Source organism: Panthera onca, chromosome F2 (assembly GCF_046562875.1).
Source record: "Panthera onca isolate mPanOnc1 chromosome F2, mPanOnc1 haplotype 2, whole genome shotgun sequence".
Classification (NCBI taxonomy): Eukaryota; Metazoa; Chordata; class Mammalia; order Carnivora; family Felidae; genus Panthera; species Panthera onca.
Genome location: NC_138356.1, coordinates 56,438,174 through 56,510,262, shown reverse-complemented (window position 1 = coordinate 56,510,262; position 72,089 = coordinate 56,438,174). Strand labels below are relative to the sequence as shown.

At 34.6% G+C, this 72,089-nt stretch overlaps 1 long non-coding RNA gene across 1 annotated transcript; it reads left to right on the top strand.

Annotated features, from left to right (window-relative positions):
- The first annotated feature begins 15,911 nt into the window (after positions 1-15,911).
- Positions 15,912-70,211, top strand: LOC144615051 (uncharacterized). Its single transcript, XR_013553399.1, has 3 exons — positions 15,912-16,082; positions 19,492-19,580; positions 70,179-70,211. It is a non-coding gene; the product is annotated as an uncharacterized LOC144615051 (long non-coding RNA).
- The last annotated feature ends 1,878 nt before the right edge of the window (positions 70,212-72,089 follow it).

Genomic DNA, 72,089 nt, shown 5'->3' with positions numbered 1-72,089 from the left:
GCTAAATAATCTATTTCATAGCCCCGTCTTTCTGAAAACTTCACTTACCATTGTTCACTTTTATTGGCCTCTTCACAGTCCCTTTAACATGTAAGGTTGAATCATAAAATAGGGGTTTAGGTAGGCAAAAAGATACAAGTCAAATTTTGCCCATTTTACATGATTTAATCATAAAACTGTCACCCTAGGACATTTGTATTTCATACTGTCTTTTTTTCCCAATAATCACCTGATTCCTTCATTCTCATCCTTCAAATGTAGCTTACATGTCATTTAGAAAAGTGTGCCTTTCATGTGGCTGGGTGGCTCAGTCCATTAAACCTCTGACTCTTGACTTTGGATCAGGTCATGGTCTTGCAACCAGGAGATCAAGTCCCGCATCAGGCTCTGCCCTAAGTGTGGAGCCTGCTTGGGATTCTCTCTCTCTCTCTCTCTCTCTCTCTCTCTCTCTCTCTCCATGCCCCTCCACTGCTTGCACAGACACATACTCTCTCTCTCTCATAATGAATAAATAGACATTAAAATAAATAAATAAAAAACAAGTGAATCAAAATTCAATAATATCAATACAAATAATATCACTGTTTAGACATAAAACCAAGAGAAATAAAATTCTCATGCAAAGACTTTTAAAGTTTTTAAAAATTAATTTATTTATTCTTGAGAGAGAGTGAGCATGTGAGCAAGGGAGGGAGGGAGAGAGAGAGAGAGAGAGAGAGAGAGAGAGAGAGAGAGAGAGAGAATCTCAACCACGCTCCCCACTGTCAGTGAAGAGCCCCGTGTGGAACTAGAACTCATGAACTGTGAGATCATAACCTGAGCTGAAATCAAGAGTCAGACACTTAACCGAATGAGCCACCCAGATGCCCTCAAAGACTTTTTAAATAATGGTCAGAGTAGCTTTATTTGTAACAGTGTAAAACTAGAAACATTCCAAATATTCCCCAACAGGTTAATATGAAAACGTACTATGGTATAGCCCTACAATGCAATCTTACTCATCAGGAAGAAGGTATTAATTATTGATATATGCTACAATATAGATGAATCTTCAAATAATTATTTTGAATGAAAGTGTACAGACAAAAAGACTATAAAGTACATGGTTCTATTAATGTTAAATTGTATGAAATTCCAACTAATCTGTACAGGAGTAAAATAGATCAGCAGTTGTTTGGGGATGGAGAGGGGAGTGGCTGTACTCAGTGGCAGAAGGAGAGGGATAACAAATAGGCACAAGGAAGCTCTCTGGCGACTATGGATATGTTCTTTAATCTTGATTATGGTAATATTTTCCTGAGTATATGCATATAGGAACATTTATCAATTTGAAACATTTTTCAATGTGCAGTTTATTGTAAGACAATCATATCTCATTAAAACTTTTTAAAAAGAGGGGCACCTGGGTGGCTCAGTCAGTTAAGCGGCTGACTTTGGCTCGGTCATGATCTCACGATTCATAAGTTTGAGGCCCACGTAGGGCTCTGTGCTGACAGCTCAGAGCCTGGAACCTGCTTCGGATTCTGTGTCTCCCTCTCTCTCTGACCCTCCCCGCTAACACTCTATGTCTCTCTCTCTCTCTCTCTCTCTCTCAAAAATAAATAAAATTAAAAAAAAAAAAACTTTTTAAAAAGAGAATTAAAGAAAATAAAATGGTAAAAGGGGTAACACAGATGAAACCGTTACCTGATTTCTGGTAGTTACCATCGTTAAACAAAGAGTTAATGCCGCTTCTTTTGGCCACTAACCCTTAAATGGAAATATATTTCATTATAAGTTTTCTCTATCTCATGAAAGAAAGTAAATATGTTTATTGGAATGAACAAACTTCTTCCAGTCACAATTGAAAGTGGTGGTTATTATGTGGGCTCTTATCTAAATGCTAATGTCTGCAACTACAGATGTGTAACAGTCTCAGAAACACTTTTACAATCTAAAATTCTCATATTGGCTTTCCATTAATAGTGAATGGTTCGGAATTACTTGGAATTTGGTCAAGAAATCTCTGCAAGAAACTGAGTTAGGTATATTGTTTCCAGGTATTCTAATTAAAACAAATTTTAAGAAAGAAAGTTAAGAGAACATAGATAAATGGATACTAAGCATGTCAATTATCTCAAACATGAAATCACTCAGGCAATTATCTGCCAACTATGATAGATAGTCATAACCACTTTCTGATTGCAATTATTCACAATTGCTAGGAGTGTGCATATTTTCTGACATTGTTTACAAAAATCTCTATAGTGTAGGTATCTGAACTAAGAGTGTGAAGGTGTTTAGAAACGCAACTGTATTCTTACTCATGCTGTATGCTATCACATGTATTCATGACACATACTTTTCATGGATACAATTTAAGACAGGTATCATGAAAATAGTTTTGTAAGGCTTATATTGGACTTAATATGAGATAACACTGTTATGTGGAGTATAATAAAACATTATATTGTCTTATAAGAAATATAAGGTTAATATATAAGAAACCAAGTTTCTACTGTAAAGCAGAATGAAAAGCACTAATGACCATGCAAATCTGAAGACAGACTTGACATATATAAAGAGGTGTAAAGGAAGTTGTAATAAAAAGAGTTGTAAAACAAACTTCTATCTCCATATATTAAAATGACTTAATGATTTACTGTCACTAATCCTGGGAAATTGTAAGGATAAGAACTATTAAATTCCTTAAATGCAAAATCTTTGCTTTGTCCACTTATATATTTGAAGTACAAGAACAGAGTTTGATATATAATAGATGCTTAATTTAAATATCTATATATCCGTATATCTTATCTATCTTTTATGTTTGTTATCTTGTTTTTTTCAAAATATTATCATTAAAATGATTTCTTTTTAAATAAATGATTCATGCAGTCACCTCAAATTTATAAAATATTTTTTAAACTGTAGTGATAAATAAGAAAAATTTATTAACTATTTGAAATACCTAGAAAGAACAAAATAAATCATTAGTAATAAGATATTTTAGGCGAACCAAGCTTTTATGTCATTTTCAAATGACAGCAATGAACTCGAAAATTATTCCACCATTGCAAAGACTGTGCATCAGATGTTACAAGAAAACATTTACTGAAGACTATTAGAATTTGAATTAAATTCATTTATAATTAAGTTCAAAGGAACCTTGAACATACTGCTTGATTTCAAAAAATATGTTTGATATAAATTCCAGTATTTGAATAGCATTAACACTTCAAAAATATCTTTAAAATGTCACACAAATATTGGTTTACTGTGTACAAGAACTTAATGAATTTAGCCAATTTTCCTGGGTTAAATCATTAAATGACATTGGAAAGTAAGAGTTTTACTTTACTTTTTCATAAGAATACTAATGCAACAAATTATAATGATGAATCTAAAGACTATTGAGATCTTTTCTGTGGAATAATACCATGAAATCAAAGAACATATAACCAAAAATCATTTAGTTAAATCCCCACTTTACAAAAGAGGATATTTGACTGATAAATCCATTTCTTACACAGAAACTCTTTTTTACATAGAGGTACATAGTTGTGGGATAGTCTTTCAGGGTTTGTGACCTACACAAAACCAAGCAATTGTCAGACACCAGCAGAATGTCCAAGAATTCAACTCAATTCTGACACTGTCCATCTGGAGATAGCATTGCTGGCTTGGTGGCATGCAGAAGCATTCTGGTTTCCCAAGAGTGGAAGCTCTCCAAAAATATCAAAAAGCTCCCCTCTTGGGTTTTAATGGAGTCTTCATTACATAGTCATTATTAAGTAAGTCATTGGCCATAAGCTGATTCAACCTAGGGCCCCCCTTCCTCCCTGGAGGTCTGGCGGTGTGCTTGAAAGTTACACCCCTCTACTCTTGTAGCTGGTTTTCCTGGCAACCAGTCCCCTTCCTTATCTGGGATCCAGAAGTCACATTGTTAACATAACAGAGAGCTTTATCACTCTAAACACAGGGAACTCCAAGAGCTTAGGGAGCTGCGAGATAGGAGGAACTATGGCTAAAAAGCAAACATATATGAAAAATTAAAATAAATATGAGGTATAAATCACAATGTGACAGATAGCATCAGAGAGTAAATAAGCAAATATATAATTATAGAGAAGATAAAGACACAAAACTTTCCCATGTGGTCACTGATCCATGGAATTCTTTTAACTATGGAACAAGACTTCCATTCAGAAACCATTGAGGGCACCAATCATCCACACTGGAAGAGTGTGATCACTGATATATATTTTAATATATTAGAAATAATCAATATCTGATTTTATTCTGACACAGGTTTTGGTGAGAGAAGGGGTATGGGTAGTTGAAGAGGAAAATGTTAAGTCAGAAGATGGACTGGGAAAATAAGCTCCCAGTCCAGCATGCAAACACTTGGAATGACAACTTACTTAACCCATATAAAATTGAGAGCATAGTTGAAAAATCAACGCTTGTATTTGGTCAATAATAAAAAGAAGTAAAAATATCACCAAAAAAAATTTGTGAAATAAGGAAGATAACTTTGGTAGCTTCATTCTGTTTACTTAATTTTAAGAAAAGATGATGCAAAATAATTTTGAAGAATTTCATACAAATTTTAACAGGATGAAAATGTAAAAAGATTTATATGAAGTCAAACAATTAAGAACAGAGTTTGATATATTCAGACATTTTTCTAGAGACTATTAAACAAACTGAAATGAGCACAGGTTTGGGAGCAGGTAGATCTGGTTTCAAACCTTATGCCCTTCACTTAGTAGTAACTTGGGAAAGTTGTATGTGTGTGTGTGTGTGTGTGTGTGTGTATATATATATATATATATATATATATATATATGCCTCACTTGCCTTACCTGAAATATAGGGAATGAAAATCAAAAATACTGTACAAAAAGTGTCTAAGCGTGTCTGTGATATGGCAATTCCATGAATTACTTCACAATTACTACTTCTATTATTGCTGCTACTACTACTACTGCTACTATTACTTGTATTCTTACTAACATTAACTTTCATAAGTATAAATAAAAGATCATAGATTTTGTTGGAAAGAAAAAGTAGCAGGTATAAAGCAAGGAGAGCAGAAGGTGATTGAATGAAGAGTTGGGGCTACTTTGAAATTAGGAATGATGCAGTTTAAAGCAAACAAAGGGAGAATGAAAATAAAAAGCCTTTACTGAAGATCTGTGGCCTGACAGATACATTAGAATCAGCAAGGTCTGATTGGTGGAGCAAGACGCAACTATTCTAATGAAAAAAATTTAAGTAGGACGAAAGACATAGTGATAGTAAGATATTGTTCTAACTGGAGTGGCTCTAGAAAATACAGGTTCATTTTGATGATTCATTGTGATCATACATCATATCATAGACAACATATTTTTTGTATTTTAATTGTGATAATATATGTATAACATAAAGATTACCATTTTAACCATTTTAAATTGTACAATTTAGTGGCATTAATTATATTCACAATGTTGTACAACCATCACCAGTGCCTGTTTTCAAATGGTTTTACTAGAAACCTTTTAATAATTAAGCAATTACTCCACATCCTTTCTCCCCACAACCGTGGTAACCTCTAATCTATTTTCCATCCCTATGAATTTGCCTATTAGGTAGTTCATATAAGTGGCATCATAGAATATTTGGCCTTTTGTGTCTGACTTTACTTAACATAATGTCTTCAAACTTCATCCATGTTGTACCATATATTAGGCTAATATCCCATTATATATTATATATGCCATATTTTGTTTATTCATTCATAGGTTGTTTCCACTTTCTAACCATTGAGAATTATGCAGCAATGAACAGTGACATACAAATATATGTTCAAGTCCCTCCTTTCAATTCCTTTGAATATACACCTAGGAGTGAAAGTGCTGGATCATATGGTAATTCTATGTTTAGCTATTTGAGGAACAACCAAAATTTTTCCATAGTGTTACATCACTTTACATTCCTACCAGCAAATGCACACAAGGATTCCAATTTCTCCACATCCTTTGTTATTTTTCATTTCTTTCTTTGTTTGATAATAGCCATCCTAATAGATGTGAAGTAGTATCTTATTGGGTTTGCTTTACATTTACATAATGATTAGTAAATTCAACATCTTTTCATGTGCCTGTTGGCTGTCTGTATGTCCTCTGTGGAAAAATGTCTATTCAGATCCTCTGCCAATTTTTTAATCAGATTGGTTTTATTTTGTTATTGAATTGTATAAGTTCTTTACATATTTTGGATATTATCCCATTATCAGATATATGATTTGCAAATATAATATTATTAAAATAAGGCACTAAAAAAACTTAACAATCCCTGCAAACCCTGAGAAAATGGACTACTTAAAAATTAAGAAATTCTGTTTATTATAAGACACTGTTAAATTGTAGATACCAAGAAGATATTTGCAAAACACAAAGTATCCAGGACATATGATGAGTTTTTGTCAATCTATGAGAACAAAGATAGTATATAGAAAAATCATCAAGAGACTTCACTAAGCATTTCACAAAGGGAGTAAGCTAATGTCCCATAAACAAATCAAAAGTTATCAACTTCATTACAATATATAGGAAAATATAAAATAAAGCCAAAACATAGATTAAATCTAGGCAGGGGTATACAATTACATAAAAAATTACACTATAATACCAACAGTGGAAATAATTGTGGCATATTCATAATTTGAGATGAATAAACAAACTGTACTTGACACACAAATATGAGAGGGTGAAGGGAAGCATAAAACACATGTAAAGCATGATTCAACTTAGACTTAAAAATGGCCAAAATTAATGAATAAAAGCTGCACAAAACTTACAAAACAAAGAGTTTACAGTTATTGGACAACAACCATTTGGAAGCTTCCAGACTTGAGAGAAAGAACACATGCCACAAGACCTTTGCATTCACCTCAGCCTTCTCCTTCAGGGCAATTTTCAAGCAGCAGCAGCAGCAGAAGAAGAAAGTGGATCCCAAGCAGAGAGTGCCAGCCTTATTGAGAAGAGAAGGCAGGAAAAGATATGTAGGGAAAGACACTGAAATAAAGGCAAAGGCATTTAAGAAGCCCCAAGATTCTGTGTAAAACTTTACTTCACATTACTTAGCCGAATTCTGAGGTGTCCAGGTACAAAATGGAATAACAGAGTTCTAGCAGAGAATAGCTGCTGAGAGGAACAGCACTAAACAGAGACACAAATAACTTATAGAGAATTTCAACAGATGTTTAACATCTACAAAAATTATTGAAACAAACATTCTATTAAAATAGTATTACTAAAATTAAGAAGTCATTGGATGTAATCAACAATAGACTAACTACGGAGGATAAAGAGTAGTAAATACAACACTGAACAATAAAAAATGTCTAAACACAGAGGGAGGGGTGCCTGGGTGGCTCAGTCGTTTAAATGTCAGATTTGATTTCGTGGCTCAGGTCATGATCTAATGGTTCATGAATTCCAGCCCTATGTTGAGCTCTGTGCTGGCAGCACAGAGCTTCCCTGGGAACCTCTCACTCCCTCTCTCTCTGCCCCTCCCCTGCTCGCTCTCTCTGTCTTTCATAATAAATAAATTAAAACTTTAAAAAATAAATAAACAGAGGGGAAAGAAGTTAAGAGAAATGGGACATGGTAAAAAAAAAAGCCTAATATATGTGTAATTAGAGGACAGAGATAATGGATTGATGGGAAAGATCTATATGTCCATCTGGATGACAGCTTACAGGGATGTTTATATGTGTAAAATTTCATTGAATTGTAATGCTAAGATTTGTGCATTTTATTAAATACAATTTATAACTAATTAAAATGAATACATAGCAAAGCAATGATAATTAACATTATCATTGAATATGACCCATTGGCTAATTACATAAAGCAGGAGAAAGCTTTTTACTGGAAAACAAAATAATTTTTAAAAAGTATGGAGTTGATGCGGCCATTTATTTTTCCACTGGGATAGTTAATATGATTAACAATGATAGTTAATATAAATATTTGGGCCAATCTTACCTTTTTATGGGATATAGTTTGGAATGGCAAATTTTATAGCCTCTCATATAAATCCTTACCATCCAGAAGCTGAAAAGGAGATAGACAAAAGTAAGATACATTGTCTAGAGTAAGAAAAGTAGAGCAGAACTGTGGAACAGACAAATTTAATGTTTACTGTGTCCAGTACTCATAAACTAACTTATTGGCTAATGATATAGAGCCATTCATATGATTAATGCAACTTGCATTTGAATCAGAAGTACTGAAGATTATTTGGTGGACCAACTCACTGAACTAAAGAATGAGCCCAACCACAGATATGAATACTTCACCTGGCTGCTATTCTTTTATTGCCCTTATATATGCATAAATTCTCATGGAGGAACACAAATATTGTTTAAGTTTGAAAATGTCACAGGTGAAAGACAGACTTGTAATGGATGATGAAATGGCAAATATTTATAAAATGAATGTAGAAAAAAAAACTTATGACTTCAACAAAAATGTGACTTGGAGGAAAGACTAAGTTGTATTTAAACACATTGTATTTGCACACTTGGGGAAATGTAACAATCTTGTAAAATGGTTCTCCTGGAAGGCAACAATCTGTTCTAATATAAAAATCTAGCACAGTGCAGTGAGAAATAAATAAGCAAAGCCATGAATACATTAATACCTCCTCTGAAGAATGAGGATATAGACAGAGGGCAGTCAGAAAAATCTTCACAGAGGTGATAATATTCAATTTAAATATAGGAGGTTCAAAGTAGAGGCTAGCATGTAAGTAGAAAGGTAGAAAATTAGTTTGAAGGACAATGGTGATCATTAGCTTACAAAGTAGCTTAGATAATACATACAGTACCAAATTTCTTATCTAGAAATTATGGCAAAGAAAAAATATTGAGGTTTTTAGAATGAGAGGTTTAGTAGTACTGAATATAGGTTACTGGAAGTATTCATTAATTGCCTGCATGCCTTAAAATATGGAACATTAATTTGTTTTATATTTTGTTTTATTTTTTGTGTCTAAATCTTGAATGCTCTTTTTACATTAGATATAAATATAAGTGATTTTATGCATGTGCATTTGGCTGGCTCTGTCTCAAACCAAAATACCTGATAGAAATATTGATATTATTTTCCAATAATGTTTAATTTTCCCTTGCATCTAAGCAATTTTAGAGTTAGTTTTGTGTTTGTTTGCTCAGATAGGCAGAACAAACAGACTAATCAGTTTTGAATATGAGATGTGTATGGTGTTCAGCTAACACTGGAGGAATTTTCATGATATTATTTGTAAAGATAATCAGTTAGCTGTCTTCAGATGAATGGCTACTCATTAACTTAATTATTTATGCAGGAAGTATAAAAGATGTAAAAGTGGATGGCCACTGGATAGTACTTCACATAAAACAAGGGAAAGCTTTTTCCCAGAAAATAAAATAATGAAGAAACATTCTTGAGTTTATGAGACCATTCACTTCACCAATAGGATACTCATCATCCCCAGACTAGTACTCTTTCCTTGGAGAAAAGAAAGGAAACCAACACAAAACAAACATGGTTTTGCAGGACTCTTTCCATGTGCCAGGAATTGACCTACAGGATTGTAATACAGGTCAAAATCGTAAAACATTTCATTCAGTTCTCTTTAGAAAAGGCGGGGGGTGGGTATCTTTCCCATTTTATACATAAGAAACAAGAACTTCAATAGACATAAAGCTGCTTGGACAATTAGTAGGGTTTGAATGTCTATGTGGCCAAGTGTCAGAATTCATCTGGGAGAAGTCTGCCGTTACTTAAGCTAGTAGTTTTTTTTATTCCTGCCCAGAAGCTCTCCTGTGTATCCTAGAGACAAGGGGTGCGGAGGGTCTAAATTTTTTACATATCTTCTTTTAAAAAAAAAAAAAAATTAGTGTTTATTTCAGAAGGAGAGAGAGAGAAAGCATGAGTGGGGAAGGGGCAGAGAGAGAGATGGAGACACAGAATCTGAAACAGGCTCCAGGCTCCATGCTGTCAGCACAGAGAGTCCAATGCAGGGCTTGAACTCCTGAACACAAGGATCATGACTTAGGCCAAAGTCAGATGCTTAACCGCCTGAGCCACCAAGGTGCCTCCAAAATTTTTACATATCTTCTGCCATTCCCCATCCTGAAGATACTTTCAAAACCGCTGAAATAAGTGGAAGAATAACTAAACCACAACATATCTCTGTATCACTTTATATTTTAATAATTCACACAAGTCTGGATATTTCCAATTGATTTGTCTTCCATTTCACTAATTTCCCTTGTTTGCCTGTGACTATGGTTGCCTAATATTTCAAATTAGTCTACTGAATTATTGTTATTTTTGGTTCTAGAATATCCTGTTGACTTATATTTTATCGATTCTGGTTTCTTCTCCAGAACATTTTTTCTCCATGCTTACCTCTGTTTTTCTTAATATATAAAACATAGTTATTATAATATCCCTGTCTAAAATTCTATATCTGAATCTCCTTTGAACTTATTTCTATTGTAAGGTTTTTCTTGTTTGATCATTTTTTAGCAAGTCACTTTAAATTACATACAGAATATTGAGTTTGAAATTTAGTTAATGTTCTAGAAGATATTATCTTCTTCTATGGAAGACTATTTTTTTTCCTTCTGCCAAGCAGAAAGAATATAGGTAGGTCACTTCTTCCTCCCAAAGTTTGGTTTTATGCTCTTCAGTGGTTGCCATATTTAATCTTGATCCTTTTTTCTTAATCCTTTGTTATATTTCAAATTAATCCATTACTTCTAAGATGTGGCCCAACTGACAAAATGGGGTATTAATCAAGGCCTCTACTTTGGGTAGGCTCTGAACTCAATTCCTGCCTCTAGCATCACATGGTAGCTAAAATTTCTGCTCAGCACTTTAGTCCTTCACATGTCATCTTCTACTAGTTTTTTTGTTTGTTTGTTTTTGTTTTTACCAGATTGGTCATGCACATTTGCACTCTAGGATTCATTAAAGACCTTGAGGGAGAATTTGCACATGGAGTTTGGGGCTCATGTTGCTAAATTCCCTCTTCCCTATGATGTTACCCCTCAAATCACAGACTGGGAGCCCTGAATTCCATTTTCTTTCTTCTTAATTTAGTAAGACTATAGTTTTCTGCTGTAACTCTGCCTGGCACAATGGTCTATTAACAACTTTCCTTATTGAAAAAACAAAACCAAACCAGGATGAATTGAATGTGGAGCTAATCTCTTCCCTGAGGGATTGCAGCCTGTCCCATTCTGCCTCTAATGGTTTCTGCACACTATTTTCAAAAATTGAGTATAGATACTTTGCCCTTTTCTATAAGAAATTGGTCTATTATAAGCTACTTAGCCCTGGCTGACTATTCCAATTAGGTATATTTCCATTACTGGAAAATTATTAAAAACAGAAAGAATAAACAGGAACAATAATATTTATGAAAAAATATATTAACTTTGGAAGTGAACATATTCTGTTGGTGGGAACCAAATTATAAATTGAAAGATGTATCTCATTCCTGATTTAATGAAATCACTTTTGGTTTGGTCCTCATGACATTGGTGTTCTACACTCAATATGTATTCTACACAGAAGAGTACTGACTATGTGTCAAAATCACCCTCATTTACTTCTTAATGCTCTTTAGATATTGGGAACGTTATTAATCATTGTTTTTCTAATCTATTAAGTATTCTAATTTTACAGTTTTGTTTTTTAAAAAATGTAGAATAATTCATATTAATCTGTGTATTGATTTATTCAAAAATGCTACCTATTATGTGCCGGGCTTCTTTCTAATTGTGAAAGACAGAGAAGGAAACAAAGGGATAAAGCCCCTAATTTTATAAAGCCCCAGATTTTTTATAAAGGAGACAGAACATAGATAAGACAAATGCACATGATCACTTTATATTTTAAAAAAGATAATTTGATAAGCAAGTCTCATCTAAGCTTGGCATTTGAACTAAGGCAAAAACAATGCAATAATCGAACACATTTTCAGGGAAGAGTATCTTAGGGAGAGAGTACAAAGGTTTTGAGAAAATCTTTCTCTTAAAAGAGAAAATGGTCTAACAAACATAATAAAGTAGGAAGAAAGTGGAAGAATAACAAAAAAAAAAAAAGAAGGAGGCAAAATGAGATCTAGTAAGATATTGTAGATATCCATGTGAGGGTGTTTTGGGTGTGTTTTTTATATAAAGTATAATGGAATCCATAGTGCAGTTATAGACAGGTAAATGCCATGATGTGATTTATGTAAAAACAAATTAAATAAAAAGCATCCTTACTGCTGCTGTGTGAAGAAGGAGATGGAGCTGGTAGTGTGGACCAGAATGGAGTGGGAGAACCAGTAGGTAAGTATAATAGTTCTTGTGAGATTTGATGCTGGTTTAGATTAGACTGAAGAGATTAGAAATTGAAAAATACAGATAATTCAGGGTACATTTTGGATTTAGAACTCATTTTTGGTGGAATTAAATATATTAAGGATAAAATGGAAAATCAAGAGTAATTTTTTTATCTTTTATTCATAAAATTATATTTAATACCACAAAACCACACTCAAAAATGTAGCAATTTAATAACACTTCTAAGGGGTCATAGAAATTACAGTGAGGAAAAAAATCTTTACACTTGTGCCACTGAACTGTAGAGATAGGCTAATGCTGTTTTTATTTACTTTATTTATTTCATTTTATTTATTTAGACTTCAAAATTACTCTCACTAAACTGCTCTAATATAAAAATATGCCAAGCACTTCCACTTGAGTGGTTAGCTGTTGGTCAATACAGCCAAACAAAATTGATTCAAATTTATAACTTGAAATGGAAAGCATGAAATTTAAATTAGACATCAATCATGTACAATTAATCATCAAGTACAGTTTTCAACAGCTCTCCAAGTTTGGATTTCATTGATAATAATTGTATCTGTTGAAAAGACCTGCATCTTTCTTTGAAAAAAATAAAATATATCTAATATCATGTTATAAAATGTGAATTATACAGTGTTCAAACAAAGAATTTCTTCCTGATTTAAGGTGTTTGAACAATATTGAGAAATTCAAGTCTTAGAATGTTCAGAACGAATGAAATAAACTTCATATATTTTTAAACTAATCTATATAATGGAAAACAGCTAAATTAATAGGTTCAAAAACATACTAATAATGCCTTATTCCCCAGGAGTTTCTCATGAATTTCCATTCCTCCCTAGTTTTTATATACTCCTTTGATTCTAAATGATCTTTTCCACTCTAGTTCTCTCACACTCCTTTGATTCTAAATTAATACAAGAATGTCACAGAATCTCCTGAGTCATTTGAATATACAATGCTGGAAATATGTCTGCATAATCTTTTTTTATGCAGAATTCATTAGTCACAGGACAAGGAAACTCTCAAAAATGCTTGCTTCCAGCCTGAGAGCCAAATAGGTTAGAGGAGACAGCAGGCTACCAGGAGAAGGACCCTAAACAAATCTTGGCTAGGATCCAAGTGGCAAGATAGCACTTACAGTCCATGGAATATTAGAATACTTGTCAAATTAGCAAAACAAAGATTTAGAGACAGGAATAAACATAGGGATCCAGTTCCTAAGGGTAAAACATGGAGGAAGCAACTTGGGATCTAGAAGAAAGCCCAGTTTTAATAATTAGAACAACAATCGAGGCCAAATAGAGATAAAAGATTGTGTAAGTGCTTAATTAGCCCTGTAGTGTAGGGTTAGGCCAGGGACAAACTTATGATTTGCTGGTGAGAATGAAGGATTCCAATTATGAAGCAAGAAAAGAATTCCAGATACATACTTCCATGTTGTCTTTCAAGGAGCAAATGAAACTCAGAAATAATGTCTAAGAGCACGCATTCACAAATGAATACTTAAATTGGCAACAAAAATGAAAAAAAAAGTTAATGTTCCCTAAATAATGAAAGATTTTTTCACTGTTTGCAGCCTGTGAATGTTAGACAATTTTGATTCCAGTAATGTCTGGCTAGATATCTCAAGACATTCTCCCTCTGAAAAATAACATAAAATTCTGGCTAAAATATTTTATGCAATTTTATCAAACACATAAAAGAGTTGGCTTGCAAGTAAGTGACTGCTGGGACACAAGGAGGAAAGGACAGGGGTAAACATAGAGGTTAGCAGAGTAAAAAGTTAAAGTTACTGTTGCTCTGATTGTGGCTGAAAAACTTGTTAATCTTGAGCTTTGGTTTGCAGAATAAAATACCCAAACACTAGATTAGTAGGGGAATTATATAGGAAGCCATCTTCCTTAAAGCTGGGACTCCAAATGCCTACGCCCTCAGTGTGAGGTCCAACCAGGATAAACACATCTGATATCCTTACCCTGTAGGCAATATCTTCAAAGTACTAAAGAGGTTAAATGCCAAGTTGGAATCTTGCACTCAGTGAAAAAATACTTCAAAAACAAATATGAAATAAAAACAATATTAGGTTAAAAAATTGGAGACTAAAGTTGGCAGACTTTAATAGAGAAATTCTACAGGACATATTTTAGGCAGAGGGAAAGTGATTCAAGCAGGAATGTCTGAGATAAAAATGAAAAGGAACAGCTAAAAATGAGGTAATTACTCTAACATACTTAAATGAATATTAACTATATACAACAAGATTAACAATCACTTCAGTGAACATGGACATGAATTATATTATTTAAAAAGTAAAATTAAAAATAACATAAAAGAGGGGTGCCTAGGTGGCTCAGTAGGTTAAGTGTTGGACTCTGGCTCAGGTCATGATCTTGGGGTTGTGAGTTCAAGCCCTGCATCAGGTTCTGTGCTAACAGCTCAGATTCTGAAGCCTGCTTCAGATTCTGTCTCCCTCTCTCTCTGCCCCTTGCCTGATCACACTGTCTCTCTCTCTCTCTCAAAAATAAATAAAAATAAAAATATAATATAATATAATATAATATAATATAATATAATATAATATAATAAAACAAAAAATAGAAGAATCAAGTGAAGACCAATACTATGAGTGGATAATGAACCCAGGATTATGATTAATCAATTTCTCTGCTCCAGAATGAAAATAAGCAAAAATCAACATACTTAATGTTAAAAAATCCACTATAAAAAGAAAGTCTACGGTATGTTATTTATAATAGTATACAAATGTGATATGCTTAATAGTAAATTCAATAATTGCATAATAATAGAACAAATTATGTCATTATGCTTAACTAAGGAATCAAGGAGAAATAAATAAATAGATACACTATGTTCAAGACTGAAAGAATAATAAAGAGGATAATTTCTGCCATAATGATGTGTAGTACTGATATGATCCCAATCATAATCAGCTCAGGTAATTTCATGAACATTGACCAAAAAAAAAAGAAATTTTTCTTGAATAAAAACAAGAGAGTAGCACTAATTCTAACAGATACCAAGACCCATAAATCAATGGATAGAGGTAAGCAGAACATTATGATAGAATAGAGAACCCTTAAATAGACCTAGTTGTAATATGAACACTTATTTGTACAGATCAGTGAGTAAAAGATTAGTTTCTCAGTGAATGATGCTGAAGCAACTGGGCATTTGTATGAAAAAAAAAATGGTAGTGGACATTCACTTCATACTAGACATAGAATCCATTTCAGATGAAATAAAGACCATGGAAAAATGTTTATGCATCCAAGTTATGGAAATATATTTTTTTTATTTTTTTAAATTTTTTTTAACGTTTTATTTATTTTTGAGACAGGGAGAGACAGAGCATGAACAGGAGAGGGTCAGAGAGAGGGAGACACAGAATCGGAAACAGGCTCCAGGGTCTGAGCGGTCAGCACAGAGCCCGACGCAGGGCTCGAGCTCACGGACCGCGAGATCATGACCTGAGCCGAAGTCGGCCGCTTAACCGACTGAGCCACCCAGGCGCCCCTGGAAATATTTTAAAAGACACATGCACTAACAATAAAGGAAAATTTTGATAACTTTGAAGACATTAAGAAGAGAACGCCTGTTCATCAAATAGCAGTGTCACAACTGTAAGAACAAATTAGAGAAGATTTTGGCTCCAAAAATGCTTAATATACTAGTGGTATGTATACTATATGAAAACTCTTATAAAGCATAATGAAAAATAGAAAATATATTGATATGTTCATAAAAATAGTATATAGCAATGTAATTGGGTGAACTATATAGCTGCATATAGTCTCAAACAGAATAGTGAAAAAACAGGTCACAAAATAATGCATATGGTGTTCTTTTAATTGTCCAACATTTAAAAGTAAAAATGAAACTATATTGCTTAAGCTTGAATGCATCAATTCTAAAAACTCTAAAGTAAAGCAATGGTATAATTATCACAAAAATGGGGATATTGGCTAACTCAGGGACGAAAGAAAAGGTTGTGAGTTGTGATATGCAACTTGGTAGGTTCTTGTTTAACCAGGAGGGGTACATATTAACAATGACATAAGGATATAGTTAACTTAAGTATAATGAATGCTAAACCTATTTACATATTAAATGTTATGCCATGTTAACCTGGGTTACCGTTTTCAACTGTTTGATTCCTTTTGCCTTGTGCTAGAGGATAGACACATTATTTCTTTCCAATATTGATACTGGGCTTGGCCATAACTTGTTTTGGCCAAAGGAATATGGAAATAAGTGACAGTTCTAAGCCAAAGTCACAAGAGGGATTGTGCCTTTCTCTACAACTATTTGATGGTCCGTGATCTGCCATGAGGAGGGCGTGTTTCAGATTTTTGCTGACTCAAGGAGAATGTGGAATGGTAAAGCAGAACTAAACCAGATCCACTGTCTGGATCCAAAGCAAATCCAATAGATTCATGAGTGAGAAATAAATACTTATTGTTAAAAGCCACAGGGTGTGGGTAATTTGTTTCAAAACATCACTGCAGGAATAGTAGGGCATTTTGGAACATTCAAGTGGAAATAATTAATTCTGCATTAGAGGAAAGTATTAAGCAAAACATGACAGAGGGAATGACATTTCACCTGGACCTTGAAAAATGAGTTGACTTTGAACTGAATTGCCTCGCTCCTTATATTTATCAATTCAATCAGTGTAATGGAGTATGAAAATTTATTGATTGGTAGCTTAAATAATGTAGTTACCAATGTAGGTAGTGAGATTGGAAAAAAGTTTTGGGGAAAGCACTTCCAAAACAATTATCAGTGTGGTGATGGGTGATACAATAAAGTTTATTGTGTGTAACTTAAAAAACAAAAACTACAAGGCACCTGGGTGCCTCAGTGGGGAGCGTCCAACTTTGGCTCAGGTAATGATCTCATGGTTCATGAGTTTGAGCCCCACATTGGGCTTTCTGCTGTCAGCCTGTCATTGTAGAGCCTGCTTCAGATCCTCTGTCCCCCTCTCTCTGCCCTTCCCCTACTTGCACTCTCCCAAAAATAATAATAAAAAATAAATAAAAACTTCACTTTATAAAAGTTACTGCAAATAATGTAGTTAATGTAGTAGTTCCCTAAATCAGTTTGCAATCTCCGTTGTTAATCTCTGGAAATTTATAATCATATACTTTTATGTCAGATTGTGTGGCTAAGTCTCTCCTTTCAGGGTCACCCGTTAGGTTATATCCCTCTGTACTACATTCTCAAAGCCCTCTTCATTCCTCCTTTATATCAGCAAACACTGTAATGACAAAATAATTTTTATACTTATTTACTGTTTTTCACCCCTTCTCTAGTGGGTTCTAAATGAGGACAGATATTGTGTCTGTTTTGATCCCTATTATAAAATGCCTGGGGCATGGATGGCACTCAATAGATATTTACTTAAGAAGCACATCAATAAATAAAAGAACATGAGGTTTGATGTCAGATGAATCTGGATACGAAAGCCTATTATATCTTTCACTGAATTTAGATCTTAGATAACATATTCAAATTTTCAATAGTCTCCATTTTGTCATATGCAAATTGGATATAACGAGGATTGGAGAAATAGGTTTAAACACATCACATAAATGGTAGGTCTCATTATTATTTAAATGCTTACAGTACACATAGGAATTTAAGAAAGAGATGTTTATATACAGTTTCTTCCCAATTCAATTTACTCTAGAAACTCACAGGAAAAAAATCTTCACGCAGGAATAAGGACATTTGAAAACAATATGTCTTTCCTGGGTCTCCTGCTTCATAAATAATTGGTTTCTGCATGACCATTGCCAAGTAGATCTAACAGCAGATTTCTATAATCGGCCTATGTATTCATTGTCTGTATTACCTAAACATCACCTTTCTGAGTTTATTTATTTTGCTTACTTGAAGCATTAACAAAGAACATAAATGGAAGCAAAGGAGTTCAGAAAGACTTTTCTTTCAAATGATTAAATTCATCTTCAGAAATATGCTTTTGTATTTCATTCTATAATCATAATACTTAAAGTTTGTCCTGAGAATTAGACAGTTGGCTGCATCTTCCCATCTATTTTCTGGAAAGCAAGTTTTCCTAGATTTTCACCTCTGCCCTCTCATGATCACCCTTCATTATAAAATAGTTTTCTCATCGTCTTCAAGCTGCCTGGCAATTTAGGAATCAGTAATGAGAAAGCTGAAGTTTATTTGTTAAATTGTTTGCTTGAATTATGCAGAAGTGCCTTGCTGTGCTTTAATTTAAACTAATAGCATTTCTTCTAATGCTATTACACAAATAAAACGCTGATAATTAGCCATTGTCTGCCCCCCACTTGTTTTCCAAATATGAGATTATATATTTCAGGTGAAAAAACCCAGAAATTTACATGTTTTCTTTAGCTAAGTAATATTATGCATATTGGAAATAATTGCTGTTCTTCCTCAATATCTTCAGGCTACTTCATATGCAAGAAATCTCTAAACAGCATTTTTCCTGTTCACAGAGAATACAACTAGGGGGTACACGAGTGTGATGTTAAAATAGCTATGCTTTCACTACTGTAAGTGAATGTAATTCAAAGACAGTTTTATCCCCTAAAACAGAATTACATTCATTCATATATTTATTCATATATTTATTTATTTACAATTTATAAACCACACTCTTGTTAGTTTGCAGTTCTGTAAGTTCTGACAAATACATATAGAGATATGTTACCACCACTACAGACAAGATGTAGAATTCCTCTACTACCCAAATAATTCCCTTATGCCATTTTTTCCAGTCACCTTCTTACTCCACAACCTTTGAAAAACACTGATATATTCTTCTTAATTCAAAGAAGAAAATTTTTGAAATAATTGTAGGAATTTATTATAGGACATTTTTATTTCTAGTCTTTAAGTTTTGTAGATTTTCACTCCTATTGCATCTAATCCAAACCTAGTAAATTCTATGGGATTTTTATTTAATCAGCATTCCTAGACTCATGCTCAGTAGAACATATTTCTGCAGGATATGATTAGGTGTGCTATGAACAAATTGCTGTATGCCTTTGTAAGTTTAGAAATTTTTGAATTAAAATTTGTCATTCCAGGGTCTCTTCCCCTTCTACTCACAATAAAATGCTTGTAGCCTGGTTTCCACTGATCGTTTGGATACAAGGAAAGATATAGGAAACAATAGGTAAGTGTGAAAAAGACAGTTATTCCATTTAGAAATACAGTAGATAAAAATAAGGCAGCTGAGGGGAGCCTGGGTGGCTTAGTCGGTTAAGCATCTGACTTCAGCACAGGTCATGATCTCAAGGCTCATGAGCTGACAGCTTGGAGTCTGAAGTCTGCTTCAGATTTTATGTCTCCCTCTTGCCTTTCCCCTCCTCGCTCACACCTGTCTCTCTCTCTCAAAAATATATAAACATTAAAAAAAAGTCAGCTGAAACATACGAATTGAAAGTTCTGTTTTGTGCATCAAAAATTACTGAGGATCTATATAAATTCAACCGGAAGTTTACACAGTTGTATATAACATGAACAAATGTATAGCAGTCTGTATTAAAGTGTCTGGATGGGAAGAACTTCCTCTAAGTTCTTTCACTATGGAGATTCAAACATAAAGTATCAACACAGTATCTGAAATTGAGTCTCAAAATTAGAAATGGGGAACACCCTTGAAAATTTGTGGAACATCAACACAATACAAACAATAGAAAGGTTGTTGGCATGGACTGAATTGAATAGAGTCTTATATTCAAGGTGAAATGTTGCAATTGATTGCTTATTTTTTTCTGGTATGGGTGAATATGAGTTTCTTTGCTATAAATTAGTAAATTTACATTTACATGATATCAGTGAGAAAAGTTCTTTAAAGAGAATTTTCTCAGAGTGGTCATGAAATTTTCATAGAAAACTATCAGCTTCAAGTTTTAATACTACCTCTCCCAGTTTGAGGTGGAGAGGAAGAAGGAGAGATTTTTAATAAATCAAAATTACTTATCTAGCATACGAATATCTTTGATAAAAAAGGAAACATTTATATGAGCTTTTTAAAAAAGTTTATTTGTTTTTAGAGAGAGAGTGAGCAGGGGAGGGGCAGACAGAGGGGAAGTGGGAGAGAGAATTGTGAACAGTATCCGCACTGCCAACACACAGCCCAAGGTGGGGCCTGAACCCATGAACCATGAGATCATGTCCTGAGTTGATATCAAGAGTCAGACACTTAACTGACTGAGCCACCCTGACACCCCTACCTCAACTTTAACATTACAGCAATCCATAGCTACTTTTAAAATTAAGCAAATGGGGGTGCTGAAATGGCTAAGTTAGTCAAGCTTCTGACTCTTGATTTTGGCTTAGGTCATGATCTCACAGTTCATAAGATCGTGCCCATGTCAGGCTGTGCACTGAAAGTGTGGATCCTGCTTGGGGTTCTCTCTTTCCCTCTCTCTTGCCCCTCTCCCATTCACATTCTTCTCCCTTGCTCTCTTTCTCTCTCTCTCTTAAAATAAATAAACTTAAAAAACTAAGCATAATGAGTCAGTTATAGGTCTAGTCAATTTTATGATTTGTAATTCCTTCAATAAAGAAGCAACTGTTATGAGAATTGCTCTCCTCCACTGCATGATAAGAAAAAGGATATATATATATAAAACAATAATTTTCAGACACTGAACTACAGGCATCAGAGTACATTTTGCCTAATTGAAAGGATTTTAAAAAATAAGATAAATCCTAGGATTGCAACTGCTTAATCACTGGAGTCAGTTTTCAGGCCACAGAGTATAGGACAGAGGAAATAAAGAATAGCTTTAGGGAAAGCCAAGGGAGATAGAATTTATAGCTCATAATATTAGATAAGAGGAGTTACACAAAGAGGGTAGGGAAGGAGAGGGAGGAGAGAAGGAGAGGGAGCAGGAGGGGGAGGTAGAGAGGGAGGGAGCAAGAGAGGGAGAGGGACAGAGAAGAGAGAGAGAGGAGGAAGAAGGAGGAGGAGGAGGAGGAGGAGGAGGAGGAGCAGGAGGACGGTTGGAAAGAATGAGGAGGAGGAGGAGGAAATAGAATAGAGATTCCAAGAGGTCACAAAGGATGGGGAACATTTCATGATCACTCCACCTTTGGTGGAGAGATATCATAATATACCAGCCTTTGAATAGAGCCAAAATAAAGCCTAAACAAGCCTCAAAAAGATAAAAAATATCTGGAAATAATTGCATTCTGGAACAAATTTCAGCGCTGTTTAAAAAGAAGTTAAAAATTATGCAGCATCCAATAATATTAAATCTATAATATCTGCAATGAAATCAACAAAATTAGTAGGAATGCAAAGAAGTAGAAAAATATGGCCCATAAGGATGTAAATCAATGAAGAGAAACTGAACCAGGATAGAAACTATGGAAAATGTAATTATGTAATTAGTAAGTTAAGATCTTAAAAGGGTGCTGAGGAGGAGAGGAGTTAAGATGGCAGAGTAGTAGGAAGACCTTGGGCTTGTCTCATCCCTGGAACACAACTAGGTCAATGTTTAACCATTTTGAACATCTAAGAAAAAGATCTGAGGATTAATAGAACAATTTGCATAATTTGAGGGAAAGAATGTGGCAGGTACATGGTGTGGTGAGATGAACTGGGGGAGATAAAAGCCTCAGTGCCAAGGAGGGGTGGGAGCCCTTTCCAGAGAGAGGAGAAAGAGAGGGGGAGAGAGAGCAGCACATCTGGTTCACATAAGAAAAGCACTCCCCTTGAAAGTAGCTAGAGAGAAAGAGAGAAAGAGTGAAAACATACACAGGGGACTGCACAAAAGAAATTGTTTCCCAAAACCATTGACAGGGAAAAAGGAAAGGTTTAAATCCCCTCAGGTTTTTTTGTTTTTGTTTTTTGTTTTTATAAATGGTGGAGCACAGAGTATGAAGCTTCAGAGGTCAGCACCTGGTGCTGCTCTGGCAAGGAAGCAGGGTGAAACCCCAGAGTGGGCAGCACGGTCTGAGGATCCCCTGGGTCACACAGAGAGAAGCAGTTCCGTGCCTGGAGTGCATTTGGTAGAGACAACATGGCCTCACCACAGGCAAAAGATTCAGTGGACACCATAGACCTGTGAACAAAGATGCTTGCTGAGGGCAGCAATCCCTGGTGCCAGCTGTGTGTTGTAACTTAGAATAAACTCTGAGCCATTGCCACTGTATGGTCATGCAAACATTTTCTGGAGAAACTGGTGCCAACCAAAGCTCCAGGAGATTCTCCCCCAGAGGATCAGTGGAGGTCTCTGAAGTGTGGGGTTTTGAAACATTGCCATGCTTGAGATAAAACTCTGGAGGAAGGTGCCACCTGGCAGGCAAACAGCTTGGATGCAGACAGGGTGAAGGTGGAGAGCTGATGGAAGCCAAGGACAAAGGAGGGTTGACAGGTCACGTGACTATGAGGGAACAAACTTCTCGCTCTGGAGATTAGACAGCAGGCATTAGCCCACCAACACTGATTGACCCCAGTGAACTAACCAACATCACCAAGTGGAGAATGGAGCCCTTGCCCCAAGCCCTGCCCCCCTGTACCCTCCAGGCACATCAGCACCAGGGTAAGTTGGCCTGAGAATCAGAGTAGCAGGCCCTCCTCCCCCAAAAGACCAGCACAAGTCCCTTCCACTCCCTTAGTCTACTGATCAGAGTGCTGTAAAATTTCAGCTCTGGAGTAACTGGATAGCTTCTTCTGGGTTTTTTGTTTGTATGTTTTGCTTCTGTTTTTGTTTTTGCTGTTTTTTTTCCCTTGGATAGAGAAAGAACATTTTTTAACTTTATCTACTTTATTTGAAACTTTTAATTGTATTTTTTTCTTTTTTCTTTTTTCTATCAAGCTTCCCTTAACAAGCAGACCAAAACACATCTAGGATCTGGCTTCCTTTACTTGATTTTTTTTAATTTTTAAAATTTAATTTAATTTTGTTATTTTTTCCTTCCCTCAAAATGACAAGATGGAGGAATTAACCCCAAAAGAAAGAACAGGAAGAAATGATAGAGATTTAATCAATACAGATATGAATAAGATGTCTGAACTAGAATTTAAAACAATTATAAGGATTTTAACTGGCCTTGAAAAAAGCATAGAAGACACTAGAGAATACTTTACTACAGAGATAAAAGAGCTAAAATCTAGTCAGTTTGAAATTAAAAATGCTATAATTGACATGCAAACCCAAATTGATGCCATGACAGTGAGGATTGACACAGCAGAAAAATGAATAAGGGATACAGAAGACAAAATAATGGGAAATAATGGAGCTGAAAAGAAGATGGAAACAAAGGTAATAAATCATGCAGGTAAACTTAGGAAACTCAGTGACTATTTAAAATGGAATAACATTTGTACCATAGGAGTCCCAGAAGATGAAAAGAGAGACAAAGGGTAAGAAGGTTTATGTGAGCAAATGATAGCTGAAAACGTCCCTAATCTGGGGAAGGACACAGACATCAAAACCCAAGAAGCACAGAGAACTCCCATTAAGTTCAACAGAAGCTGGCCATCACCAAGGCTTATCAGAGTCAAATTCACAAAACACACAGACAAAGAAAGAATCCAGAAAGCAGCAGGGGAGAAAAAGTTCTTAGCCTACCAACAGCCTAAAGACAGACTGGATTTGCAGCAGACCTGTCTACAGAAACTTGGCAGGCCAGAAGGGAGTGGCATGATATATTCAACGTGCTGAATAGGAAAAATATGCAGCCAAGAACACTTTATCCAGCAAGGCTATCATTTAGAATAGCAGAGATGAAGTTCCCCAGACAAATGAAAAGTCAAGAAGTTCTTGACCACTAAACCAGCCCTGCAAGAAATATTAAGGTGGACACTTCGAGTGCAGAAAAAAAAAAAGACCAAAAGTAACAGAGACTAGCAAGGAACAGAGAGCATCACCAGAAATACCAACTTCACATTTAACACAATGGCACTGAACTCACATCTTCCAATAATCATCCTGAGTGTAAATGGACTAAATGCTCCAATCAAAAGACATAGGGTATCAAAATGGAAAAAAAAAAAAAAAAAAAAGACCCATCAATATGCTATCTACAGAAGACTCATTTTAGACCTAACAACATGGGCAGTTTAAAAGTGACAGGATGGGGGCGCCTGGGTGGCTTAGTTGGTTAAGTGTCTGATTTGGGCTCAGGTCATGATCCCTCAGTTTGTGGGTTTGAGCCCCACATTGGACTCTGCGCTGACAGTTCACAGCCTGGAGCCTGCTTCAGATTCTGTGTCTCCCTCTCTCTCTGCCCTCCTCTGCTTGTGTGTGCTCTCTCTCTCAAAAATAAATAAATAAACATTAAAAAAAAAGTGAGACAATGGAGACATATCTGTCATGATAATGGATGCAAAAAGAAAGCCAGGGTAGCCATACATATATCAGACAAAGTAGATTTTAAAACAAAGACTCTAACAAGAGTCAAAGAACGGCACTATATCATAATACAAGGGTCTATCCAACAAGAAGATCTAACAGTTATAAACATTTATGCCCCCAACTTGAAAGCGCCCAAATATTTAAAACAATAAAAACATAACAAACTAACAAAACTCACTGACAACAATACAATAAAAGTAGGGGACATTAGCACTCCACTTAGAGCAATGGACAAATCATCTAAGCAGAATATCAGCAAGGAAACAATGGTTTTGAATGACACACTGGACCAGATGTACTTAACAGATATATTCAGAACATTCCACTCTAAAGCAGCAGAATACACCTTCTTTTCAAGTGCACATGGAACATCTGTGTCATCTTTAATTTCTTTCATAGTGGTTTTTTGTTTTGTTTTGTTTTGTTTTAGTTTTCAGAGTTTTCATCTTTTTGTTTAGATTTATTCCTAGGTATTTTATGGTTTTTAGTGAATTTGTAAATAGGATCAATTCCTTGATTTTTCTTTCTGCTGCTTCATTATTGGTGTATAGAAATGCAACAGATTTCTGTATGTTGACTTTGTACCCTGAGACTTTACTGAATTAGTGTATCAGTTCTAGCAATTTTTTGGTGGAGTCTTTCAGGTTTTCTATATCAAGTATCATGTCATCAGCAAATAGTGAAAGTCTGACTTCTTCTTGCGGATTGGATGTCTTTTATTTCTTTTTGTTGTCTGATTACTGAGGATAGGACTTCCAGTAATATGTTAAATAACAGTTGTAACAGTGGACATCCTGTTGTGTTCCTGACCAAAGAGGAAAAGCTCTCAGTTTTTCCCAATTGAGGATGATATTAGCTGTGGGTTTTTCACATATGGTCTTTATGATGTTGAGGTATGTTCCCTGTATCCCTACTTTGTTGAGGGTTTTTATCAAGAATGTGATGCTGTATTTTGTCAAATGCTTTCTTTGCATGTATTGAGAGAATCACATGTTTCTTTCCCTTCTTTTACAAATGTAGTATATCACATCAATTGATTTGCAAATGTTGAACAAGTCTTGCTCCAGGAACATATCCCACTTGATCGTGGTGAATGATTATTTTAATATAGTGTTGGATTTTATTTGCTAGTATCTTTTTGAGAATTTTTTCATCCATTTGCATCAGGCATATTGGCCTATAATTCTCCTTTTTTGTGGGGTCTTTGGTTTTAGAATCAGGGTAATGCTTATGTCATCGAATGAGTTCGGACGTTTTCATTGCATTTCTATTTTTTGGAACAGTTTGACATGAATAGGTATTAACTCTTCTTTAAATGTTTGGTAGAATTCTCCTGGGAAGCTATCTGGACCTAGACTTTAGTCAGTTGGGAGACTATTGATTACTGATTCAACTTCTTTGTTGGTTATCAGTCTGCTCAAGTTTTCTATTTCTTTCTGTTTCAGTTTTGGTAGTTTGTGAGTTTCTAGGAATTTATCCATTCCTTCCAGCTTGCCCAATTTGTTAGCATATAATTTTTCATACTATTGCCTTATGATGCTTGTATTTCTATGGTGTTGGTTGTGATCTGTCCTCTCACATTTGTGGTTTTACTTATTTGGGTCCTTTTCTTCTCTTTTTGATGTCTGACTAGTTCTTTATCAATTTTTCAATTTTTTTCAAAGAAACACCTCCTGGTTTCATTGATCTGTTACACTGTAGTTGTTTGTTTCTATATCATTTATTTCTGCTCTAATCTTTATTAGTTCCCTTCTGCTGGCTTTAGGCTTCATTTGCTGTTCTTTTTATAGCTTCTTTAGGTGTAAGGTTAGGTTGTGTCTTAGATATTTTTCTAGCTGTTGAAGTAGGCCTTTATTACTATATACTTCCTTCTTATGATCGCTTTTGTTTTATCCCTAAGCTTTTGGACTGTCATGTTTTCATTTATTTGTTTCCATGTGTTTTTGTTTGTTTGTTTGTTTCTTCTTTAATTTCTTGCTTGACACATTTGTTCTGTAATTGGATGTTCTTTAACTATTATGTATTTGTGTTCCTTCCAAATTTTTTCTTGTGGCTGACTTCAAGTTTCATAGCATTGTGGTTAGAAAATATGTGTGGCATGATCTCAATATTTTGGACTTGTTGAGGCCTGATTTGTGATCTAGTATGTGATCTATTCTGGAGAATGTCTCAGTGCAATTGAAAAGAATGGGTATTCTGCTGCTTTAGGATGAAATTTTCTGAATATATCTGTTAAGTCCATCTGGTGCAGTGTGTCATGTGAAGCCATTGTTTCCTTGTTGATTTTCTGTTTAAATGATCTGTCCATGGCTATAATTGGGGTGTTACAGTCCCTTACTATAATTGTATTATTTTAAATGAGTTCCTTAATATTTGTTATTGTTTTAAATATTTGGGTTCCCTCAAGTTGGGGGTAAAAATAGTTACAATTATTAGATCTTCTTGTTGGATAAAATCCTTTATTATGATACAGTGCCATTCTTCATCTATTATTACAGTCTTTGGTTTAACATCTAGTTTGTCTGATATAAATGCTGCTACTCTGGTTTTCTTGTGATGTCCATTTGCATGGTAAATATTTCTCCATCCCCTTATTTTCAATCTGCAGGCGTCTTTAAGTCCAAAATGAGTTTCTTGTAGGCAGCATATAAGTGGGTCTTGTCTGTTTTTTTAATCTATTGTGATACCCTATTTCTTTTGATGGCAGCATTTAATCCACTTACATTCAGAATAATTATTGATAGATATGAATTAGTACCATTTTATTACTTGTTTTGTCATTGTTTCTGGAGATTTTCTCTATTCCTTTCTAGTCTTTGTTGCTTTTGGTGTTTCTTTTCTGCTTAAAGAGCCCCCTTTAATATTTTTTTCAAGTCTGGTTTAGTGGTCAAGAACTCCTTTACATTTGTTTGTCTGGGAAACTCTTTCTCTCTCCTTCTATTCTGATGATAGCTTTATTGGATGATGTATTCTTGGCTACATATTGATCCCATTCAGCACATTGAATGTATCATGCCACTTCCTCTGGCCTGCCAAGTTTCTATGGAGAGATCTGCTAACCTTATTTGTTTTCTCTTGTAAGATAGGGACTTTTTTGTCTTGCTGCTTTTAGTATTTTTTATTGGTCTCTATATTTTGCAAATTTATTATAATAAATTTTGGTGTTGGACTGCTTTCATTTATTTTGATGGGAGTTCTCTGTGCCTCTTGTATTTAGAAGTCTGTTTCTTTCTCCAGATTAGGGAAGTTTTCAGCTATAATTTCTCAAATAAACCTTCTGTCCCCTTTTCTGTCTTTTTATGGGACTCCTATAATACAAATGTTTGATTGTATCACTGAGTTTCCTATGTCTAGTTTCATGATCCAAGAATTTTCTTTCCTTCTTTTGTGCAGCTTCATTATTTTCCATAATTCTATATTCTCTATCACTTATTCATTCTTCTTCCACCCTTGTGGTAATTTCCATCTAGCTGGTTTAGAATCTCACTTACTGAATTTTGCATTTCAGCCTGATTGGTTTTAAGCTCTTTTATCTGTTGTAAGGGTATCCCTCATGTCTTCTATGTTTTTCTCAAGCCCAGCTACTATCTTTATGATTGTTGCTTTAAATTCTGGGTCAGGCATATTACTTTCATCTGGCCATGACTTTTCCTTGTTCTTTCTTTTTGTATGAATTCTTCCGTCTTAGCATTCTGTCTAGGTGTCCATCTTCCTCTGTGTGTTAGGAAAGTCTGTTATGTTCCTGCTCCTGAGAGTAATGACTTTATGAAGAAGAGGTCATATAGTGTCCAGGGCCTGGCACTTTAGAAAATGTCTCTGGTGTGTGTTATGTGCACTCTACTGCTGTGATATGGCTGCTCTATCCCTCAGGTCAGTCCTCTGCAGAATTTCTCCTTACCAGCAGTAAGGAAGTTTTGAACCCTGGCCACAGTGTGGTGAGTTTTAACTGGGTGTGCTCTGATCTGCTTGTTAAAAGAGACCTGATGCTACTTCCAATAAAGCTGAAACTTTGGAGAACTCTATGGTCAGTAGACATGGTGTGTGGTTGGGAGGTTGTGCTGGTTTTCTGGGGGAGTGGCCCACTTGCTTGAGAAAAGCAGTGCCAGCCAGTGCAGGGGGATCAGATTTGGTGTAAGTGGGTTAGGCAGGCAATGTTGGTGCTGTGCTGTTTACTGAAGTTAGATTATGCTGAGAGGTGGGGGACAGAAATGGATCAGCCAGCTCCTTTGTCCCTAGAAAGGAGAGCTTGTGCTTGCTAGTGCCAGGGAAGCTCTCCTAAAAGACTGAATAATTTTCCTTTGTGCATCCTAGACATTTTTCAGATTGCTACTTTTAAACTGTCTGTGCCCTGGTTGCTTGTCTACCTGCACCAGCACCATGCATTTGGGCTCTATCCCAGCCAGGCTGGCTATGTTTTAAAACTTCTAACTTAAGGGTCCTAGTGTGGCAGGGACCTGCACTGGTCTTCTGGGGAGGGTCTCACATGCTGGGTTTGATGCAAGTTTGACCCGGAAGGGCTGTGACACCAGATCACAGGAGCATGGAATTTGGAGTAAAGCACACTAAACAGCCCATGTCTGGGTTAGCCACCCTCAGTAGGTGTCTCTGCATTTATGCTGAGGGATGCAGTAGGGAAGTAGCACCTGCTGGCTCTTTTATCCCCAGAGAAGCAATGACACCTTTCTGAGATGCAGTCCAAGAAGAAGAAACAGTCTCTTCTAGTGCATTTTAGGCAATCCTCAGATCATGACATCTGTCCCTGAGGTTACCTGCCTGCCTTCTCCATAGAAGCACTGCAGCACCCTCACAGCTGTATAGCAGCCACGCTGGGAACCTCTAAAACTCCAGTCTTTGAGCACCGCTGGTTGTAAAAATGCACAAAAATCAGCTTCTCTACATTTCCCAGTCAATGGCTTTGGGCAAGTGTTCTCCATGTGTGCACCTGTGCACTCCTCTCTCTCTTGCTTTTCTCCACAACCAGGTCTCCATCCCCTACACAGCACCTGTGATTCATTTCTCTCCAAACCATGTCTCCATAACTTCTACCTTCCATGATGTGGCACCTTTTCTCCCTCTAGTTGTACAGTTTGTTCTGTCAGTCCTCAGATCAATTTCTTGGGTATTCAGAATGATTTGACATCTCTCTAGCTTTGTTTGAGGAATGAGGCAAGCCTAGGGTCCTCCTACCTTCTGCCATCTTAGCTTTCTACAGTTCTAATATCACATATTTTAGCATTTAAATGCATAAAATATTTGAGGGAAACTTTAGCAAGAAATATAAAAAACCTATAAATTGAAAACTAAAATAGTAGTGTTCAGAGAAATTGAGAATAACCTAAATGGAGAGATTCAACCATGTAAATGAATTGTAAAATTCAAAATTATTAACTGTTCAATTCTTTCAACATAGATCTATAGATTCAATTCAAAAACAAACAAAATCCCACAAGCTCTTAAAAATATTTTAGTAAAAACTGACAAGGTATTTAAAATTTATATGGAAATTCAAGTAGCTGAGAAGACCCAAAATAATTATGAAAAACAAAAACAAATATAATTTATACTGCCTGATCTTAAGACTTACTATAAAATTACAGAAATCAGGACAGTGGTGTTATTGGCTTGTAGATTAAACAAAAACAGACTGGGGTGCCTGGGTGGCTCAGTCAGTTAAGTGTCTGACTTCGGCTCAGGTCATGATCCCATGGCTCCTGAGTTGGAGCCCTGCATTGAGCTTTGTGCTAACAGCTCAGACCCTGGAGCCTGCTTCGGATTCTGTGCCTCCCTCTCTCTCTCTACCTCTCCCCTGCTCATGCTCTGACTCTCTCTATCTCTCTTTCTCTCAAAAATAAATAAACATTAATTTTTTTTAAAAAAAGATCAACAGAATAGAATAGCAATTCTACAAATTATATACAGTCAAATGATTTTTGGCAAAAGTACCAAGGTGATTCAGTGTGGAAAGTATAATTCTCTCAATAAATGATGCTAGAAAAAAATGTAATATTCATATGCAAGAAGATAACCTCAATTATCAACTGATACCATGTAAAAACTCAAAATGGTTTATAGTCCTAACTATAAGTGATAAATAAAAATATAAAACATTTAGAGGAAAATATAGGAGGCTACCTTTTTAAGTTTATGTGAATTCTTTTAGTAGAAAAATTATTGGATAACTCACAAAATCTCAAACCATATACAAATAATTATTAACCTGCTCTTCATCAAAATTGAAATTTCTGCTATTTGAAAGATGCCTTAGGAAGTGAAATAAGTCATACAGAGAAAGTCAGATACCATATGTTTTCAATCTTATGTGGATCCTGAGAAACTTAACAGAAGACCATGGGGGAGGTGAAGGGGAAAAAAAAGTTAGAGAGGAAAGGAGCCAAACCATAAGAGACTCTTAAAAACTGAGAATAAACTGAGGGTTGATGGGGGCTGGGAGGGAGGGGACGGTGGGTGATGGGTATTGAGGAGGGCACCTGTTGGGATGAGCACTGGGTGTTGTATGGAAACCAATTTGACAATAAATTCCATATTAAAAAAAAAAAAAAAAGAAAGTAATATGCCTTAGAAAATGAAAACTCCAGCACTGACAGGATATAGTTACAAATCACATCTATGATAATGGATTTGCATCCATGTGATAATTAATTTTATGTGTCAACTTTGACCAGATTAAAGGATGCCCAGACAGTTGATAAAACATTATTACTGGGTATGTCTGTGTGGGTGTTTACAGAATAGATTCAGTATCTGAATCAGTACACTTACACTGAATAAAAAAGATATATCCATACTAATGTGAGCTAGCCTCATACAATCTGCTAAAAGCTTGAATAGAACAAAAAGATGATGAAGGCAAAGTTCTCTTTATCTGCCTGAGCTGAGATGTTATGCTCTCCTCCTTTCAGACACTGGGGACCCTGCTTCCTGGATCCCTGACTCCAGGACTTACATCAGCAGCTCCCCTGTTTTAGGACCTTCAGCATTGGTCTGCTAGTTACACCATCAGCTCCCCTGGTTCTCAGGCCTTCTGATCCAGCCCAATTTATACCATTGACTTTCCCAGTTTTTTAGCCTACAATTGGCAGATTATGAGACTTTTCAGCCTTTAAAACTGTGAGCCAATTTTTATAATAAATCTCTTATCTACATCTATCTATCCTAACCTATCCTATCCTATCCTACTGGTTCTATTTTTCTGAGGAACCCTGATTAATACAATCCAGAATATATAAAAATTAACACAATTAAAAATAAGAAAACTTTGCCAGAAAACCTCCAGAGGATTAGCAGAAGGGAGTCTCCGGAGTCAAGCGCAGACTAGAGGCCCACGGAAGAGGGTAGGAAGGGCGGCGAGGCGGTGCGCGCTCCACGGACTGGCGGGAGGGAGCCGGGGCGGAGGGGCGGCTCGCCGGCCAAGCGGAGCCCCCGAGTCTGGCTGGCAAAAGCGGAGGGGCCGGACGGACTGTGTTCCGACAGCAAGCGCGACTTAGCGTCTGGGAGGTCATAAGTTAACAGCTCTGCTCGGAAAGCGGGAAGGCTGGAGGACAAAGGGAGGGAGAGCTGCTGAGCCCCCGGACGGCAGAGCTCAGCTTGGCGGGGAACAAAGGCGCCAGCGCCATCTCCCCCGCCCATCCCCCAGCCAAAATCCCAAAGGGAACCAGTTCCTGCCAGGGAACTTGCTCGCTCCGAGCAAACACCCAACTCTGTGCTTCTGCGGAGCCAAACCTCCGGCAGAGGTTCTGACTCCCTCCCGCTGCCACAGGGCCCCTCCTGAAGTGGATCACCTAAGGAGAAGCGAGCTAAGCCTGCCCCTCCAGCCCCCGTGCACCTTGCCTACCCACCCCAGCTAATACGCCAGATCCCCAGCAACACAAGCCTGGCAGTGTGCAAGTAGCCCAGACGGGACACGCCACCCCACAGTGAATCCCGCCCCTAGGAGAGGGGAAGAGAAGGCACACACCAGTCTGACGGTGGCCCCAGCAGTGGGCTGGGGGCAGACATCGGGTCGGACTGCGGCCCCGCCCACTAACTCCAGTTATACACCACAGCACAGGGGAAGTGCACTGCAGGTCCTCACCACGCCAGGGACTCTCCAAAATGACCAAACGGAAGAATTCCCCTCAGAAGAATCTCCAGGAAATAACAACAGCTAATGAACTGATCAAAAAGGATTTAAATAATATAACAGAAAGTGAATTTAGAATAATAGTCATAAAATTAATCGCTGGGCTTGAAAACAGTATACAGGACAGCAGAGAATCTCTTGCCACAAAGATCGAGGGACTAAGGAACAGTCACGAGGAGTTGAAAAACGCTTTAAACGAATTGCAAAACAAAATGGAATCCACGATGGCTCGGCTTGAAGAGGCAGAGGAGAGAATAGGTGAACTAGAAGATAAAGTTATGGAGAAAGAGGAAGCTGAAAGAAAGAGAGATAAAAAAATCCAGGAGTATGAGGGGAAAATTAGAGAACTAAGTGATACACTAAAAAAAAATAATATACGCATAATTGGTATCCCAGAGGAGGAAGAGAGAGGGAAGGGTGCTGAAGGGGTACTTGAACAAATTATAGCTGAGAACTTCCCTGAACTGGGGAAGGAAAAAGGCATTGAAATCCAAGAGGCACAGAGAACTCCCTTCAGACGTAACTTGAATCGATCTTCTGCACGACATATCATAGTGAAACTGGCAAAATACAAGGATAAAGAGAAAATTCTGAAAGCAGCAAGGGATAAACGTGCCCTCACATATAAAGGGAGACCTATAAGACTCGTGACTGATCTCTCCTTTGAAACTTGGCAGGCCAGAAAGGCTTGGCACGATATCTACAGTGTGCTAAACAGAAAAAATATGCAGCCGAGAATCCTTTATCCAGCAAGTCTGTCATTTAGAATAGAAGGAGAGATAAAGGTCTTCCCAAACAAACAAAAACTGAAGGAATTTGTCACCACGAAACCAGCCCTACAAGAGATCCTAAGGGGGATCCTGTGAGACAAAGTACCAGAGACATCACTACAAGCATAAAACATACAGACATCACAATGACTCTAAACCCATATCTTTCTATAATAACACTGAATGTAAATGGATTAAATGCACCAACTAAAAGACATAGGGTATCAGAATGGATAAAAAAACAAGACCCATCTATTTGCTGTCTACAAGAGACTCATTTTAGATCTGAGGACACCTTTAGATTGAGAGTGAGGGGATGGAGAACTATTTATCATGCTCCTGGAAGCCAAAAGAAAGCTGGAGTAGCCATACTTATATCAGACAAACTAGACTTTAAATTAAAGGCTGTAACAAGAGATGAAGAAGGGCATTATATAATAATCACAGGGTCTATCCACCAGGAAGAGCTAACTATTATAAATGTCTATGCGCCAAATACCCGAGCCCCCAGATATATAAAACAATTACTCATAAACATAAGCAACCTTATTGATAAGAATGTGGTCATTGCAGGGGACTTTAACACCCCACTTACAGAAATGGATAGATCATCTAGACACACAGTCAATAAAGAAACAAGGGCCCTGAATGATACATTGGATCAGATGGACTTGACAGATATATTTAGAACTCTGCATCCCAAAGCAACAGAATATACTTTCTTCTCGAGTGCACATGGAACATTCTCCAAGATAGATCATATACTGGGTCACAAAACAGCCCTTCATAAGTTTACAAGAATTGAAATTATACCATGCATACTTTCAGACCACAATGCTATGAAGCTTGAAATCAACCACAGGAAAAAGTCTGGAAAACCTCCAAAAGCATGGAGGTTAAAGAACACCCTACTAACGAATGAGTGGGTCAACCAGGCAATTAGAGAAGAAATTAAAACATATATGGAAACAAACGAAAATGAAAATACAACAATCCAAACGCTTTGGGATGCAGCGAAGGCAGTCCTGAGAGGAAAATACATTGCAATCCAGGCCTATCTCAAGAAACAAGAAAAATCCCCAATACAAAATCTAACAGCACACCTAAAGGAAATAGAAGCAGAACAGCAAAGGCAGCCTAAACCCAGCAGAAGAAGAGAAATAATAAAGATCAGAGCAGAAATAAACAATATAGAATCTAAAAAAACTGTAGAGCAGATCAACGAAACCAAGAGTTGGTTTTTTGAAAAAATAAACAAAATTGACAAACCTCTAGCCAGGCTTCTCAAAGAGAAAAGGGAGATGACCCAAATAGATAAAATCATGAATGAAAATGGAATGATTACAACCAATCCCTCAGAGATACAAACAATTATCAGGGAATACTATGAAAAATTATATGCCAGCAAATTGGACAACCTGGAAGAAATGGACAAATTTCTAAACACCCACACTCTTCCCAAACTCAATCAGGAGGAAATAGAAAGCTTGAACAGACCCATAACCAGCGAAGAAATTGAATCGGTTATCAAAAATCTCCCAACAAATAAGAGTCCAGGACCAGATGGCTTCCCAGGGGAGTTCTACCAGACATTTAAAGCAGAGATCATACCTATCCTTCTCAAGCTATTCCAAGAAATAGAAAGGGAAGGAAAACTTCCAGACTCATTCTATGAAGCCAGTATTACTTTGATTCCTAAACCAGACAGAGACCCAGTAAAAAAAGAGAACTACAGGCCAATATCCCTGATGAATATGGATGCAAAAATTCTTAATAAGATACTAGCAAATCGAATTCAACAGCATATAAAAAGAATTATTCACCATGATCAAGTGGGATTCATTCCTGGGATGCAGGGCTGGTTCAACATTCGCAAATCGATCAACGTGATACATCACATTAACAAAAAAAAAGAGAAGAACCATATGATCCTGTCAATCGATGCAGAAAAGGCCTTTGACAAAATCCAGCACCCTTTCTTAATAAAAACCCTTGAGAAAGTCGGGATAGAAGGAACATACTTAAAGATCATAAAGGCCATTTATGAAAAGCCCACAGCTAACATCATCCTCAACGGGGAAAAACTGAGAGCTTTTTCCCTGAGATCAGGAACACGACAGGGATGCCCATTGTCACCGCTGCTGTTTAATATAGTGCTGGAAGTTCTAGCATCAGCAATCAGACAACAAAAGGAAATCAAAGGCATCAAAATTGGCAAAGATGAAGTCAAGCTTTCGCTTTTTGCAGATGACATGATATTATACATGGAAAATCCGATAGACTCCACCAAAAGTCTGCTAGAACTGATACATGAATTCAGCAAAGTTGCAGGATACAAAATCAACGTGCAGAAATCAGTTGCATTCTTATACACTAACAATGAAGCAACAGAAAGACAAATGAAGAAACTGATCCCATTCACAATTGCACCAAGAAGCATAAAATACCTAGGAATAAATCTAACCAAAGATGTAAAAGATCTGTATGCTGAAAACTATAGAAAGCTTATGCAGGTAATTGAAGAAGATATAAAGAAATGGAAAGACATTCCCTGCTCATGGATTGGAAGAATAAATATTGTCAAAACGTCAATACTACCCAAAGCTATCTACACATTCAATGCAATCCCAATCAAAATTGCACCAGCATTCTTCTCGAAACTAGAACAAGCAATCCTAAAATTCATATGGAACCACAAAAGGCCCCGAATAGCCAAAGTAATTTTGAAGAAGAAGACCAAAGCAGGAGGCATCACAATCCCAGACTTTAGCCTCTACTACAAAGCTGTCATCATCAAGACAGCATGGTATTGGCATAAAAACAGACACATAGACCAATGGAATAGAATAGAAACCCCAGAACTAGACCCACAAACGTATGGCCAACTCATCTTTGACAAAGCAGGAAAGAACATCCAATGGAAAAAAGACAGTCTCTTTAACAAATGGTGCTGGGAGAACTGGACAGCAACATGCAGAAGGTTGAAACTAGACCACTTTCTCACACCATTCACAAAAATAAACTCAAAATGGATAAAGGACCTGAATGTGAGACAGGAAACCATCAAAACCTTAGAGGAGAAAGCAGGAAAAGACCTCTCTGACCTCAGCCGTAGCAATCTCTTACTCGGCACATCCCCAAAGGCAAGGGAATTAAAAGCAAAAGTGAATTACTGGGACCTTATGAAGATAAAAAGCTTCTGCACAGCAAAGGAAACAACCAACAAAACTAAAAGGCAACCAACGGAATGGGAAAAGATATTTGCAAATGACACATCGGACAAAGGGCTAGTATCCAAAATCTATAAAGAGCTCATCAAACTCCACACCCGAAAAACAAATAACCCAGTGAAGAAATGGGCAGAAAACATGAATAGACACTTCTCTAAAGAAGACATCCGGATGGCCAACAGGCACATGAAAAGATGTTCAACGTCGCTCCTTATCAGGGAAATACAAATCAAAACCACACTCAGATACCACCTCACGCCAGTCAGAGTGGCCAAAATGAAGAAATCAGGAGACTATAGATGCTGGAGAGGATGTGGAGAAACGGGAACCCTCTTGCACTGTTGGTGGGAATGCAAATTGGTGCAGCCGCTCTGGAAAGCAGTGTGGAGGTTCCTCAGAAAATTAAAAATAGACCTACCCTATGACCCAGCAATAGCACTGCTAGGAATTTATCCAAGGGATACAGGAGTACTGATGCATAGGGGCACCTGTACCCCAATGTTTATAGCGGCACTCTCAACAATAGCCAAATTATGGAAAGAGCCTAAATGTCCATCAACTGATGAATGGATAAAGAAATTGTGGTTTATATACACAATGGAATACTACGTGGCAATGAGAAAAAATGAAATATGGCCTTTTGTAGCAACATGGATGGAACTGGAGAGTGTGATGCTAAGTGAAATAAGCCATACAGAGAAAGACAGATACCATATGGTTTCACTCTTATGTGGATCCTGAGAAACATAACAGAAACCCATGGGGGAGGGGAAGGAAAAAAAAAAAAAAAAGAGGTTAGAGTGGGAGAGAGCCAAAGCATTAGAGACTGTTAAAAACTGAGAACAAACTGAGGGTTGATGGGGGGTGGGAGGGAGGGCAGGGTGGGTGATGGGTATTGGGGAGGGCACCTTTTGGGATGAGCACTGGGTGTTGTATGGAAACCAATTTGACAGTAAATTTCATATATTAAAAAATAAAATAAAAAAAAAAAAAAAATAAGAAAACTTTAAAATCCAATAGGAAAATGAATAAGCACTTTACCAAAGAAGAAATATGATTGGAAAATAAGTATAAGAAACAATTCTCAACATCATTTACCACAAGGGGAAATGAACCTTAAAACTACAAAGAAATAAAAAAAAAAAACCTCACTAAAAAGTCCATGATTAAAAATCTTGAAAATGCCAATTATGTGAGAAGATTTGGAAAACTAAAACTCTCATACTTTGCTTGTGGGAATGCAAAATACTACATTTACTTGGAAAATAATTTAGCAGTTTCTCATAAGGCTAAACATAAATTCACTGTAAGATCCAGCAATACTACCTCTGGGTGTTTAGCCCATAAAAATGAAAACATATCCACACAAAATATTACATGTGAGTGTTCAAAACAGCTTTATTCCAAATAGCTCCAAACTGGAAGCATCCCAAAATGTCCATCAACTTCTGAGTAGAAGGATTACACAAAATTTGTGGTAAATATATAAATGGAATGATTCTCAGCAACACAATTAACCATGGATTTAAAACAAACACTATAGTGAATTTGTAAAAGACACACTAAGTGAAATAAGTCAGACTCATGTTACATATAGTATGATTTTATTTATATGAAATTCCAAAAAAAAAAAAAAAAAAAAGAAGGAAAGAAAAGAAAAGAAAAGAAAAAACAAAACTATAAAGACAGAAAATAGATTAGTAGTTTCCAGGGTCCAGAATTTGGGGTTTAAGGATTAAATGCAAAGCAGCTCAGGGGAAAGTTTGGTTGTGGTAGAAATATTATATATCATGACTATCCAGTGGTTACATGATTATATAAATTTATAAAGCTTAGTAAACTATAGACGTAAAATGAGTGATTTTTATGCAGCTAATTTCTAAAAGAACTTTATTATTTTAAAGAGATTGAGATTCATGGAAAAAATGAGAGAAAGTTACAGATTTCCCATATATTCCCTGCTCCTACATATGAGTACCTTCCCACATTACCAAAATCCCCCATGAGAGTGGTACATTTGTTACAATTGACGACCCTATGTTGACACATCATAATCATCCAAAGTCCATAGTTTATATTACTGTTCACTCTAGGTATTATATATTCTGTAAGATGTTTTATACATACTGGCTCTGACACAGGAGACCAAAGAGTATAGAGAAATAAATTCTTACTCTGGACATCTAAGATGCTAAATTTAAGGCATTATGTCTCAAAGAATAGAAAAAGCAAGATCAATTCATGCTCAGACAGGGGAAATTTTTACATAATCAGGGGGAGGAGCTGAAATATGGAAATAAGGCAAGAAACTATATCCTTAAGAAAGATTTTCCCTGGTATTAGTCACTCTATGATGATTGGGCCAAATTCCAGAAGAGAGAACAAAAATCTTGACTAGTTTGGTGTGGTAGGCTAATTAATGTCCTTCCCAAATATGCCCCCATTCTAATTCCTGGAGCCTGTGAATATGTCATTTTACATTGTTAAAGAGGCTTTGTTGATGTGATTAAGGATTTTAAGACTGGGGATATTATCTTGGATTATCTGGATGAACCAAATGCAATCCAAAGGATCCTCATAAGGGGGAGGCAGGAGGATCAGTCAGAAATAGATGTGACAATGGAAATAAGGATTGGAGTGATTTGAAAATGGCCATGAGCCAAGGAATGCAGATGATTTCTTGAATTTGAAAAAAGCAGCATAATAGATTCACCTCTGAGCCTCCAGAAACAACTCAGCCCTGGGGCATCTGGGTGGCTCCTTCAGCTCAGGTCCTGATCTCAGGGTCATGAGATCCAGCCTCTGTATCTGGCTCTGCCCTGGGCATGGAGCCTGCTTAAGATTCTCTCTCCCTCTATTCCTCCCCTCTACCTCTCTGAAAGAAAAGAATAGAAAAGAAAAGAAGACAAAAGAAAAGAAAAGAAAAGAAAAGAAAAGAGAAAAGAAAGAGAGAGAGGGAGGGACAGAGGGAGGAAGGAAGGAAGGAAGGAAGGAAGGAAGGAAGGAAGGAAGGAAGGAAGGAACTCAGCCCTATAGACATTTTGGTTTGTTTTCTGACCACCAAAATGGTAAGAGAATGAATTTATGTTTTTTTAAGCCACTAAATTTGTCATAATTTGTTATATGAGCAATAAAGGCTAATTCATTTGGCAAAGACAAGCTCTACCCTGATTCTAAGTAGAACCTGTCAAAGAGATAAGAGCTTAGAAATTCCCCATAAACTGGCTTGGGGAGTGTAAAGTAGAGTAGAAAACTATAATTACAGAAACACAGTGCTCTGAGATTGTTTTTGCCACCTGGCTGTATGGATGCTAATAAGAGAAAATAAGTTTAATTATAGATAAAGAAATGACACATTCTTTAAACAGCATTTTCATCCCTACTAGTCAGACTTATTCTTGGGATGGGTTAATTTAAGTATGAATTTGGAGAAAATAGATTCTTTAACTTTGTCTTAAACAGCTCATTGTTAGCTTTCTTTCAGACATTAAAAACAAAAATGTTGAAATATTGAAACTGAAACAGGCTTTTCCAACAGTGAAAGTTTCATCTCTCATCAGTAGACTAGGGTAACTTAGTACATTTTGGTAAATAAGACACTTAAAGTTTGCCATTCAATTTCAAATTAAGAGAAAAATCCCCATGAGTTCCTGGAGTGTCTTGTTAAGATTAAATCTTCAGTGGCTGTATTTGCCCATTACTGTGTTATAGAAAGCATAATATTGTTTGCTATTAGTAAAGTGGAAATTTCTAACCCAATGTACACAAAACAGCTATAAATAACAATCCTCCTTGATTCAGGACCAGAAACCAATCAATATACATAACTATTATTAAGTAATTAGTAGCCAGTTTAATTTAACTTTTATAAATTCTATATAACATAATAAATGAAATACTTATTGTGAATGTCTGAATGCCTTTTTATTCCCATCATTGATAGGATATGATATCCAAATCACCAGAAACTTACCTTCATTATTTATATTTTAAGCTTTAATTTCAACTTTCTATATAAAACATTTTATATCCTATCAAATAAAGGTGAGGCAAATATATGAGGGAAGATTATCTACAAAAGCAGAAATGGGTAGGAGAGGTTTTTAGCACCTCTGAAACAATAATGCTATATCATTTGTTATTTATCCTAATATTTGTTAATTTATCCTTTCCCCACCACCAGAAAACCTATAGTATATATTCTACCAAAAAAATGACATTGATATTTTTAAAACAAAATCGTAAATCCTCCAATGGTTTTCCAGTTAGTGAGATTCTAAATTACTTGCTCCCTGCCTGAAATCTACCTCATCTGGTAGTACTTGATTAGTTTTCTAAACTTTAGCCACACTGAACTTCTATCTACTAATTTTTAACTCATAGTTAAATTTGTCAAGTTCCCTGTATTGGATGACACTACATATACCAACAAATATATTCTATATTGGGAGAAGAGTTTTGAAGTATATAATATATATATTATATATTACAAATATACAAATTACAAATTATAATTACAATACACAATTGTATATTACAAATATACAAATTACAAATACAAATATAACAGTAGCAATTATTTATTTTATTTTGCTTAAAACATTATAAAATAACATTCTGCCAATATCTTACAATTTGGTGGTATTCTTTCACTGAGGGTACTATTTTCTTAACATAATCATATTCCTATGGAAAAGAATAATTTAAAAATCAAGTCTGTTTTTATGTAGGAATACATACTTATACATTTGTTTTAATAATATAGACTATTAATTGATAAAGATAGAAAGCATTTCTTCTGGAATCAAAAGTTTCTGTAGATTTTAATTTAATTTTCCCAAATTTATTATCAATATGCCAAAAAATATATGAATGGGATTGTTTTATATTCTTTTTAAAATTTTTTTAATGTTTATTTTTGAAAGAAAGACAGAGAGAGAGAGAGAGAGAGAGGGGGGGGCAGAGCACGAGAAGGGGAGAGGCAGAGAGAGAGGAGACACAGAATCTGAAGCAGGTTCCAGGCTCTGAGCTGTCAGCACAGAACCCAACACGGGGCTGGAACTTAGGAAATCATGACCTGAGCCAAAGTTGGATGTTTAACCGACTGAGGCACACAGTGGCTCCTATTCTTTTTTTTTTTTTAATATTTATTTATTTTGACAGACAAATAGAGAGTGAATGGGGAAGATTCAGAGAGAGAGAGGGAGACAGAGAACCCCAAACAGGCTCCATGCTGTCAGCACAGAGCCTGATGTGGGGCTCAACTCTTCAAATGTGAGATCATGACCTGAGCCATCCAGGTGACCCTGTGTCTTATATTTCTTCAGGTATGTCTCTCTTTTTTAAAAATTTTATTTGTTTATTTTTAGAGAGAGAGAGGTGGAGAGCTAACAGGGGAGGGGCAGAGAGAGAGGGAGAGAGAAATTCCCAAGCAAGCTCCACACTGTCAGCACGGAGCCTAACACACAGGGCTTGAACTCACAAAACTGCGTGATCATGACCTGAGCCAAAATCAAGAGTAGGGCTCTTAACTGACTGAGTCACCCAGGCACCCCTCTTCAGGTATCTCTTAAAAAGTTCCCAGAAAATGTCTAATTTGTAGCTTGTAAGTAAAAAATGAAATATTGTAATAAACCTTTTTTCAGATATTTCAAGATTTTTATTCAGACTTCAAATAGTGGATATAGTGATAAATCAGAACAAAATAATATAGCCAAAATGTCCTTGTATTAATGTCCTTGTATTAACTCTTTGTGAATAAATTAAATATTTGTAGGAATCTAAATAATTTGTTTCAATCTTTTCACTTCAAACTTTCTAAAGCTTCATGGTAAATAGTCAAATATTTTAAAAATGTAATAATAGTTTAAATTTTTAAGAAGTTTAAAAGCTTTAAAAATCAGATAAATGTTAGAGACCATTATAAGACATATCAATAGAAAAAAAGAGTAATAATCCTTCAAAAATATGAATTTTAATAAAACTTCTATTTAAATACCCCAATCCATATCAAATCAGAGTCACAATTAACAAACTTGTTTCATTGTCCATTTGAAATAGATTTGTATAGTCAGCATAACTGATATTTAGTTAGCATTTAAACTACTCTAAATATCACTTATACATCTTTTTCAAAGTGCTATCCATTTTAAGCATGTGCCACCTGAATTAAAATAAAAATATAAGTGGTTGATCCAATTTTAAATATTCTCCCCTGTTGCTTGTCATTTTCTTTTTGGTCTTCATACAAATTAAAACATTATTATTATATGAGAGTTTATTTGAGCACAATACTTTGAACACAATAAATAATAATAATGTCAGGAATAATTTCCATTTGGGTGAATTGCATCTGTTGTTTTCCATCATATATTTAAAGTATTTAGTACCAAACACCTCTTACAACAGAGCAAATGATTTTATAAATAAAGGTGAGATAAAACAACATAAAAATAAAGTATGGAAACCTATGAAAACATATTGAGGTATTCAGAAGTAGTCATATACCACTTCCAAATACAAAAATCAGCACCAGTGAGTGATAGGATAGAGTTTTTATCAGAAACCGTCCCAAAAGTTGAAAGTACAAATAACCACAATCTCTATGCTTAGTGTAATCATTGTGAAATCATATATATTTTAGTAAAAGTAATTTAAAAACATATAATTTAATTGTAGAGCATGCCTGGATAGAAATGAAGACAAGCAAAATCTATGTTTGAGGTCACAATAGATTCCAGATGGTCTTATTAAGTGACAGAAATATTAACTGAATGAAGGGTAATAACTATAATAAGAAGCTGAATTCTAACTTCAGATTTAAATTTCTCTTGGATGTGCTATCTTCCCTGTGGTTTTCTACTTGGAAGTCACAATTAGTTTATTATTGCTTAACAGCAGGAAGACTTCTGAAGCTCAATTTTGTGAAGGTCTGAAATTCTCTTTGATTATCCTCCAGGACCCTAGGACTATTTTAAACAACTTTGAGTTTTAATATTTTTTTCATGATTCAGTTTTACAAATTAAACTACATATTACGTGCACTAAGAATGTTCACTATCTAAGCAACTCTTCACAAGACCTTTTTGGAAGACATGTATTTTTCTGTAGCAATCTACATGGTCCCCAAGCCAAAGTGCAGATGGTGAATATGTATTACTTATGTTTGCATTTTTGCCTTTTAAAATTTCTACATCAGATAGTCTTTAAAATGGTACACAAGCCATATGCAGAGTTTGAAATACAAGTACTAACGGAGCTTGTCACTACTACCCCTAACATAAAATATAAATCACCGGTTTTAACAGGAGTCTCAATGTTGCATATGAATCATAGCAGACAATTTTTTGTTTGAGCTTATGCACTATACTGTTAAGTGATGGTCAGGATTATGTGTCAACTTAGGTAGTCCATAGAACTGCTATTTAAGGTATTTTGTAGATGTAGTTAACATCTGCAATCAGTGACTTTTAGCAAAGGTTATCCTCAATAATGTGAGTGGTCTCATCAAATCGATTGAAAACCTTAGGAACAAAACCTGAGTTTTCTCAGAGAAGAAATCCTTCCTGAGCTTCCAGCCTACCTGCCAGGCCTACAATTTTAAGGTCAAGAATGGAACATCAGCCTTCTCTGGGTTTTGGCTTTCAGCCTGCCCAACAGGTTTTGGACTTGCTGTGCCTTAGAACTGCATGAGTCAATTCCTTAAAATAAATCTCTCTTCTAGTTCTCTCTCACCAATCCTCTCTCCCAAGTTATATATCCTGTTGTATTATACATATACACATTACACATTATAATTCTTTATGTATGTTTATACATATATTTATATCTTTATAACAAAATACATACATATATATATATATATATATTTACCATTTATATATATCCTGTATTTAATTTCATATCTACATATATATGTTTCTCTGGAGACCCCTAACATAATCAAGCAACTACTAAACTGTTCTCTATTTCCATTGTTTTATAATTTTATCATTTCAAGAATGTTCTATGAATGGAATCATCCCATAAACCTTTGAATTTTTGGCAGCTTTTTGTTTTTTGTTGTTTTTGCTTTTTTACTCATTACAATTATCTGGAGATTCAGCTTGTTATGCCTATCAATACTTTCTTCTTTTTTATTGCTAAATAGTATTCCATGGTATAGGAATACCACAGTTTATCAACTTATCCACTTAAGGACATCTGAGTTATTTTCCATTTAAGAATATAATGAATAAATTAGTTATGGACATTATGCTACAAGTATTTGTGTGAGTATAAATCATTATTTCTCTGAGATAAATGCTTAAGCCTCCAACTGCTGGCTCATGGGGTAGTTGTATGTTTAGTTGAGTAATAAACTGTTTACTTGTTTTCCAGACTAGACATATCATTTTACATTCCCATGATCAATATAAAAGTGATTGGGTTTCTCAGTATCTTCACCAGTGCTTGGGATTGTCACTATTTTCTTCAGTTTTATTTTAGCTATTTTTAGCCATCCTGATCAGTTTGTAGTGCTGTCAGAATTTAGATGTAATTTTCATTTTTTCTAAATTTCTAATGATGATGAACATCTGTTTATGTTCTTATTTGTCATCCCTATGCCTTTGCAAATGAGGTAGGCAGATTCCATCCACTTTCTCTTTTTCAAAATTATTTTTTATTTTTTTTATTTTTTATTTTTTAAATTTACATCCAAATTAGCATATAGTGAAACAATGATTTCAGGAGTAGATTCCTTAATGCCCCTTACCCATTTAGTCCATCCCCCCTCCCACAACCCCTCCAGCAACCCTCAGTTTGTTCTCCATATTTATGAGTCTCTTCTGTTTTGTCCCCTTCCCTGTTTTTATATTATTTTTGTTTCCCTTCCCTTATGTTCACCTGTTTTGTCTCTTAAAGTCCTCATATGAGCGAGGTGATATGATTTTTGTCTTTCTCTGACTAATTTCACTTAGCATAATACCCTCCGGTTCCATCCACGTAGTTGCAAATGGCAAGATTTCATTCTTTTTGATTGCTGATATACAATCCATTATATATATACACCATATCTTTTTTATCCATTTTAATTAGTCTAGTTCTTCTATTCTCCATATAAATTCTGGAATGATCTTGTCTACTCTATAAAGTATCTGGCTGGGATTTTGATAGTAATTTCAGGAAATTTATATGTGAATTTGGAGAAAATTGACATATTTACTATGTTGAATCTTCCAATCCTTGAGCACAGTCCACATTTCCATTTATTTAGATTTTCTTTGGTTTCTCTCATCAAAATATTTTGGTTTCAGCATGTTTTATTAGATTTACAAGTAATTTTTTAAAGTTTTTTTAAACGTTTACTTAATTTTTAGAGAGAAACAGAGCATGAGTGGGGTAGGGGCTGAGAGAGAGGGAGACAGAATCTGAAGCAGGCTTCAGGCTCTGAACTGACCCTGATGTGGGGCTTGAACCCAAAAACTGCGAGATCATGACCTGACCTAAAGTCGGATACTTAACTGACTGAGCCACCCAGGCTTCCCATAACTAGTTTTTATGATAATACTTTTTTTGGATAGTATTTTTTGATAGTATTTTACCTTTTTAAAGTTTATTTATTTATTTTGAGACAGAGAGAGAGCAAGCACAAAGAGGGGCAGAGAGAGAGGGACACATAGAATCCCAAGTAGGCTCTGCATTGTCAGTACAGACAGAGCCTGGGTGGGGCTCAAACCCAGGAACCATGAGATCATGACCTGAGCTGAAATCAAGAATTGGACGCTTAACCACTGAGCCCCTGAGGTACCCCGGTAGATAGTATTTTAATTTCACTTTTCATGTCCATGTGTTTATTGCTAGTATTTTGAAATATGATTGGTTTTGTATGTTGTTTTTTTGTACCCTGAAACCTTACTAAACACTTAGTAAATTTAGGATTTTAAACAGATTTCTTGAAGATAGTCTACATAGGCAATCATTTCAATTGTAAATATACGCAGTGTTATCTCCTCCTTTTCAATCTGTATACATTTTACATCTTTTTTTCTCCTTATTTCACTCAGCACTACATGTAATAAAAATGGAGGCAGTAGTCATCCTTGCCTTGTTTCTGATCTTAGGAAAAAAAACTTCAGGCTTTTGCCGTTAAGTGTAATGCTAAGTGTAATGTTTTTTGTTGTTTTTTTTCCTAGATGGTCTTTACAAAGTAGAGGAAGTTCTTTCTATTCTTTTTTTTTTTAATTTTAATGCTTATTTATTTTAGAGAGAGATAGTGCAAGCGGTGGAGAGGCAGAGAGAGAGGGGGACAGAGGATCCAAAGCAGGCTCTGTGCTGACAGGAGAGAGTCCAATGCAGGGCTGGAACTCACAAACCATGATCATGACCTGAGCTGATGTCAGCGGTTTAAGTGACTGAGCCACCCAGGTCCCTCTCTCTATTCTTCATTGTTTATGATTTTATCATGAATGGTTGTCAATTTTTTGTCACATGCATTCTTTACCAATTAATATGACTATGTGCTTTTTCTCCTTTTGGCTGTAATGTAGATTACATTGATTTTTGAATACTGAATCAATCTTGCATACCTGGAATAAACTCCACTTAGCATTCTGTATAATTCTTTGTATATATTACTGAATTATATTTGTTAATATTTGTTATGAATATTTCTGTCTATGTATGTACATTTTCTGTTTGTTTTCTATACTGTCTTTGTCAGGTTTTGGTATCAGGGAATATATTAACTTCATAAAAATAATTTATACATATCTGTTTTGCTTCCATTTTCTGGAAGAGATTGTGTAGTACTGGTGTTCATTCTTCCTTAAGTATTTGGTAGAATTACCTAGTGAAAACCTCTGGGCCTGGATAGATTTTTGGGGTAAAGAAAGAATATTAGAAATCATAAGTAACTGGCAAATATACTATTTTATCCTATTATTTAAAAAATATTTTTCAGTTAAAAGCAAAAAAACATATAGCATTGCATGATGGGGTCTTCATACAGATAGATAGATAGATAGATAGATAGATAGTATATTCAGCCATATACATTATATATATATATACATATATGTGTGTGTGTGTGTGTGTGTGTGTGTGTGTGTGTATTACTCAGCCATAAAAAGAATGAAATCCTGCATTTAAAACAGCATGGATGTGGGGCACCTGGGTGGCTCAGTTGGTTAAACATCCAATGTCAGCTCAGGTCATGATCTCATGGTCTGTGGGTTCAAGCCTTGTATTGGCTCTGTGCTAACAGCCCAGAGTCTGGAGCCTGCTTCAGATTCTGTGTCTCCCTCTCTCTCTGTTCCTCCCCTGCTCAAGCTCTGTCTCTCTCTCAGAAATAAACAAACATTTAAAAAAATTAAAAATAAATAAATAAATAAATAAATAAATAAATAAATAAATAAAACAGCATGGATGTAACTAGAGTGTATTATGCCAGGCAAAATAAGTCAGAGAAAGACAAATACCATGTCATTACATTCATATGTGGAATTGAAGAAAAAGAACAAATGAACATGGGGGGGAAAAGACAGAAGCAAACCATAAAACAGACTATTAACTATAGAGAACAAACAGGGTTGACGGAGGTAGTTAGGAGGGGGCTGGGTTAAATGGGTGACTGGTATTAAGGAGAACACTTCTTGTGATGAACCCTGGGTATTAAATGTAAGTGATGAATCACTAAATTCTACACCTGAACCCAATTTTACCACATATGTTAACTAATTAGAATTTAAATAAAAAGTTGAAATTAAAAAACAAATAAACAACAAAAGAATATTTCATCAAAAGGGAGGTAAAAGGACACATTGTGCTAAGATTTCTACATTTCATTTGAAGTGGTAAAAGCTTCAGTTTTTATATTACAGTCCCTATAACAACAACTGGAAACCACTATATGTAGATATATAGACAAGAACACAGTATGTAAACTAAAATAGAATAATAAATATTATAAAGTAATCAAAATATAAAATTAGAAATAAGTGAAAAACAGAGGCAACAAAACAAAATGGTACATTTGATTTATGGTACCAATATCAAAAATTACATTAAGTCATCTAAACACACAAATTAAAAGACAGACACTGTCAGTCTATGTAAAATATGGCCAAACTCTTGGTGGTTTAAAGATTATTTATGATCCTATTTTTCTTAATTTTTCCCGTAGGTTTTCCGTGTTACATAAACTACATTGTTTTATACACTGTTTTACTGTTTCCCTGCAAGCATTGCTTTTAAAACTGTAAAGATTATTCCTAAGGAGATATTTGCATGACAAAAAATTAAGGGTTTTCTAATTAAACCATAATTTTGAAACATGTAAAGAAAAAAGGAAGGAAAAGAAGAGAGGGAGAGAGGGAGGATGCAAGAGAGGGAGGGAGATAGAAATAAGTATAGACATATGGAAAAAGAAGGAAGGTAGAAAAAAGGAGAGAAAAATAGGAAAGTTTAATCACTATTTTGATAGCTTTTCGATTACTTTCAGACATTTATTTTTAGCTGATCGAGATTTCTATTTTTAGATAATGAATATTCTTCTTCTTTCTCTTTATAAAATAGAACCCTTTCCATCTCTTATGTCAGTAAGGAAAACAAAAAATACACAGAACATATTTTTTCATCACTTAGAAAGTAAAGCGACAATATAGAAGTGTAGTGTCCTTTGTGTAAAGAATTTGAGGGGCAATTATTTTACAACAATTTTGCTGTAAATTAAGGTTCCTAGTCTTTCTTCATCTGATAATATTTCTATGCTCTCATTCCTGGAAAATATTTTAACCAGATACAGAATTGACTGTTTTTTTCTTTAAGCATTCTAAAGATGTTGTGTCATTTCCTCCTGGCCTCCATAGTTACTGATGAGCAATCTTCTGTTGCTTAAATCACTACTCCAAGTAAACAGTCATATTTCTCTAGCTGTTTTCAAGATTTTGCATTGTCTCTAGTTTTTTTGTTTTTTTGTCTTTTTAAAAGTAGTTTATGCTGTGTTTGTGTGTGGATTCCTTTGGTTTTGTTCTACATGGGGTTCACTGACCTGGGAGTTGCCATACTTGTTGGTTCACTTCTCAGATTATTTGGTGTGCTGTTTATGATGGGATCCACATATGTGCAGCTCATGGTGAACCCCAGAGTTTATTTTTTAAAACTGAATGAGTTTATTTTCAGGGTTCTTCTCTGAGATCTCCAAGGTCATTTCTGTTTCTTGTGACCCCCTTTTCAATTATACGGCCAGAAAGTGAAATCTTTAGTCTCCTCACTCTTTATGAACTTACGTGACCTTGATCTCTCATCTGGGGCAAAGTAGCATGAAAACCAGAAAAAATTCACTGCATTATTACTAGCAAATAAATTATGCTGGTAAAATACAAACAACCAAAATACTCAAGAACTCTTTACTTTTTCCTCTATTTACATTTCTGATAAACTTTTAGTTATCCATCCTTGAAGGATATATCTAAAACACTCTAATTTATTTAACTCAACATTTTTCCCCAAATCTAGCTGCTATATGATATATAGCAACTTACTATATATTAAATATACAAATGATGTTTCTATTGTTATAGTGTAGACTAACACTTATAGTGGATTATTGCAAACCTAAACTACTTTGACACTGATATAGTATGATAAAATTCTAGAATCTTTGGCATAGTAACTAAGCTATATGTATGATAAATTTTTTGGAAAGAGTTGATTTGGAACTCGAGCTCTATCTTTAAACATTAGAATTTTTGAAGACTATATAAATGGTGAGTAGATGAGGGAGGGTAGCAAATAAAATATTCCAAGAACAGCGAGTAGCATATTCAAAGGTACAGAGCCTTAAAAGAAAACCAGGAACTTGCAATCCTTATGGTAAATCCTTAATGATTTTGTTGAATGTTAGTGGGAAGGGGCTGTGGTTAAAAACTTCATAGGATTCTGGTCTTTATTCTCCAGCGTAGGTGTGATTATCACCTTTTCTATTATCTCAAGGCTTTTGTACTTTTTGTTTCCTCTGTCTTGACCACTATTAATGTCTCTGAGATTTGGGGGCTAATTTCTTCTCACCATTCAAGTCTTTCAATTATGACCTATTGAGTAGGGTTTTCCCTGACACCCCCATCTAAAGGAATTTTCATTCTCATCACTTCATCTTAATATATTACTTTTACAACACTTTCCCCTATTTTAAATTAACTTACTCATGTAATAATAGATTTTTTGTCTTTTCTCATTTGTAAAATGTGCATAATATGGGAGGGAGACCCTTGTCTAACTCAAATTCTAGATCCCTAATCACCTAAAAAAATTCTAGCACATTATATTCTATGAAAAATAGATCAATAAATGAATATTATATAAATACATAAGTAAATTATGAGGTGCCTTGTATATCCTATTAAGGAGTCTGGAATATTCATTTTTGTGAATTGGCAAGTGATCAAAATAATTGAAATGGCTATTGAAATATAAAGTTATTTTGTAGATGATTACTTTAGCAGTGTGGAGCATGCAATAGAAAGAGCAAGTGTATGGTCAGGGAAGTATAAGAGATGTTGCTTATACATATTTTCACAATACCTGATACATAGTTGGTTCTCTATAATCGTTAGTTGTTTTTATTAATCTCTCAAGATAGCAAAATAGACTTTGCTTAAGCATTTGCATAGATAGAATTTTCTCTGGAGAAGTAGTAACATTTGTCATAGCTAATTATTTGTCATTAATTAAATTGCCTTTAAGGGCATTTCCCAAAATGATGTGTCTTGGGACACCAAAGCTCTGGGGCAAAACTAGAGTTTAAATCAATTTTTTAAAATTCCGGTGGTTAAATATATTACTAAAATATTGGTTTGAACAAAGATAAGCTGCTTTCTTAAAACTGACCATTATGGGTACTTTATATGCTAATATTTAATGTAAATCTTTAGAAAGTGTTGCTTTATGGAGAATTTCTTAAACTCCTTTGGCCATTAACTCTTTCTCTACCGTTGACTGGTTATTACATGATCATTCTGAGGGACACCAGCAGTAGCTGGAGAAATGCTGCTTCAGAATTTTAAGTGTTTACATTTGGCTAGCATTATAAATCTTGGTTTCACCTTTTAGGGGAAAAAACGGTTTTCAGGACTACTGGAAATTTTGGTGTGAGGTTTGTTTCATCTTTTTCAAGTTTATTTATTTATTTTGAGAGAGACAAAGACAGTGCAAGTGGCAGAAGGGCAGAGAGAAAGGGAGAGAGAAAGAATCCCAAGCAGGCTTTGCACTTCCAGCACAGAACCCGACACGGGGTTTGAACCCATGAAACCGTGAGATCATGACCTGAGCCAAAATGAAGAGATGGACTCTTAACTGACTGAGCCACCCAGATGCCCCTCATCTTTTTCAGTCTTGATGTAATTTTATCACTGCTTTATAAAAGCTAACATAACATTCATTATTATAATAGTACACTAGAACATTCGAAAAAATATCACACAAACTGATTTTCTTGTTTTTTAAAAGTGTTCAACCAAAATTTTGGTAGTATTTTTTAAATTTCATTACATAGGCTTTTGTTTCATTGCTACTCAACACTACTCAACATTTCTTCTCCTTTTACAACTGCTTCTCAATCTAGGAAATATATCTTAATAATCATTAGTGAAACCTACCTGATTTATATTGAAAATTGAATTTTCAATGCCAATAAAAATCAAGTATGAGACAAATTCAATTAATTTTTAAACTTTTATTCAAATGTGTGACCATCATTGTAGACTCTTCTATTTAAATTTAGTGGAATAATTAATTAACCCATTCGCAGAAATATAATACTATAATGCAAGGAATATAGGAATGGAAGAGATGCAAGGGAACTTAGGTATCTAACTTTAAAGACATCTTTTTGATCAATGCTTGATGAGAAATATTTTCAACTATACAGTTTATCTCTCTATTAAACATTTCTTCAGAGGTGTCTGGGCGACTTAGTCTGTTAAGCGGCCTACTCTTGATTTTGGTTCAAGTCATGATCTTCTGATTCATGGGATGGAGCTCATATTGGGCTCTGTGCTAACAGTGTGGACCCTGCTTGGGATTCTCTCTCTCTCTCTCTCTCTCTCTCTCTCTCTCTCTCTCCTCCCCCTCTCAAAGTTAAAAAGAGCATTTCTTCAGAAAGCAGATTTATTTGTTTTATATATTTTATGTAACGTATGGAATAAATTAGGCTAAAATAGAGTTAAACTCATTAAATATAAAGTTCAATACTTCCTCTATTTTTGTGAGATAACATTGAGTCCATTACAAACAAAAGGTAAATAAAATATAAAGAGTAGACAAAAACACTGAATCAAAAAAGATACATGCACGTCTACATTTATTGAAGAATTTTTGTAATAGCCAAGATATAGAAGCAACCCAGTATCCATTCAATAGGTGAATGGATAAAGATGTGGTGTTTATGTGCACGCGCACACACACACACACACACACACACACACACACACACACCTCTCACTGGAATATTATTCAGCCATAAAAAAGAATGAGATCTTATCATTTGCAACAACATGGATGGACGTAGGTGAGAGTGTTATGCTAAGTAAAATTAGTCAGACAGATGAAGACAAATACCAATGATTTCACTTATCTGTGGAATCTAAATAAACAAATAAATAATCAAACACATAAAAAGCAGAAATAGACCCATAAATACAGATAACAAGGGATGATTGAAAGAACAGAAGGTTGTGGGGGGATGAGCAAAAAGGGGGAAGGGGAGATACAGGCTTCCAGTTATGGAATGAATAAGTCACAGGAATAAAAGGTACAGCACGGGGACAGAAGTACTGTATGGTGAAAGATTGCAGCTACACTTGTGGTGACTTTGTCAAATAAAAATATACACCTGAAACTAATATAACATTGTATGCCAACTATATTTCAATTTTTTTAAGTAAAACTTTTCATATTTAACAAGCTAAGTATACATTATTTAGTTATTAAATTATATAAATAACTACAATGTAAATTAGAAAGGGATAATTACAGCAAATGGTTATTAATAAAGTATAAGATAATTCAGAGGAGGAATAAATTACTGTTTTCTCACAAGATCTTAAAAGACATTGCAGGGGAAATGGTGTATATATAGTTAACATTCCAAAAGAAAGAAATAATTTAGCCTTTTAATTTTTTCTTTTACCTACTTTCCTATCTACTTACCTAGTTAGATATGAGGTTTAAATATAGAATTGTACCCTTTATAGTCACTAAATAGTAAGAGAGTGATACATCTGTTAAACTCTCAAAGGCTCAAGTAATTTTATTTAAAACTTTTTGATTGAAAACCAATGCCAATGTTTTACACCTAGATTTACCTTTATCACCATCACTTTAGAGGACAGATTTCTTTCGGTACATTTTTTCGAGTGAAAATGATACATTCAGTGCAGATAGTGTCCATCTTTTAAGGTGAAGATTTGAGTCTTCAAGTAGTTTAGAATATACTGTAATCTCAGATATATAACACGAAAATTAAATAGCTAATAATAATGATATCTCTCACCAAATGGCACCAGTATGAAAAACTTAACTCAGGCATGATTTTTATCTAAGAATGATTTTTCTCTATGTAGGAAGAATATCTTCTTGGCAAAGTGGACATTTTCCAGAAAGCACAAATGGTATATTAAAAAAAAAATACAACATAATCAGATACCAGATCAAAAGATATAAACTTACGGATTAATAAAGACAATAGTGACAGTTTTATTTTCTACATCTATATGCTAAATATACAATCTGAAATATTGAATATTCATTATCTCTTTGCTCCTTTTTTAAATTATCAAATAGGAACCAGATTAAAGTGCTAACTTTGTACTGTATATTAAATATCTACTGAACAAAATGGTAAAGACTGATAGAGAATTACATTGTAGTATGGATTAATATTTTAATCTCAGTTATAAAAGATAAATCCTTGTGTGTTTACTTTAATTATTATAAGTAGTTTAAATTAATTGAAATGTACTTAAAGATTTATATACACTATAGCTAAGATCTTAAAGTAATTTTAATTAGCAGCCTCCATCATAAAAACAATATTTATTTATTTTCCTTTATTATGGTAAAGACTGGTCTGGTTGTTTCAAGATTAACTAGGACATATGAATTCCTATTTATATGGTTTCTTTTTTCTTCAGTTTTTCTTGGCTTTTCTTTTTTATACACATTTCGTATAAAATGTCCATGTTAAATAACTATATTATATTATACTTTCTCCTGCATACATTCCTTTTAAATTACAGAAGCTATTTGTAGGGAAAAATTTGCATGTCAGAAAACAATCATTTCTCAAAATAATAGCTAGAAAAACTGCCTGACCTAATATGCAAATATTTCTGAGAAAGCAAGGGGTGTTCAGGATGTCTTGAGCTCAGTTTTATCCTAAGAAAGGAGTTTGGGTTATTAAAACATCTGAATGTGAATTTAAAAATATTTAGAAGATTGGAAATTTTTGCATATCAAGTCAGATAGTTATTTTAAACAGTGCTTACTAAGGAATTGAACATAATTTTATTCCATTATGTTATACTCTAGTCTGCATTTTGGAAATATCTGCCATAAATTTGTAACTCTGGAGAAAAATTCCATAATTTACCAAGTCCTTGGAGCTGATAATGCCTTTTTTGTTTAAGAAATAAATTTACTTTTCAGTTGAAGCTGGAATAACAATTACAATTTTATGAACTTATTTCAAGCTCTAGGATGTGGATATAAGATATATATAACATATGTATAACATACACATGCATACCCTCCTATATGTATAGCTGCATATATGCATAGATTATATATATATACATCCATATATATGTGTGTATTCATATGTGTATTCAATTTATTATTTATATTTATTTATATTTTGGGTAATATGTTAGATATATAAAAGTGATCATTTTAACCTTGCAGATAAAGAAGATTTTTACCTCTTTGCAGAAAGCATAATTCTGGAAGCTTTATGATTGACATGTGTAACATATGATTGAAAATCCAGATCTCATGAAAGAGGGTTTTGCCTTTAAAGCTTTTTAAAAAGTAAGATGATCACATGGCTTAAGCTTGCTTTCTGTATATTATTCCACTTCTCTGAAAATTCCTTCAATATGTATAGTTCCTCTACTTAAAATTAAATGACCATGTGATCCAGGACAGTTTACTGTTATGAAGGCAAAACTAGCGCCAGAGTCATTTCCCTAATTTTACAAATGCACAAAATGAGTGACATATGGTTACATATTTTGATACTTGTAGCTTCAAATAAAAGAAAATCCAACTTCAAATGGAATTTTATCCTCACACATTTATAATTGTAGCAGTAACAATGGCTCCAGAATTGTCTTATTTAACAGATCACCGGATGCTATCCATGACCCAGTTTCATTCTCTTTCCATTCTGCTGTCTTAAGTCCTGGCTTTATATCAAGAGAACTATAGCATTTTCGGAATTCATAACAAGCTCGACACTATCCAGAGAGACAACAGAAAGTGTGTCTTTCTTTGAGACTCTCTTGCATCTCATTGGCCAAAACCTGATTATCTGTCTATCTCTGAACCAATTACTGTCATGGCAAATGAAAATACTCTTGGAAAAATGAAACACCCTGCTGAAACTGGGTTAGAACTCCCCCTAAGGCACAGGGCTGAAGACAGGAAGGTTAGATATCTGAAAAAAATAGGTTTCTACTGTGGAAAAGGGGAGAATAAATGCTGTGTAGACAACTTCCAAAGTCCACTACTGAAAGATACTTGAGGGGGCAGTACAAGTGAATTACAGTGATACAATTGTTAATGGGTTCAGTCATTATGTATCTTAAGGCACACAGAGATAATTTGAAGAGATAACTGTGATCATCTATTAAATACATGTGGCAGGATATAAGTCACACAGTGAAAATCATAAAATGAATACTGTATTTTATAAAGGTCATCAGATAGCTAAAAATCTGAAGTAGAGTTTTACAGATATTATGAAAGTGCTTAGTAACTAATTGATTTTTGTTTTCTTGCATGAAAGGATACTTTATACATTGTTTCAGTTAGCACACCTTCCCAAGAGCAAAAAACATCTTCGTGTATTGTAGACACTAGAAAGTGGAATCCATTTTAAAAACAAATAGCATAAAGTAAAATGTTATATGATCCTAATAAATGTGAAATCTCTGGAAGAAGAAATAAATCTAGAGGTAGGGAAAATATTATACATAGGCACATAATTTACTTTCTAAGAAATAAATTAGTAACCTATGTTTTTCAACAGATCTACTCATTCCCTTATTCCATCTCTATGCACACAGTTCATATCTATTATGGAATCAGATAAGCAGGATCTTGTATATCAACTCTCCTGGCTTCATTTTCTATCAAATGAACTCTAGAAGTATCACATAATCTCCTCTATATAAAAATCCAAGAATTTGCACAAGTCTGGCATTATATGCATTGATTTCCATATGGTTTCAACATTTCCTTTGGGTGACTTTCTGATTACATTACAGTTCAGCCATGATGAGACAATTGTCATGATTGATTCTTCTGATATCTTATCGATTACTATCATTTAGATGTCAGGGCATAACATTTCTGTTGATAATTTGCTGTTCCTGGTTGTATCTAGTGCTGATAAAATGATGCAAGACATTCTTGCAAAATGTACTTTCTATACTACTTAGTTGAAATATTTCTTTGAATAATTTTTGTCTATCAATTTTCAAAATATGCACTCTTTCTCACCCAGATTCTCCTTTGTTCTCATTGAAATATGAAATAATTATTTTCTAATTTACTGTGCATTTGTGCACAATCAAAATTGTCTTTAAATTACATAATAAAATGTAGTTATCAACATAGCATGTACTTTATTCTCTGAAGCGTGTATATAAATATAGTATTTTTTCCTCACTGATCAGAAATTCAGATTTATCTAAAATCCCTACCCATCATTACCACAAACAAGATTCAGAAAGGTATATTTTCATAAAGCAAGGAAAAGTTACATACAAATGCATTATAAGGTGGAAATTTAACTTCAAATACTAATGCAAAATTCTAGAAAGTTGTATTAGACAAATGTGCAAATTAGAAATTTATCTTCCTACATAAAATCGGCCAAACATCATGGAAAAGTATGAGCCACCAGATTAATATTTTTATATATTTCATATGAAATATTAAGGATATATAAAATATAATATTTATATATTGTGCTCTAATATATATTATATATAGTATGTAATATATAATAGCCCTATATAAATATTATAATAACACAAATAGCAGATATATACAAATTTATATTTATGTCTTCTATTATTTTTTAAATTTAATGTTTATTTATTTTTGAGAGAGATAGAGACAGCATGAGTGGGGGAGGAGCAGAGAGGGAGACACAGAATCCGAAGCAGGCTCCAGGTTCTGAGCTGTCAGCACAGAAACCCATGCAGGGTTCAAACCCTCGAACCATGAGATCACGACCCAAGCCAAAGTTGGACGCTTACTTGACTGAGCTGTCCAGGTGCCCCATCTATATCTTCTATTCTATGTCTATTTAAATTTCTATTTTTCTGGAGACTTCTGACTGACACATCGAAATGAAGCAGATCTGAGGGCAAAAGGATGAATGGATGAGAATGTAAGAAATTTGGGGAGCTGGAGAATATATCTTATCTTAAATGTGCTGTTGGTTTCACAGATTAACTGTCCAAAGCCATTTGTACACTTTAAATAGGTAATGTATTTATGTAAATTATTTCTTAATAAAGTTTATAAAAGAAATAAAAGAGTGACAACCCAGAAAGTAGTCACAGCTTCATAAAGAACAATCTTTCTATCATGTGAACTTTTGGGCATAAGCCATGTCCCAGTCATGAACCAATCCATGCCCTAAATTTTGATCAACGTTGGAAGTAGAAAAAAGCTGAGAGAAAAGAGAAATTATTCTCTGTCTATTTTTGCCAACATGAATGAAATAAAAAGTAATTTCTAAAACTTCTACATATCCTCCTTTACCACTGGGGCACTGAATGATGAATATGGAGGAAATCCTTTGATGATCAACAAATACTCTAAGAAACCTAGGGGAACTAAAGTCTCAGCAAACAATGCATCTCAATCTTCCATTATCAACACAAATTGCTATTTTTTTATTGGGTGTTTGCTTGATTTTTTTGAAGATTTTTTCATGAGGAAATTCAGTAATTCCCCATTCCTTGAGTTGTGGATGTCATAGTGTCCTTTATCCTCAAACATACCACAGGAGTAAAAAGTGACTCACATTGCATCAATTATAATAGCATATGTCTTCAATCATAGTAATTGCATCATTCATGGACATTCAGAGTCCACCCTTGAAATCTGATAGGTGAACTTTGGGGCTGATAGGGAATTTCTTTCTTTTTGAATATTGTTACACAACTTTTAGGTTTGGGATTGTCAGAAGTCACCATATGGAAAGATCTTCACTGACAGTGAAGCTAATTATAGAGAAATGGAAATAGGGAGAAAGGAAGAGAATAGATGATCAGAAAAAAATTTTAAAAAGGGGTGAATGGTTATTTTTTAAAATATATAACAAAAATTCCAATTATATCAATGACAATTGTAAGAATAATAACATCTAGAAATAACCTTAATGTACACATATATGTTACACATCTCTGTGAAAAGAGCATAGATCTTTTTATCTGTAGCATCTAGCATAAAGTCTGATACATAGAGATGGCTCTGAAAGCAAATGTTGAATAAAAGAAGCAATTACATGGATGTTCAAAATATATTACTTACAATTGTGGGTGTGGGGGAGGGGGAAGAATGCCGTCATGATTCACGGGTACATATATTCACTTGGAAATTATTTCACTTTTTAATTTTTGGATAGCCACACGTGTAGAGACTAGGGTAACATGTTCTACTTCAATATATACTTAATCTAATGAGTATAAATTCAAACAGACATGAGTATAGCACTTTTATGGACTATCATTCTTGTAAGAAGCACAGAGATTCCCTTAATTTTTCATTCTTAAGGGAATACATTCTAAGGAATCTCAATATGCTCAAGGACAACTTGAATTATGTGTCTGGAATCTACTCTATATACAGATAAAGCAACAGACAGACCAAAATATATTTCCTTCAAATATAATTCAGTTGTCTGCACAATATTGAAAAGAGCTTGGACTTCTGTATATTGGTCAATAAATATGTTTATTAGAATGGTTACTGAAATAACATAGAATTTGCCATAAAGGAATTACTATCCAAAATTTTATCAGTATAATTCATTATAACATGTGCTTGACATTTTCATTGATATAACAGATGTATATTTCTGGGTATCAGATTTTCAAGAGAGTCGAATATGCAAGCTGCAATCAAGACAATTAGGTTTGTAACCAGCATAACTGTTATCACCTAAAGGCTTTTATTTCATAAAAAAATTAAACTTCTTTAATTAAACCATTTTTTGGTTTTCATAAGTTTTTGCTTATTTCATTACACATCTAATAAAATTTTCAGACAGGCTCATGGACTCAATCAATAAATTCATTGATCAAGGTTTCTACTTTTAGTATATCTGTGTAAGTCCACAACAGTCCATTCCATCCCCTAATAACAAAGTGCTCAAGATAAGATAAAGAAAACAACCATATGAGTATTTAGAGTAGTAAACAAATGCAGGCTGATTGTGGGAGGGAGTTAATTATTGTAAGTAAAGTCAAACAGAACCCCACACCCCATTATATTCTCAGAATATGACCCTTACCTTCAGTTGCCATCACCATCTTGGACCTTCAGCATTTTTTATTTTAATTAAAAACAATCTTCCATTATTATTATTATTATTATTATTATTATTATTTAAATACCTTTGGGTGATAATTGATTTTCCATGCATAATTGCAGGCATACACACATGCTTTTATTTAAGTATTAAAATGGCTTCATAAGTCTTATTCTTTATAACAGTAAATGCTGGAAGTTAAGTGACTGAGGTCACATGGAAAGGACTACTAGTACATAAGTATGTACTAGAAGAGCCCAGGCAGTCTTTTTTTTTTTTTTTTTTTTTAATGTGAAATACACTTAATTTATAATTGACCATTTTAAACTGTATTTTCAAGTGGATTTTGGTGCATTTACACCATTGTGCTACCACCACCTGTCTCTAGTTTTAAAACTTTTTCATCATCTCAGAACAACCCATATGGTTGACTTCCCCCCAGTCTCTAAAAACCACAAATCTAAGTAATTGCCTAATCTAGGTATGTCATACAAAAGGAATCATTAAAGTGTAACCTTTGCAACTGCTTTCTTTCACTTAGCTTAATGTTTTTGAGATTAATTCCAGTTGCAGTATGTAGCAGTTTTTAATTTTTACGGCTGAGTAATATTCCATTGCATATCTATACCATAGTTTGTTTATTTACCCATCCATTGACAGACATTTGGGTTGGTTGCAACTTTGGGCTATTATGAATAATGCTGCTATAAACGTTTATGTACAAGTATCTGTGTGGGCACATATTTTTGCTTCAAAGACTTTGTCTATTAATAGTGTATGATGGAACAAATAAACTGGTAATGTGTCAGTCATTAAATGCCACTATGCTTAGATCTTGAGGAAAATTATAGTTGCCATGGTTTATAGCTAAACAGAATGACTTGACTTTTGGAGTCAGTGAATCTGTGTGTAAAATATGAAGACACTTAGTTTAGAAACATGAAACTCTAGGGTTATTCACTGATACTTATTACTTGGAGAAATTGTCATTTGATTTAAGTCTCCACAGGCTATTCATTTCAAATGTATATGTGAAGTACTTTTTATGGCCAGGCACCGTTTTAGGAGTTACAGATTTAAAGATGCAAGTTCTTTATTCTTGTTCTCATGAAGTCTGCATTACCAAAAAATAATAAAAACATCTAAATACAATAAAATAATTGTTTAATGGGTGTTTCTAAAAACTGCAGTGGAAGCATAAGGGAAAGAAGAACTGAGTTTGCCTAGAGGAGTTAACATTTTGCTGAGACTTAAACAACAAATAGTTTCCTAAGTAGGCAATCAACTGGAGACTTTTTCTGGTAAATTTAATAACATAAAGGCAACACGGCAAAAAAGAACACTGTTTTGAAGATCATCAGCAGTCTGTTATTGTTGAAGTATACAGAAAAGTCTAAATCATCAAGGTTCCAAAAAACCAAGCAGAGACATATAAAGTTTATTCTTTAGGTGATAAGGAATATGCAGACAGCCACAAGAAGACCTTTAGATTTCAGTCCATATTTTCCAGAGACTAACTTGAAGATCTAAAAATATCACTCTAGCAACAATGCATTAAAAGAAGGAAAGGACTGGACATAGATGCCAGGAGAGTATAAAAAGGTCATCATCTAGCTGAGAAAGCAAGATGTCCTAAAGTAAGACCTAAGCAGTGCATATATAGAAGAAATGAATATAAAAAATATTTTTAATCTAAATTAAAATGATTTAAGAATCAATTGTACCTTGGGAACAACAAATATAATACCATATGCAAGAATTTTGGTAGTGCCTTTCACTGTTCTAGAAAATACAGAAAGATAAGCAATTCTGAAGAAAGAAGATGGTCTTAGTTTGAACATATTTAATTTCTCTTTTGTGAGTGTCATCAGGGTGAATACATGTTAGGGTGGATCTGGATCTCAGAAATAGTCTAGTTTGGAAACACAAAGTTAGGAACCTGATCACATAGGTGACTGGAGAAATAGCATAATCACCGTAGAAACGATTTCAAGCCATTCCTTCGAGCCATATTCCTGCCTTTCTAATTCAAAGTATGCTTCAGGTCCTCAATTTGATATATATATTTTAAAAAGCTGCTAGAGATCAACATTACCATGAAATTCCAAGTTCAAGATAGTGGTAAAGGAAGATCCTAAACTCGCCTTCTTCCAGAGACACAGCTCCTTTTGAAATAATTCCTTCTGAAAAAGATCTGAAAACTAGCTCAACAGCTCTACCACAACAAAGGATGAAAGGACCACACTGAGACAGGTAAAAGATGTAGACACAAGGTCTCACCAAAAACCCCATACAAGTGCAGCGACCCCCCCCCCCTCCAATTGGGAAAGACCTCACAAATATGGAGTTTCTCCCTGAGCAACAAGAGGATTGTGCTACACATCAGGCACATCAACCCTTTAGACCTGTACCAGACAGATGAGCGCCCACAATGTTCGGCTTTGAAAACCAGTGGGGGGATATCCAAGAGAACCAAGAGGCTGTAGGAATTGAGACCAGCTCCTAAAGGCTCATACTCAGACTGGCTTAGTCAATAACACTGTATTGCAAGTTTGAAGGATGCTAAGAAAGTAAATCTTAAAAATTTCTATCACACACACACAAAAAGTAAAAAACAATTTGTAACTTTGTATGGTGACAGATGGTAACTAGACTTATTGTGGTGATCATTTCATAAATGTCTACAAATTTGCATCATTATGTTGTTCATCTGAAGCTAATATAATGTTGCATTGTCGATTATACTTCAATAAAAATTCATCATAAACAAAATTTAAAGTGAAGTATGAGCCTGGTCAAAAATAAATGCAATAATCATTAACAGAAGTTAGCAGTCAATAAGTGAAATACAAAAAAGACTGATATCCTGATATGAAATTTATATATGAAGAAAAACAATTGGGCACCACAGATGTTAAAATCAAACTCTCATAACTAATTTAAATAAATATCAGAATAGAAATAAGATGCTTATAAATTTTTATATACAATGGCATCATTTTTATAATAAAATAAACTTTGAAAACATTAATGATGTTAAGAGACTATTTAAATTATATTATATTCATAGAGTAGAATATTATGTATATGCATATAATATAGTAAATATAAAATAATTTTTATGGCTAGTAAAATATTAAAAATATTATTGTTAAAAGAAAAAATAGCAAAATAGTTATGGACATCTTGTTTCCAATTTATGTATAACTAGTAGAAATATGAATTATTTTTTTGTGCTTTCTTTTTATTTTATTTTATTATTTTTTAAATTTACATCCAAATAGCATATAGTGCAACAATGATTTCAGGAGTAGATTTCTTAATGCCCCTTACCCATTTACCCATCCCCCCTCCCACAACCTCTCCAGTTAGCCTCTGTTTGTTCTCTATATTTAAGAGTCTCTTATGTTTTGTTCCCCTCCATGTTTTTGTATTATTTTTGCTTCCCTTCCCTTATGTTCATCTGTTCTGTGTCTTAAAGTCCTCATATTAGTGAAGTCATATGATATTTGTCTTTCTCTAATTTCGCTTAGCATAATACCCTCTAGTTCCACGTAGTTGCAAATGGCAAGATTTCATTCTTTTTGATTACCAAGTAATACGCCTTGGTGTGTGTGTGTGTGTGTGTGTACACACACACACCACATCTTCTTTATTTATTCATTCATCAGTGGACATTTGGGCTCTTTCCATACTTTGGTTATTGTTGCTAGTGCTGCTATACACATTGGGGTTCATGTGTCCCTTTGAAACAGCACACCTGTATCCCTTATAAATACCTAGTAGTGCAATTGCTGGGTCATAGGGTAGTTCTATTTTTAATCTTTTGAGGAATCTCCAAACTGTTTGCATTCCCACCAGTGGCTGCAGCAGTTTGCATCCTACCAGCAGTGCAAAAGAGATCCTCTTTCTCCACAACCTTGCCAATATCTGTTGTTGCCTGAGTTGTTAATGTTAGCAATTCTGACATGTGTGAGATGGTATCTCATTGTGGTTTTGATTTTCATTTCCCTGATGATGAGTGATGTGGAGCATTTTTTCATGTGTCGGTTGGCCATCTGAATGTCTTCTGTGGAGAAGTGTCTATTCATGTCTTGCCCCATTACTTCACTGGATTATTTGTTTCTTGGGTGTTGAGTGTGATAAGTTCTTTATAGATTTTTCAATACTAACACTTTATCTGTTATGTCGTTTGCATATATCTTCTCCCATTCTGTTGGTTGCCTTTTAGTTTTGCTGATTGTTTTCTTTGCTGTGTAGAAGCTTTTTACTTTGATGAGGTCCCAATAGTTCATTTTTGCTTTTGTTTCCCTTGCCTCTGGAGGCCTGTTGAGTAAGAGGTTACTGCAGCCAAGGTCAAAGAGATTTTTGCCTGCTTTTTCCTCAAGGATTTTTATGGCTTCCTGTCTTACATTTAGGTCTTCAATTTTGTGTATGGTGTAAGAAAGTGGTCCAGGTTCATTTTTCTGCATGTCGTTTTCCAGTTTTCCCAGCATCACTTGCTGAAGAGACTGTCTTTATTCCATTGGATATTCTTTCCTGCATTGTCAAAAATTAGTTGGCCAATTCTGGGTTCTCTATTCTGTTCCATTGATCTGAGTGTCTGTTCTTATGCCAGTACCATGCTGTCTTAACGATTATAGCTTTGTAATACAGTTTGAAGTCTGGGATTGTCATGCCTCCTGCTTTGGTTTTCTTTTTCAAGATTGGTTTGGCTATTCGGCGTCTTTTCTGGTTTCATACAAATTTTAGGATTGTTTGTTCTAGCACTGTGGAGAATGTTGGTGCTATTTTGATAGGTATTGCATTGAATATGTAGATTGCTTTGGGTAGTATTGACATTTTAACAATATTTGTTCTTCCTATCCAGGAGTTTCTGTGCTTTTTTCTAAATGATTTCTACAAGAATATGTATAGATTTTACTAAAATATATTAAAATAGCACAAACAAACTATTAGATTTATGGTAAGAAAGTACTAGGAGAAAACAGATTTTATAAAAATTTTGAAAGGAGAGCACAGTAGTAAGCAAATACCATTATATCCCATAAGATGATGAGTAATATGTGACCATTTTATTTGTCAAATATGAAGGAACTGTAAAATGTGAATTCTATATTGGCATGATTAAGTTGAAAGCCAGAAAAAATTAATGTGTATATAGTTTAAGATAGTGTATCTACTGGCAGCAATTTTGTCTGACTCACTGAAATCTCAGATCTAAAAAAAGGCTAGTATAAAGTAGGTCTACAACAAATGTGTGTAAAATAAGGAAATTAACAGACAAATAACATATAGTTAAAATTTTCTTAGAAAATAATAAATGAGAGTAACATGAAGTTACCATATTCTAAATTGAATACAATGTCTTAGTCTATTTTCAGAAAAGTAGCCTCTGACAAAAGATGTAAATGTAGAAGTTTATTTAGGAAGTCTTGGAATCACAAAAAGAGGAAATGTGGAAAGTGAGACAGGGAGTGGTAGGCAGATACATTTGATGGCCTCTTGATCTGTATACCCTAGTGTCACATCCTTTGTAATTGCTTCCCTTAAGCATGTGAATGGTATATACAAGTTGCTTCTGACCAATAGAATATGGCAAAGGTACTGGGATGCCACACCTGTAATTATGTTGTCATATGGCAAAATAAACCAGTCTTCATCTTCATTAATGTATTCATTCATCCATCCTCCAAATAACTGTTAAACGTATATTATGTGCCAGGAAGAGTAACGTGTAAGGGCTAAAATGAGGGTCCATTATAAAAATTCAGGAAGCTCTAGTCTAAGCTCCATCTCAGAGCTGTCACATTCAACACAAACTGTTTTCTTCTTGAAGGGAGAAGAATGCTTTTGAAATCTTCATAGGAAGATTGAAGATTCTTCATAGGAAGAATGACACTTCTGGCCCCTTTACACAGAGCCACCACACACAGCCATCCCTGTTTCCCTAACTCAGATCTTTCATTTTTCTCTCTTCTTGTGAAGATCTGAATCTAAAAGAGATATCTGCATTCTCATGTTCATTGCGGCATTATTTATAATAGCTGAGATACGGAAACAACAAAACAACTTAATGGCTATTAATGGATGTGAATGGATAAAGAAGATATATTAGATAGATAGATAAAATCTTTTAAAATGCACAAACATATTAGAGGTAAAATACTAATTCAGCAAGGCTATAGGATAGAAGATAAATATATAATGAGTTGTATTTTTATGTCCTCCCAATAAACAACTTGAAAAGAAAATTAAGAAAACAATTTATTTATAGTAGCTACAAAAAGAATAAGACAAGTAGCAATAAATGTAACCAAGAAGATACAAAACATGTACACTGAAAATTTAAAAATACTGCTGGAAGTAACTATTTAGTAAAGTCCTAAGTAAACAGAAATATATTTGTGTTCAAAGTTGTTAAGGTAATAGTGCTTTCCAGAACAATCTACAAATTCAGTGAAATCCCTATCAAAATCTAAGTGGCCATTTTCGCAGAAATGGAAAGCTAATTCTGACATTCATATGAATTTGCAAGTAACAACAAAATATCTTTGGAAAAAAAACACAAAGTTGAAAGGCTCACACTTCCCATTTCAAAACTTATTACAAAGCTATAGTGCTAGCATAACAGTAGACATAAGTAGAGTAATAAATAGCATATAATTGAAAGTCTAGAAGTAAACTCATAGATCTGTGATCTATTGGCTTTCAATAATGGTATGAACACATTCCATGATGGAAAGAATAGTCTCTTCAAAAATGGGTGTTAGGATACCTGGATACCTGCATGCACAAAATGAAATTAAATTTTACCTCACACCATATGCAAAACATAAATCAAAGGGCTAAATATAAGGGTTAGAAGTATAAAACTAGTATGAGAAAATTTAGGGATAAATCTTCATGAACTTCAATTTGATAATTGTTTCTTACACAAGATACAAAAAATACAAGCAACAGCAAGTACATAGATAGGATTTTCTAAAAATTAAGAACATATATACATCAAATGACACTATCAAAAGTAAAAAAAAATGACACAAAAATTTGTAAATCATGTATCTAATAATGGTCTACTGTCTAAAATTTACATAGAACTCATTCAACAACAAAAGACAAACTACCCAATTTAAAAAGGAACAAAGAACTCCTTTCTCCAAAGAATATAAACAAATGGGCAACAGGAACACAAAAATACAACCAACACAATTAGTTATGTGTGCAATGCAAATCAAATCACAGTGAGATCTATTTCACAGATACTAGAATGGCTATAAGTAATATAACAAGTGTTGGTGAAGATGTGAAGAGACTGAAATGCTTGTACATTACTAGTGAAATGTGAAATGGTCATGCTTCTATGAGAACAGTTCATCAAATCCATAAAACATTATACCCAGAATTTCCATATGACCCAGAAATTCCATTTGTAGATATATGCTCAAGAGATTTGAAGACAGATATTCTAACAAAATATGCACATTAATGTTCATTGCAACACTCGTCACAATAGTTGCAGTCAATTCAAGTTTCTATAAACTGATGAATAAACAAAATGCACTATATCCATACAACTGAATTCAGCCAAAATTAGAAATTAATTACTCATATAAGCTACAGCATAGATGATCCCTGAAAATACTACACTTAATGTAAAAAGCCAGATATGAAAGGGCACATATTGTATGATTACTTTTATATCATATTTTCATGACATAAAAATCCATGGAAACAGAAAATAGGTTACTGGTTGCCAGGTGCTATAGGGAGGGAGGGATGGAAATTACTATTTAGTGGGTATAGGCTTTCCTTTGGGATGATGAAAATGTACCAGAATTAGAAAGTGGTAGTGATTACATACCATTGTGAATATACTAAATGCTATAGAATTGTACACTGTAAAACTATCAAAATGTTTAACTCCGTGTGTATTTTACCACAATGAAAAGTATATGAATACCTTACCAAAAATGGATTTTTCATCCCTAAAAATGTATATAACAACCATATTTTCTATGTAAATAAGATAATTTACAAAGAAAGCAAATTCCTAAAAAAAGTTATATGTAGTAAAAGAAAAAGATAATCAGATCATGTCATCTGGCAGAAAATTGAAAAAGTATTCTCTATTGAACAGACAAAATATTTTATGACTTTTGCACAGGACTGGTAGTATGCAAATGGTTTAAAACATGTAAATGAATGGATACACACAGTAGATCCAGAGAAGAGCATACAACTAGCTGTTATTTGAATAAATGAGAATTATTATATCTTATAAAGCCCCAAACAGTATATTCAAAACTTGACTTCCTTATCTTCTTCCAAGTAATTTCTGTTATTATATTCTCTGATTCATTTTGTGGCACATTTCAGAGATTTCAAAGCAGAAACTTGGCATCACCATCCCTTTATCTGATTTTTACCAATACAATGTGTTATCAATTTAGTGTCTTGACTCTGGTTTTAAGAGTTCTGTGGTTTATATACACAATGGAATACTATGTGGCAATGAGAAGAAGTGAAATATGGCCTTTTGTAGCAATGTGGATGGAACTAGAGAGTGTTATGCTAAGTGAAATAAGTCATACAGAGAAAGACAGATACCATATGTTTTCACTCTTATGTGGATCCTGAGAAACTTAACAGAAGACCATAGGAGAGGGGAAGGAAAACAAAAGTTAGAGAGGGAGGGAGCCAAACCATAAGAGACTCTTAAAAACTGAGAACAGGGGCGCCTGGGTGGCACAGTCGGTTAAGCGTCCAACTTCAGCCAGGTCACGATCTCGCGGTCCGTGAGTTCGAGCCCCGCGTCAGGCTCTGGGCTCTGGGCTGATGGCTCGGAGCCTGGAGGCTGTTTCCGATTCTGTGTCTCCCTCTCTCTCTGCCCCTCCCCCGTTCATGCACTGTCTCTCTCTGTCCCAAAAATAAATAAAAAACGTTGAAAAAAAAATTAAAAAAACAAACAAACTGAGAACAATCTGAGGGTTGATGGGGGGGGGGGTGGGAGGGAGTGGTGGGTGGGAGGGAGGGGAGGGTGGGTGATGGGTATTGAGGAGGGCACCTGTTGGGATGAGCACTGGGTGTTGTATGGAAACCAATTTGACAATAAATTTCATATTAAAAAATAAAAAATAAAAAAAGAGTTCTGGGATTCAGACTTAATACATAAAGACCTGAGAGATGCATGACCTACATAAGAAAACATTTTCAAGGACTATCTTCTTATACTCAATTAATTACACAGTTTACTTATTTCTCAATGATCTCTCCTCCATAAATATATAAATTGTGGATTTAAAAATAAGTCCCCTAGTCAGACTCAGTGTACCCTTATAAAAGCATTTTGTGTCCAGCGCTCTTCCTCTAGTAAGTATTAAAGTTTTGCCTATCAATCTGTCAAATCACCACGTTTTGTCCTGATAATATCCTTCGCTCATTTTTAGGTGTCTCTGGTAACAAAAGAAAAATATATTAAGGTATGCTATTAAATAATTCCTTCCTACAAATATTTAAATATTTTTCCATCCTTTGCATTTTATGTTTTATGTCATTTGTGAAGATTTCTTCTATTACCTGAAGGAAAATTATACTCTCTCCTTTCATTCACATTTAATCCATACACTTATATTTTAAACATTGTAAATTTAGATTATAAGTCCTGCATGGCATGGGATATATATTATTTTTCCAGGTATACAGCACTGGGTTAACCTACAACATTTGTGGCACTTATTAGTCAATTTATACATGTTTGTGAAATGTCAGGAGAAAAAAAAAATAGTTTCATGAGAAACATTGCTGAGTCAGCATTTATTGTAACTTCATAAAAACTAAAACAGTGCTATAAATATGGTAGGTTCTGATGATAGCATCTGATCAGTAGCATATCATGAGTTGTTTCTCTTTACAAGTCATTTTTTACTTAAATTAAAGACAAGTTGTAAACAGAAAGTAATAATTTCTTTTTAATTGAAAATTTTATAAAGATAATTATAGATTTACATTTAATTATAAAAAATAATATAGACAGACGCAAAGTGCCTGTCCCTTACAGAATTTCCCCCAATGGTATCTTCATGCAAAACTCCAGTACAATATCACATCAAGAGTTTACCCTTATACAATATACTAATCTTATTTAGATTTTCCCAGTCTTACACTGATTTGTGTGTGGCTATGTGTATTTACTTCTACACAATTTTATCATGTGTAGGTTTGTGTATCTACTACTACAGTCAAATATAGAATAGTTCCATCAATACAAGGATACCTTTTAATATTTTTTTTTTTACATTTATTTATTTTTGAGAGAGAGAGAGAGAGAGACAGAGTGTGAGCGGGGGAGGGGCAGAGAGAGAGAAGGAGACACAGAATCTGAAGCAGGCTCCGGGCTGTGAGCTGTCAGCACAGAGCCCGACACGGGGCTTGAACCCATGAACCCTGAGATCATGACCTGAGCCGAAGTCAGATGCTTAACCAACTGAGCCACCCAGGCGCCCCAACAGGGATCCCTTTTAAAAAATAACTATTCCTTTTCAAAACATAGAAACTCTTAATCACTTATTATATATATTTTATTTTGGTATCAAGTATGTATTAAAAGAGTTACCATATTACTTGAGGGACTGTATTTGTGTACACACACAAACATATTCACATTGAAAGGATCCTAGATAAAGTATCTTCCAAATTATTCACTGCCTTTAAAATAACTCTAGCATGAGGGATGTAACCAATACCTTGGGAGAAAAATGCGTGAATAATAAATACAGCTGTAACACAAATTATGTACTACTTTCACTTTGATTCTTTGACTGAGAACATCAACTTAAAATGTGATAAAATAAAATTGCCTACTTTTCTCTGAAGCCTGGCTTATGTAATTTCAGTGTCAATATCTTTCAAGCCTGGTGTTCCCAGGAATAGCTTTCATAAGAATAACACAGTAAAAGCTGGGAAGAAAGCTGAGCTGCCATTCAATGTAAAATGTACCTTATGAGCTGGTTTCCATAATTGTTACTCACACATTACATGAGACAAGATGCAGGTTTATGAAGTGATTGGTAAAATAATATAAAAAGAACAAAGAAGAATAAATCTGTCAAACATATTCCTTTTTTGGTTTTATTGCCGAATTTACCTTCCTAGAAAAAGGCATTGTAGAATACTTTTTATAACCTTACATAGAGAGTTTTAAGGGTTAAAAACAAAAATTAACTACTGGAGCTTTCTAATTGAGCTATTAAAACTCTTAATCAATGCTATTTTCAATAAATAAGATTATAAAGGGATATGAGAATGCTTACCATATGTTAGGCTTTTTATTATCAATTTATAATTTCCCAAATACATGA